The sequence below is a fragment of the Bufo gargarizans genome, unplaced genomic scaffold, assembly GCF_014858855.1.
Source record: "Bufo gargarizans isolate SCDJY-AF-19 unplaced genomic scaffold, ASM1485885v1 original_scaffold_849_pilon, whole genome shotgun sequence".
NCBI classification, from domain to species: Eukaryota; Metazoa; Chordata; class Amphibia; order Anura; family Bufonidae; genus Bufo; species Bufo gargarizans.
This window is the reverse complement of record NW_025334728.1, coordinates 95656-167744: the sequence shown is the minus strand read 5'-3', so window position 1 is coordinate 167744 and position 72089 is coordinate 95656. Positions and strand designations below refer to the sequence as shown.

At 47.9% G+C, this 72089-nt stretch overlaps 1 long non-coding RNA gene across 1 annotated transcript; it reads right to left on the bottom strand.

Annotated features, from left to right (window-relative positions):
* Nucleotides 1-11482: 11482 nt before the first annotated feature.
* On the bottom strand, nucleotides 11483-40741 carry LOC122924146. The gene is made up of 3 exons (XR_006387375.1): nucleotides 40681-40741; nucleotides 39645-39748; nucleotides 11483-11730 (listed from the first exon to the last, which is right to left on the bottom strand). It is a non-coding gene; the product is annotated as an uncharacterized LOC122924146 (long non-coding RNA).
* Between the last annotated feature and the right edge of the window lie 31348 nt (nucleotides 40742-72089).

Genomic DNA, 72089 nt, shown 5'->3' with positions numbered 1-72089 from the left:
ATTTCATTGTGGACCTCCCTGCATCCCGAGGCCATACGGTCATTCTCATGATTGTGGATCGGTTTTCCAAAATGTGCCACTGTGTTCCTCTCAAGAAGTTACCTTCTGCACAAGAGTTGGCCTCGATTTTTGCCAGGGAGGTCTTCCGGTTGCACGGTTTGCCCAAGGAGATTGTGTCGGATCGGGGGAGTCAGTTTGTGTCCAGGTTCTGGCGCGCCTTTTGCTCCCAGTTGGGGATTTATCTCTCTTTCTCCTCGGCCTACCACCCTCAGTCCAATGGGGCCGCAGAACGTTGCTATGTCTCCGATCACCAAGACAATTGGGTTGACCTCCTGCCTTGGGCTGAGTTTGCCAGGAACACGGCGGTGAACTCTTCCTCTGGGACGTCTCCCTTCATGGCCAATTATGGGTTCCAACCTGCCGTGTTACCGGAGGTATTCTCTCCCCAGGATATTCCGGCTGTGGAGGATCACCTTTCCGTCCTACGTGCTTCTTGGGTACAGATCCAGAGGTCCCTTGAGGTCTCTGCGCAGCGCCAGAGACTCCAGGCTGATCGCAGACGAGCGCCCGCTCCTTACTACCAGGTCGGAGACCGCGTATGGTTGTCCACCCGCAACCTCAACCTTCGAGTGCCCACTCCCAAGCTGGCGCCTCGCTTTGTTGGTCCCTTCCGAGTGCTTCGCAGGGTAAACCCGGTAGCCTATGCCCTTGCGCTTCCTCCTGGCATGCGGATCTCCAACGTGTTTCATGTCTCCCTGTTGAAGCCACTGGTGTGTAATCGTTTCACTTCCTCGGTTCCTCGGCCTCGTCCGGTCCAAGTGGGCAATCGTGAGGAGTATGAGGTGAGCAATATTCTGGACTCACGCCTGGTCCGCGGTCGGGTGCAGTTTTTGGTCCATTGGCGTGGTTATGGTCCAGAGGAGCGTTCCTGGGTTCCCTCCGCAGATGTCCATGCTCCTGCCTTGCTCCGAGCCTTCCACGCACGCTTCCCTCAGAAACCGTTCTTTACTCCGCGGAGGAGGGGCCCTTGAGGGGGAGGTACTGTCATGGTCTTACCTTCTTGCTGTTCTCCTTCGTTTGACATGTGCTGGCGGCCATCTTGGTTTCTGGGTTTCTTGTAGCCTCCCACCCTGCGGCTTCTCCTTCCCACTGGGAGGAGCTGGATGCCTAGCTCATATATATAGGAGGTCTGTGGCTTCAGTTCCCTGCTTGGTCCTCCTGTGTTCACATGCTTATAAGACTGCTGCTGCTTCTGGTTCCTGATCCTGGCTTCGTCTGACTACCCTGCTGGTTCCTGATCCAGGCTTCGTCTGACTACCCTGCTGGTTCCTGATCCTGGCTTCGTCTGACTACCCTTCTGGTTCCTGACCTCTGGCTTCGTAGACCCTGCTCCGGTTTAGCCATCCGCTTGGACTTTTGCCTCACAGCTTGATTCTCAATAAAGCCTTCTTATTTCCTCTTATCTCTTGTTGTACGTCTGGTTCATGGTTCCATGACAAGTTGTCTTTGGTTGTCGGCAGGAAGAGAGGGAGGGCGTCACAGACAGTGGAATAATGATAAAAAGAGGGGAATAATGTGAGAGTTATGGTCCATACATCTACTGGTTATACGGATATTTCATATAAATGAATATTTATATAGTTGTATTGCTTGATTCAGTGTGAGCTCTAAACTTATCATATTCCTATGTCTTGTGACTGGTCTAGCTGAGGATGTCTCCAGTAAAGTTGTTTGTCAGTACGTGCCATGTCAGCATAATATGAGGAGAAGGGAGTATTTCATACAACAATGAAGAAGATTGGGAAATGTATATTTTGGTCAAATTTGTCCTTATGTTCCAACAATTTCTAGGAAATGTTATTCAAATGAAGGACACATATGTCCACAATATGTGTCCAAGTTGGATTCAGTTCCTGGGAACCTGACCTTTAATTTAGTGAGTCTTGTCTAAAAGATTTATTACCTAGTTATATAACTGTAAGATATTGCCAATATGTATCACGTGGAATTATGTAACCTATACTGTCCAATTATATGCAGTGTAACCGCCTTATAACCCCCAGTTACTCCCATATCCTAAAGGTATATAATAAAGGGTTTGGGGCGGTCTCGAGAGAGATCTCCACAGACACATCAACTGTGATTGTCTCTGAGTGTCGACTAATTGATTTATTTTATATTGATTGCCTGAACCTGAATACTGAACTACTCCCACAACATGTATGTGCTATTTCCCCAAACTTCAACCAAGAAAGATTAATGGGGTCATTTATTAAGTCTTAAAGAGGACCTTTCATGGGTTTATATTATTTGGGATAAATACCTTTACTTGCAGGAAGCCCCCGCTGATGCTGCCACCCTGCCTGATTTTTTTAAAATATCGCTCCTGCGCTCAGCGGGGGGTATCCTGCAAGTAAAGGTATTTATCCCAATTACTGTATTTTACTGTGTATAAGACTACTTTTTAACACATGAAAATCTTCTCAAAAGTCGGCGGTCGTGTTATACGCCGGGGGTCATCTTATATGCCGGTATATGCCGTGCTGAAACTTACTTCCTAGTTGGACTGGAGAAGCTGTCCTTCTCCAGCTTCAGGGACAGGCGCCATCTAGCTGAGCCACCGTGCGCTGCATCCCGGCCAGCCGCTCCTGAAGCAGCCCCCTCTCCCTGCTCTCAGTGGTTTTCTCATGCCGGCAGTATCACATTGCGTACTACCTCTTAGATCGTCTTGAAGACAGGGAGGGCTGGGCAGGCAGGGAGAGCGGACCCACCCAATCCAAGCAGGCTTTGTATGCAATGTGTAAGCAAAAAAAGCAAGTGGAGATAATATATCAAAATATCACTTTATTCTCAATTATAATAAATAAGGGAAAAGACAGGATGGAAAACAGTATACAGAGAAACATAGGGCAATATACACCATTGCGGGACCATGTGTGTCCACACGAGTAAGCATGGATAGCCTACAGGTCAGAATGATTAGGTGCATGAACAATCGATACTGCGTAGCAGATAGAGGATAGACCCTGCAAGGGGTATATGCTATACTGCAGGATCAATTAATAACTGATTGCTCACGGACCTCACATCGAACATGTTATAAGCATGGACATCCAAGACTAAGACATATATGATAAATGTCACAAATAACAGCAGTCACTGAATATCAAAATATAGTGATGTCCCACGGATGGTATCCTAGGCCTAATATGGATGTGAAACAGGGCCATGTATCAATATGCTATAGTACTACACATGGAACGTACCTGAGGACATGGTGACCGCAAGGGAGACCCAAAGCACAAGACCTCGACGCGCGTTTCACCTCAGCGGCTTCGTCATTGTATGCAATGTGCACAGAAAATACCGGTACATTGCTTGCCGTGATTGGCTGGTTGTTGTATACTGGGTTGGATTGGCGATTCTGAGGGAATGCAGTGGGAAGCAGGAGCATCTGCACTTCAGCCAATTCTAATGTTGGAACGTCGGATCTCTAATGAAGGTTGGTGTGCATCTTATCTGTGGTGAAAAAACAGAGTCTATCTGGGGAGCAGATACATGTGGTGGTGAATACAGTACAGCACCAGTATCTGTACCAGTACATACAGTACAGCACCAGTATCTGTACCAGTACATACAGTACAGCACCAGTATCTGTACCAGTACATACAGTACAGCACCAGTACATACAGTACAGCACCAGTATCTGTACCAGTACATACAGTACAGCACCAGAATCTATACATACAGTACAGCACCAGTACATACAGTACAGCACCAGTATCTGTACCAGTACATACAGTACAGCACCAGTACATACAGTACAGCACCAGTATCTGTACCAGTACATATAGTATAGCACTAGTATCTGTACCAGTACATACAGTACAGCACCAGTACATACAGTACAGCACCAGCACCAGTACATACAGTACAGCACCAGTACATACAGTACAGCACCAGTATCTGTACCAGTACATACAGTATAGCACCAGTATCTGTACCAGTACATACAGTACAGAACCAGTATCTGTACATACAGTACAGCACCAGAATCTGTACCGGTTCATACTGTACAGCACCAGTACATACAGTACAGCACCAGTACATACAGTACAGCACCAGTATCTGTACATACAGTACAGCACCAGTACATACAGTAAAGCACCAGTACATACAGTACAGCACCAGTACCAGTACATACAGTACAGCACCAGTACATACAGTACATACAGTACAGCACCAGTACCAGTACATACAGTACAGCACCAGTACCAGTACATACAGTACAGCACCAGTACATACAGTACAGCACCAGTACATACAGTACAGCACCAGTACATACAGTACAGCACCAGCACCAGTACATACAGTACAGCACCAGTACATACAGTACAGTACCAGTACCAGTACATACAGTACAGCACCAGTACATACAGTACAGCTCCAGTACATACAGTACAGTATACAAATGGCTAACAGTCAAGACCCCATCATGGCTCTACCAGCAAGAAGAAAGAAATATGAAGCCAGTTTCAAACTTAAAGATGTAAACTTTGCCATGTAACATAATAACCGCGCTGCAGCAAGACGATACGGAGTAACAGAAAAGATGGTTCGGGACTGGAAAGCAAATGAAAAAGCATTATAGAGTATGCCAAGGGGTAAGTGTGCATTAAGAAGAGGCCCCCCACATTGGCCAGAACTCGTAAAACATGGAGCAGACATGGTGAATGAGCATCGCAAAAACGGTTATGTAGTGACACAAAATAAAATACGTTTGTTTGCACCTCAGTGGCCTCATCTAACCCAGATCACAGCGACAGATGTAAGGCCACTGTGTCCTGGTGCACTAGAGTCTTGGAAAGGCATAATATGGTACTGAGGCAAAAGACGGAAATTGCACAACAATTACCTGCAGATCTTGATGCCAAAGTAAATAGCATTAGAAGAGGGGTAGTCTTATACGGCGAGTACAGCCCAAACCTAATATTTTAACTGGAAAGGTTTGAGGTCGTCTTATACGCCAGAAAATACAGTAATATAAACCCATGAAAGGTCCTCTTTAATTACCCCTATATCTGGCAGGGTCAGGCCTCTAAATAACTTTGGGGCATCCTCTGCCAGTCTAAATGTAAGCCAGCTTCCGAAGTGTCTTACATTTGGACCATTTTCTATCCCTAAAACAGGCATGGAAAATGATGAATGACACGAGCCCGCTGGCCGTCCCCTTTCCCGCCCACATCACAACCACTTTTTTAGACCTGACGTGAGCGGGTAAAAGTCACATGATGTGGTGCAGCTAACCGCTGCGCTGCAATCTGCACCAGGAATGCGCCTAATATAGGCGTATTTCTGGATAATAAACGACCGCCTAAATTTCAACTGGGTGGAGACGCACCGACAGGGATTTCTGCCTAGTACTTCACGTTATTACTCAGAGATGTAATCGTGCGCTACCCTGTGCATTGTAACACACAATAATACGCTATTTTCCTAAACTATAACTAAACAAAATAAAAATTTGCTGTTTGTTTAATATTTCAGGTGTTGTCACTGTGATTCCAGATGCTATCTATCCTCTGGATGGTAAAACACATGTTGTACAGTTTTGATCTTTTCCACACCCCTCCCACCTTCCCTCAAAAAAATAAAAATAAAATATATATATATACAGTACAGACCAAAAGTTTGGACACACCTTCTCATTCAAAGAGTTTTCTTTATTTTCATGACTATGAAGGCATCAAAACTATGAATTAACACATGTGGAATTATATACATAACAAACAAGTGTGAAGCAACTGAAAATATGTCATATTCTAGGTTCTTCAAAGTAGCCACCTTTTGCTTTGATTACTGCTTTGCACACTCTTGGCATTCTCTTGATGAGCTTCAAGAGGTAGTGCCCTGAAATGGTCTTCCAACAGTCTTGAAGGAGTTCCCAGAGATGCTTAGCACTTGTTGGCCCTTTTGCCTTCACTCTGCGGCTCAGCTCACCCCAAACCATCTCGATTGGGTTCAGGTCGGGTGACTGTGGAGGCCGGGTCATCTGGCGCAGCACCCCATCACTCTCCTTCAAATAGCCCTTACTTTCAAAGTTTTCCCAATTTTTCGGCTGACTGACTGACCTTCATTTCTTAAAGTAATGATGGCCACTTGTTTTCCTTTACTTAGCTGCTTTTTTCTTGCCATAATACAAATTCTAACAGTCTATTCAGTAGGACTATCAGCTGTGTAACCACATGACTTTTCATCAACGCAACTGATGGTCCCAACACCCATTTATAAGGCAAGAAATCCCACTTATTAAACCTGACAGGGCACACCTGTGAAGTGAAAACCATTTCAGGGGACTACCTCTTGAAGCTCATCAAGAGAATGCAAAGAGTGTGCAAAGCAGTAATCAAAGCAAAAGGTGGCTACTTTGAAGAACCTAGAATATGACACATTTTCAGTTGTTTCACACTTGTTTGTTATGTATATAATTCCACATGTGTTAATTCATAGTTTTGATGCCTTCAGTGTGAATCTACAATTTTCATAGTCATGAAAATAAAGAAAACTCTTTGAATGAGAAGGTGTGTCCAAACTTTTGGTCTGTACTGTAAATACACTGCTCAAAAAAATAAAGGGAACACTTAAACAACACAATGTAACTCCAAGTCAATCGCACTTCTGTGAAATCAAACTGTCCACTTAGGAAGCAACACTGAGTGACAATCAATTTCACATGCTGTTGTGCAAATGGGATAGACAACAGGTGGAAATTATAGGCAATTAGCAAGACACACCCAATAAAGGAGTGGTTCTGCAGGTGGTGATCACAGACCACTTCTCAGTTCCTAAGCTTCCTGGCTGATGTTTTGGTCACTTTTGAATGCTGGCGGTGCTTTCACTCTAGTGGTAGCATGAGACGGAGTCTACAACCCACACAAGTGGCTCAGGTAGTGCAGCTTATCCAGGATGGCACATCAATGCGAGCTGTGGCAAGAAGATTTGCTGTGTCTGTCAGCGTAGTGTCCAGAGCATGGAGGCGCTACCAGGAGACAAGCCAGTACATCAGGAGACGTGGAGGAGGCCGTAGGAGGGCAACAACCCAGCAGCAGGACCGCTACCTCCGTCTTTGTGCAAGGAGGAACAGGAGGAGCACTGCCAGAGCCCTGCTCAAACGGTCAGAAACAGACTCCATGAGGGTGAAATGAGGGCCTGACGTTCACAGGTGGGGGTTGTGCTTACAGCCCAACACCGTGCAGGACGTTTGGCATTTGCCAGAGAACACCAAGATTGGAAAATTCGCCACTGGCGCCTGTGCTCTTCACAGATGAAAGCAGGTTCACACTGAGCACATGTGACAGATGTGACAGTCTGGAGACGCCGTGGAGAACATTCTGCTGCCTGCAACATCCTCCACCATGACCGGTTTGGCATTGGGTCATTAATGGTGTGGGGTGGCATTTCTTTGGAGGGCCGCACAGCCCTCCATATGCTCGCCAGAGGTAGCCTGACTGCCATTAGGTACTGAGATCCTCAGACCCCTTGTGAGACCATATGCTGGTGCGGTTGGCCCTGGGTTCCTCCTAATGCAAGACAATGCTAGACCTCATGTGGCTGGAGTGTGTCAGCAGTTCCTGCAAGACAAAGGCATTGATGCTATGGACTGGCCCGCCCGTTCCCCAGACCTGAATACAATTGAGCACATCTGGGACATCATGTCTCGCTCTATCCACCAATGTCACGTTGCACCACAGACTGTCCAGGAGTTGGCAGATGCTTTAGCCCAGGTCTGGGAGGAGATCCCTCAGGAGACCGTCCGCCACCTCATCAGGAGCATGCACAGGCGTTGTAGGGAGGTCATACAGGCACGTGGAGGCCACATTACTGAGCCTCATTTTGACTTGTTTTAAGGACATTACATCAAAGTTGGATCAGCCTGTAGTGTGTTCTTCCACTTTAATTTTGAGTGTGACTCCAAATCCAGACCTCCATGGGTTGAAAAATTTGATTTCCATTTTTTAATTTTTGTGTGATTTTGTTGTCAGCACATTCAACTATGTAAAGAACAAAGTATTTCAGAAGAATATTTAATTAATTCAGATCTAGGATGTGTTATTTTTGTGTTCCCTTTATTTTTTTGAGCAGTGTGGACGTTCTTTATCCGCAACCATACGACTTGACCGATCTTCACCAAATTCGCCACACAGGTACATTAGGTGTCCGAAAATGTTTTAGACCATGTCTCAGCTCTCTAGGACTTACCGTTCCTGAGATATTGCCAAAAAAGGACCTGCATTAGCCAATAGAAGCCAACAAGCCTTTCACTTAAATCCGAACTGCCATTTACATGGTCACAAGCCCCTTATCAGCCAATATAAGTTCGCAGGTCATACGCCAGGTTTCCATAACTGATCACAGGTTTTAGCAGTTTGTAGGTCCTTAAATATTGAGTCATATGACGTATGACGGCACAACGGCTACATGAATGCGGGCAGGGGCCACAATAAACGAACGGACGCTGTGGAGTTCACTGTTAATGGGGTGGGCACTGTGGGGGTCACTGTTAAAGAAGCGAGTACTGTGGAGGTCACTGTTAAAGAGGCGGCCACTATGAAGGTCACTGTTAAAGGGGTGGTCAATGTTAAAGAAACGGGCACTGTGAAGGTCAGTGATAAAGGGGCAGGCACTGTGTAAGTCACTGTTAAAGGGGCAGGCACTGTGAAGGTCACTGTTAAAGGGGTGGTCAATGATAAAAGGGCGGGCACTGTGGAGGTCATTGTTAAAGGGGTGGTCAATGTTAAAGGGACAGGTACTGTGGAGGTCACTGTTAAAGGGGTAGGTACTTTTTAGGTCACTGCTAAAGGGACGGGCATTGCGGAGGTCTCTGTTAAAGGGGCGGGAACTCTGAAGGTCACTGTTAAAGGGGCGGCCACTATAAAGGTCACTGTTAAAGAGGTGGTCAATGTTAAAGTGGCAGGCACTGTGGAGTTCACTGTTAAAGGGGTGTGCACTGAGGAGGTCACTTTTAAAGGGGCAGGCACTGTGCAGGTCACTGTTAAAGATGCTGTCACTGTTAAATGGGCGGCCACTGTGGAGGTCACTGTTAAAGGGGTGGGCACTGTGGAGATCACTGTTAAAGGGGCGGGCACTGTGGAGATCACTGTTAAAGGGGCGGGTACTGTAGAGGTCACTGTTATGGGGGAAACTGTTGATATATTTTTACGCCACACGGAAACATTAATTGAAATAGATGAAATATACCCGTGCGAAGTCGGGTCCTTCTGTTAATATTTATATATATATATAGTGGATATAAAAAGTCTACACACCCCTGTTAAAATGTCAGGTTTCTGTGCTGTAAAAAAATGAGACAAAGATAAATCTTTTCAGAACTTTCTCCACCTTTAATGGGACCTATAAACTGTACAACTCAATTGAAACACAAACTGAAATCTTTTAGGTGGAGGGAAGAAAACAAAAAAAAACTAAAATAATGTGGTTGCATAAGTGTGCACACCCTCTTATAACTGGGGATGTAGCTGTGTTCCGAAATAAGCAATCACATTCAAAATCCGGTTAAATAGGAGTCAGCATACACCTGCCATCATTTAAAGTGCCTCTGATTAACCCAAAATAAAGTTCAGCTGCTCTAGTTGGTCTTTCCTTAACTTTTCTTAGTCGCATCCCACAGCAAAAGCCATTGTCCACAGAGAACTTCCAAAGCAGCAGAGGGATCTCATTGTTAGAAGGTATCAGTCAGGAGAAGGGGACAAACGAATTTCCAAGGCATTAGATATACCATGGAACACAGTGAAGACAGTCATCTATAAGTGGAGAAAATATGGCACAACATTACCAAGAACTGGACGTCCCTCCAAAATTGATGAAAAGACGAGAAGAAAACTGGTCTGGGAGGCGACCAAGAGGCCTACAGCAACATTAAAGGAGCTGCAGGAATATCTGGCAAGTACTGGCTGTGTGGTACATGTGACAACAATCTCCCGTATTCTTCATATGTCTGGGCTATGGGGTAGAGGGGCAAGACGAAAGCCTTTTCTTACAATGAAAAACATCCAAGCCAGGCTACATTTTGCAAAAACACATCTGAAGTCTCCCAAAAGCATGTGGGAAAAGATGTTATGGTCTGATGAAACCAAGGTTGAACTTTCTGGCCATAATTCCAAAAGATATGTTTGGCGCCAAAACAACACTGCACATCACCAAAAGAACACCATAGCCACAGTGAAGCATGGTGGTGGCAGCATCATGCCAAGGGGCTGTTTTTCTTCAGCTGCAACTGGGGCCTTAGTTAAGCTAGAGGGAATTATGAACAAGTCCAAATACCTGTCAATATTGGCACAAAACCTTCAGGTTTCTGCTAGAAAACTGAACATGAAGAGGAACCGCATCTTTCAGCATGACAACGACCCAAAGCATACATCCAAATCAGCAAAGGAATGGCTTCACCAGAAGAAGATTAAAGTTTTGGAATGGCCCAGCCAGAGCCCAGACCTGAATCCGATTGACAATCTGTGGGGTGATCTGAAGAGGGCAGTGCCCAGGAGATGCCCTCGCAATCTGACAGATCTGGAGTGTTTTTGCCAAGAAGAGTGGGCAAATCTTGGCAACTCAAAATGTGCCATGCTGATAGACTCATACCCAAAAAGACTGAGTGCTGTAATCAAATCAAAAGGTGCTTCAACAAAGTATTAGTTTAAGGGTGTGCACACTTCTGCAACCATATTATTTTATTTTTATATTTTTTCTTCCCTCCACATAAAAGATTTCAGTTTGTTTTTCCCTTGAGTTTTACAGTTTATAGGTCACATTAAAGGTGGAAAAATTCCTGATTGTGTCTTTTACTGTCCCTAAAATAGTTTTCCTGGCAGACCCTGCAAGTCCCAACCCCCTCATCCACAGCCCAGCCCAGAATGACATTCTGCTCGCTCTGCTCGGGCACCTCCCTGTCTGCGGCAGCACTGATTGGCTCATCCATGCTGTCTGTCAGCCCGGGGTCCAATCAGGGCAACCCCCCCACTTCCTGTCAGGGTCATGTGAGAACCCTTCTTCTTCCTCTTTTTCCCGCTGACACGTGCACTAATACTATGTTACGTGCCGTTATAGTGGACTCATCCGAAACAGACCTGAAAAGGTTCATAACTCGGAGTCTGGTTGAGCGCAGTCCTCACCTCTGACCACCAGGACCTCGCCCGCTCTAGACTGCAGTGTCTAATGTCAGCATCAATGAGCAGGAAATACATTTCTCGGCCACCAGTAATAATTTGATGCCTCACAATGGACGGTCAATGATACATCTCAGTCTCATTTTTCATCTTCTGCTTTATTACATTGATAAATGTCACTATGATCGCTGAGAAGGAGGAGAAATCTGCCTCTAATGGGGGTGTATTCAGACTGGGCACCTGGGGCAGCGGATCCGGCCCTGAGTGTCTTCACCGCTGTCACCTCCCAGGGTTAATCTGCAACTAGAGAAGGAAAAGCCGCGAGAAGAGAGAATTACTGAGGCTGATCGGCGATGTGTCCTCCGCTGTGAGGGACGGAGATGCATCCGGCCGCCTCACATCACTTATTACACATTGATTCACCATAAGCTACAATTTATGAAGCAGCATTTCTGTTTTCCTGGACAATCACTGTCCACTTTACATATTCCAGGTGGCAGATCGGATGGGCAATCGGTCAGTGGTGGTGGTGGGCATGTTCCGGGCTTCTCTGGAGAAGAAATGGTCATTGAGTTAGATTTCCAGATGTAACTATAGAAACATAAGACACGAAGTATCGACACTACATATCCTGAGAGACTGGAAGAGCGGCATCAATGAGAGAGATATCCAGAAAATGGCTAAATAGTGAGTGCAGCTCTGGAGTATAATACAGGATGTAACTCAGGATCAGTACAGGATAAGTAATGTATGTACACAGTGACTGCACCAGCAGAATAGTGAGTGCAGCTCTGGAGTATAATACAGTATGTAACTCTGGATCAGTACAGGATAAGTAATGTAATGTATGTACACAGTGACTCCACCAGCAGAATAGTGAGTGCAGCTCTGGAGTATAATACAGGATGTAACTCAGGATCAGTACAGGATAAGTAATGTATGTACACAGTGACTGCACCAGCAGAATAGTGAGTGCAGCTCTGGAGTATAATACAGGATGTAAATCAGGATCAGTACAGGATAAGTAATGTAATGTACACAGTGACTACACCAGCAGAATCGTGAGTGCAGCTCTGGAGTATAATACAGGATAAAACTCAAAATCAGTACAGGATAAGTATTTAATGTATGTACCCAGTGACTGCACCAGCAGAATCGTGAGTGCAGCTCTGGAGTATAATACAGGATGTAACTCAGGATCAGTACAGGATAAGTAATGTATGTACACAGTGACTGCACCAGCAGAATAGTGAGTGCAGCTCTGGAGTATAATGCAGGATGTAACTCAGGATCAGTACAGGATAAGTAATGTAATGTATGTACACAGTGACTGCACCAGCAGAATAGTGAGTGCAGCTCTGGGGTATAATACAGGATGTAACTCAGGATCAGTACAGGATAAGTAATGTAATGTATGTACACAGTGACTGCACCAGCAGAATAGTGAGTGCAGCTCTGGAATATAATACAGAATGAAACTCAGGATAAGTACAGGATAAGTAATGTAATGTAATGTATGTACACAGTGATTGCACCAGCAGAATAGTGTGTGCAGCTCTGGAGTATAATACAGGATGTAACTCAGGATCAGTACAGGATAAGTAATGTAATGTATGTACACAGTGACTGCACCAGCAGAATAGTGAGTGCAGCTCTGGAATATAATACAGAATGAAACTCAGGATAAGTACAGGATAAGTAATGTAATGTAATGTATGTACACAGTGATTGCACCAGCAGAATAGTGAGTGCAGCTCTGGAGTATAATACAGGATGTAACTCAGGATCAGTACAGGATAAGTAATGTAATGTACTGTATGTACACAGTGACTGCACCAGCAGAATAGTGAGTGCAGCTCTGGAGTATAATACAGAATGAAACTCAGGATTAGTACAGGATAAGTAAAGTAATGTACTGTATGTACACAGTGACTGCACCAGCAGAATAGTGAGTGCAGCTCTGGAGTATAATACAGGATGTGACTCAGGATCAGTACAGGATAAGTAATGTACACAGTGACTGCACCAGCAGAATAGTGAGTGCAGCTCTGGAGTATAATACAGGATGTAACTCAAAATCAGTACAGGATAAGTAATGTAATGTATGTACACAGTGACTGCACCAGCAGAATAGTGAGTACAGCTCTGGAGTATAATACAGAATGAAACTCAGGATTAGTACAGGATAAGTAATGTAATGTACTGTATGTACACAGTGACTGCACCAGCAGAAAAGTGAGTGCAGCTCTGGAGTATAATACAGAATGAAACTCAGGATTAGTACAGGATAAGTAATGTAATGTACTGTATATACACAGTGACTGCACCAGCAGAATAGTGAGTGCAGCTCTGGAGTATAATACAGGATGTGACTCAGGATCAGTACAGGATAAGTAATGTAATGTACACAGTGACTGCACCAGCAGAATAGTGAGTGCAGCTCTGGAGTATAATACAGGATGTAACTCAGGATCAGTACAGGATAAGTAATGTAATGTATGTACACAGTGACTGCACCAGCAGAATAGTGAGTGCAGCTATGGAGTATAATACAGGATGTAACTCAAAATCAGTACAGGATAAGTAATGTAATGTATGTACAAAGTGACTGCACCAGCAGAATAGTGAGTGCAGCTCTGGAGTATAATACAGGATGTAACTCAGGATCACTATAGGATAAGTAATGTAATGTATGTACACAGTGACTGCAACCACAGAATTGTGAGTGCAGCTCTGGAGTATAATACAGGATGTAACTCAGGATCAGTATAGGATAAGTAATGTAATGTATGTACACAGTGTCTGCACCAGCAGAATAGTGAGTGCAGCTCTGGAGTATAATGCAGGATGAAACTCAAAATCAGTACAGGATAAGTAATGTAATGTACACAGTGACTGCACCAGCAGAATAGTGAGTGCAGCTCTGGAGTATAATACAGGATGTAACTCAGGATCAGTACAGGATAAGTAATGTAATGTACTGTATGTACACAGTGACTGCACCAGCATAATAGTGAGTACAGCTCTGGAGTATAATACAGGATGTAACTCAGGATCAGTACAGGATAAGTAATGTAATGTATGTACACAGTGACTGCACCAGCAGAATAGTGAGTGCAGCTCTGGAGTATAATACAGGATGAAACTCAAAATCAGTACAGGATATGTAATGTATGTACACAGTGACTGCACCAGCAGAATAGTGAGTGCAGCTCTGGAGTATAATACAGGATGTAACTCAGGATCAGTACAGGATAAGTAATGTATGTACACAGTGACTGCACCAGCAGAATAGTGAGTGCAGCTCTGGGGTATAATACAGGATGTAACTAAGGATCAGTACAGGATAAGTAATGTAATGTATTTACACAGTGACTGCACCAGCAGAATAGTGAGTGCAGCTCTGGAGTATAATACAGGATGTAACTCAAAATCAGTACAGGATAAGTAATGTATGTACACAGTGACTGCACCAGCAGAATAGTGAGTGCAGCTCTGGAGTATAATACAGGATGTAACTCAGGATCAGTACAGGTTAAGTAATGTAATGTATGTACACAGTGTCTGCACCAGCAGAATAGTGAGTGCAGCTCTGGAGTATAATACAGGATGAAACTCAAAATCAGTACAGGATAAGTAATGTATGTACACAGTGACTGCACCAGCAGAATAGTGAGTGCAGCTCTGGAGTATAATACAGGATGTAACTCAGGATTAGTACAGGATAAATAATGTAATGTATGTACACAGTGACAGAATAGCGAGTGCAGCTCTGGAGTATAATACAAGATGTAACTCAGGATCAGTACAGGATAGGTAATGTATGTACACAGTGACTGCACCAGCAGAATAGTGACTGCAGCTCTGGAGTATAATACAGGATGTAACTCAGGATCAGTACAGGATAAGTAATGTAATGTATGTACACTGTGCCTGCACCAAATACTAAACGGGATGGCGCCTAGGTGCTGAAGCAACAACCTCATAGCACCTAGAGGCTCATTAGCATATTTTAAAAGTCTTTATAAAGGGAGTTATTAAGCGCACTGTTATGTACCGCTGACATCAGCCATCGCTACATAACGTTATTTCTCATGACAGAAACCCTTTAATAACAGGTTTTATCTCTATGGAGGTTCCGGAGATGGCTGTGTACAGCAACCGGCTGTCTCTGGCACTCCGATAGAAAAGAATAGAGGAATTGTGCACATTTCTGACCAGCCACTCCGTCCATTTCAGGTGGGCTTCACATGAGCGAATTATTGGTGACCCCACCGGGGCCTACCAACCATTCCTCCCCGTAAAACTTCCCTCATTAACCCTTTCACTTCCCCCTTACCAATAAGACACAGAGACTTGAGACGGATTTAAATCGGCCACAGCAGCCGTTATTTATTAAACAAAAATACAAATAATTTAACAATGAATTCCCCCAGCCGAGGGAGGTCCTAGAAGCCCCAACATGTATACATCCAGCACAACCACTCAGTGGACCATCCACCTTGACTCCAGCCGTAAACACCCAGCTCGGAGCCACCAAACTGATGGATGCCCTCACTGATTAACCGAGTGCCCAATCCTGAGAGTCTAGCCCCACCATTGAGGCCCTCTCATTCTCAAGCAGCAACCCATTCCACCAGCTCCGAGGACCTCCCCCCGCCAACAACGCGCAAATTGACCACTCCAACCTCAAGACTGCGCGTTCCTCCACATCTCCAACGCCCTCTCAATTCCACCCTGTATTCCCAAGGACCACAGATCAATCCCGACCGCATTAAGGTGAACCCCATCCGCTCTCCAAAATCCCCCAAGACCCGACTCAAGATCCACATGCCTAACCACCACCGCCCCACTCTTAGCCACAAACCGTCCAACCGCCCTGTTCACCTTAATGCGAGCCCTGTTCACCGCTTCAACAGACCTCGCCTCCCTCCACGTCTTCCTAGACACAATATCCGACCACACAGTCAACATGTTTGGGAACAATGACCACAGCCGTAAGAGATCAAATTTGATATCCCTGATCAGTTCTCTCGCCGGCCTAACCCCCAAATCATTGCCCCCGACATGAAGCACTAAAATCTCCGGAGCCCTGTCTAACCGCACAAAACGATGAACCTCCTTCAACACACCGCCCCACAACATACCTCTAGAACCCAGCCACTTTACCACCGCGACATCCCTGCCAAATCCCAACTGACGACCATTCTCCCGAACATCGGCCCGCAACGCCCCCCAAAAAACGAACGAATGTCCAAGAATCCACACTAGCGCCGGACCGGAGCCTGCAATAAAACGCAAACAAAAGAAAACACATCACTATCATGGTCACCAACATTACTTACAAACCCCCCAAACGCACATATGACCGGAACCTAACAGATTCCCAACGCCCTATCCGTTTAATAACCTCGTCACTTAACCCCAACCTAGCCGCCTCAGTTGCCGCCCCAATTCTGAAGGAGTGACCCGTGAAGTCTGCTGGGTCCACCCCCACCCTTACCAAACATTTTTTAAACACTGCCACAAACTGAAATCTGGACAGAAAAGAACCATCACAGTGCCTCAGCAGCGGGCCATCATCAAAGCACACCCCCTCCCTATACACCCGCAAACATCTAACTGGACACAAAAAACACTCCGGGACTGAAAAAAGAGTAACATACCGCCCTTTTCCCTCCATATCCGTTTTAGACGACCGCAACCTGACCACCACCCTGTCCAGAAACAAATGCACATCCTCCCCGTAAACCCCCCGCGACCCTGACGCTCCTAGACACCAATTCCCCCAACCGGAAAGCCCCAAAAAAGGCCAACGAAAACGCCAACCGAAACAGGCTAACCTCCCCTTCAGAAGTACAAACCAACCCAACCTGTCCACCCAACCTCAACAGCAAAGAGAACGACACTGGCCTCCTATGATCCTCTGTCCGCTGCCCCCTCCTCCAACCCTTCAAAACCTGCCTCACCAAAAAGGTCTTGGTAACATCAACCATACCCCTCAATTTGAAACCAAAAGCCAGACCAGCCACACACTTGTTCAGCTGCGCCACCGACCAACCCTGTTCCTTGCCCTGCCCCAAGAACAACAATAGAGGTATCTCCCCCTCATCTACCCCCATCCCTAACCCCGAACACCACTGCTCCCATTCCCTCCAAGCCTTCCCATACGCAGCCCACGAGCCCGCACTCAATGACGCCCGCAACAATCCCGCATCAGTACCTCCAACAGACCCCACAGCGACCCCGGGCACTCCAGACCTTCCGTGTCCGCCTCCGGAGCCAACTGCCGAAACCGCTCCCACTGCAAACGAGAAAGAGCATCCGCAATGTTGTTAGAAGCCCCGGGCACATGGACTGCTACCACCCATGCATTAAACGATAAACAAAGCAACACAAGATGCTGCAACAAGCGAACCACGGGCGGCGACGAGGCCGTCAAACCATTGATCGCCTGCACCACCCCCATGTTATCGCAATGAAACCTCACCTTCTTGTCCCTGAAACTATCCCCCCACAACACTACTGCAAGAACAATGGGAAAAAGCTCAAGAAGACACAAATTCCTGACCCACCCCCGCTCAACCCAAGACTGCGGCCACCGAGCTGCACACCACTGGCCATGACAATAAGCCCCAAACCCCACCCCGCCAGCCGCATCTGTAAACAATTCAAAATCAAAACTATCCACCACCTCGCCCATCATCAACGTTCTACCATTAAAATCCCTCCAAAAACCCAACCAAACCTCCAAATCCCTTTTTAACTCCCGCCCCAACCTAATAAAGTAATGCGGCGCGACCACCCCCACCGTAGCCGCCGCCAACCGCCGACAAAACACTCGGCCCATTGGCATGATCCTACACGCGAAGTTCAATTTCCCCAAAAGAGACTGCAGATCCCGCAACCGAACCTTCGCTGACTGCCTCACCCGCTCGACGCCCGCCCGCAAATCAACCACTTTATCCTCCGGAAGCCGACACTCCATCCGCTCCGTATCAATTACAATGCCCAAAAAACTTAATTCCGTAGCCGGGCCCACCGTCTTCTCCACCGCTAATGGCACCCCAAAATGCGCAAAAACTGACTGCAACGTAGCCAACAAAAGGGAACAAACCCGCGAGCCCGCCGGTCCCAAGCACAAAAAATCATCCAAGTAATGGATAATGGACGAACACCCGGCCACATCCACCACCACCCATTCCAAGAATGAACTAAACGCCTCAAAGTACGCGCATGACACGGAACAACCCATAGGCAGACACCTGTCCACAAAATACCCCCCATCCCAAAAACACCCCAACAAATGCAAACTGTCCGGATAGACCGGGAGCAACCGAAAAGCCGCCTCAATATCCGCCTTAGCCAACAAGGTCCCAGGCCCCAACTTCTTAACCCATGCCACAGCCGCATCAAATGACGTATAAACCACCGAACAAATGTCAGGATCGATACCATCATTGACCGACGCACCCTTTGGGAAAGACAGATGATGTATAAGCCGAAACTTGTTCGGCTCCTTTTTGGGCACCAACCCCAGCGGAGACACCCTCAAACCAGCTAAAGGCACCCCCACAAATGGCCCATCCATCCTGCCCAAGGCAACCTCCTTTGCCAACTTTTCCGAGACCACCTCCGGAAACTCCAAAGCCGACCGCAAATTTCTTTGCGGTACGACCACAGGCAATGGATTCGACGGAATCCGAAATCCCTCCGAAAACCCCCGTTTTAACAATTCCGCCGCTTCCCGCTTAGGATACCTATTTAGGTACCCCTCCATCCTTTCCACCTGAACCGGAGTCAGCCCCTTTTGCAGCCGAGTCTGACCCCCTGTGCTTACCGCCCCTGAAACAGCCCCGTGGGCACCCCGCAAGTCGTGCACTCATGCTTGAACTTGCATTTGGCGCCAAACCTGCAGCTCCCCTCATTAAAGAGGAAACACAAACCTCTTGCTGACGCTGCAGACACCGTAGACTGACTTGGCGCCCCTCCCGCGTCCCCTCGAAAGGACTGCCCCTGACGCGACGGCGCAGTCACCCGCAACCATAGACTGATGTCCTTATGGTCCCACCGAATATCAGGCCGCACCGCCTTCCTCTGCCTGAATTGCTCGTCATACCTGAGCCACCCAGTACCACCATATACCCGGTATGCCTCCCCAATCGCATCCAGATAGCAAAACAAGGCCGAGCAACACTCCGGCGCCTTTTCCCCAATTACGCTTGCCAAGATCGCAAACGCTTGCAACCAATTGGCAAACGTACGCGGTATGAGTCTATGCCGACGCTTTTCGTCGTCCTCCTTTTTCCCCTCACCCACTCTTTCCCTATCCAGATTAAACCGCTCCAGGGGGAGAAGCGAAAAAATTTCAACATACTCCCCCCGCCATATCCGTTCCCGAACGTCCTGCTTTAAGTGCGCCCCCAACGGCCCCTCAAAACATACATATACCTCACCCTTCGCCGCGTCGCTAACCTTGGGCCTCTCCTCCTCGCCTCCCACCTGCGTCTGAACCGACACCGAACCCACACTCCGCGACTGCCCGTCCCCAGACGCCCCCCCTAAACCCCCACCGACCCCCCATGCCGGGAACGGAGACGCACCTGCCACCCCCAAACCAGAAACCAAACCCGCCAAACTCGCCAACAACTGCCCCAAACCCCCCACAATTTCCCCGTGACTACCCCCAGCCCCCACACCCCCTGGGCTACCCATCAAATTCTGCAATACGCCCCACATGTTCTCACCTGGCTGCCTGGGCGCTGTGAACCCATCAGCCGCTGATCCGGACTCCAGACGAACCGACCTCACCGCCGACTCCACGGATGCTCCTGCTGTGCTGGATCCGCCCAACGACTGCACCCCAACCAGGTCCAAGCTGGGTGCGCTTTCAACTTCTTCCTCCCTCATAGACTCTTCCTGCAGACCGAGGCCAGGAGACACCTGCCCGTGATCCCTGGGAGCCCTGCGCTCTCTAGTGGCCACTACTGGCACAGGCTCCGTCCTCCTGCTGCAGACTCTCCCACGACGAGCGGATGTTCCTGCCACTAGGGGGGGCAAGGAACCCGCCGACCCAGCTCCAGATCCCACGCCGGCCGCAGGTGAAGGCAGGGGTGATGGGGCCCTGCCTCCTTCAGAGCTCTGCTGCGCTCCCGGATTCCTCCCACTCCCAGGGGCTGGGGCTACTATGCTCCCACCAACCCCTGACCGTGAAGGCTCCCTAGAGGGGCTCCTGCGCCGAGCCCGGGGGGTCTCACTGGGGCTAAGGCGCGCCGGCGGCCGGACCCGTCGCGGCCGTTGCGCCGGTAGCGGCGGGCCTGCTATACCCGCCGCTTCCCCCAGCAGCACACCAGCCAGCTGCTCCCGCAACCACTCCGGTCCACGGGCCTCCCCTGCCGCCCGCAACCGCTCCAGCAATTCCTCTACAGCCTGCATGGTAGGTGCGCTCTAGTATGCTTTTCCCACTAACTCTGCGCTTTTTCCACTAACTCTAAAATGGCCCCCCAGCTACCGCCCCTTAAATAATCTACCCCCTAACTCCACCTACGCTAACCCGCCCCTCCGCTTCCCGCCATACATTAACCCTACGTCTACCAGGCCCCTGGCACCAAATTCCTCATGAAGGCCTACCCTTATGGTAAACCTATAGTCCGGCCTTACTGGATACAGAGCCTCCATTATCGTGATCTGAGGAGGGGGGGGGGGACCCATAGGACCCTCACCAATCCAATAGTGGATAGGGAACTACTTTCTTTAACTGGAAATTGGAATAATCCTTTAATGCTGAAATAAAATTTGTAAAAAATAATAATAATGTAAAGGTGCATTTTGTGTCCCTCGCCAACTCTGCGTACAATTATCGGGAAGGAACAGTTCCGTCCTGATAACTGTCTGCTGCTTGTTAGTGGAGGGGAAGAACTACATTTACACTTACAGGCTGGTGTCATGGAAGATGTGTGAACACCTTGTCTTGTTCCGCTACTTGCGGGCTGCGCGGTCATGAGTTCAGTCACTTCAGTGCGCAATCCTGTCCTGCGGTGCGTAATCCCGGGTCTCGCATGATCAAGCGCCGCAGGACGGGATTGAGCAACGCACTGACGGAACTCATGCCCGTGCAGCCCGCAAGTAGCGGATCAGTGGATCATGTACAAGGGGGTGGGGAGATGATCTGTGGGGTTGCCCAGGTCGAATCATTATTAAAGGGCCCTGGAATAGCCAAAAATGCTACCAGCATAACATATCATTCGGGGCACTGGACAGAACATCCGGATGCTTTGACCTAACGACGCCCCTGGGCATAACAGTAAAACCAGTAGATGTTCCATAGCTTTGTCCGTGTGGACTCTTGACAATCACTGAACCCTAACAGTGCAATGATGGTGTTGGTCAGATATAATTCTTCTGACTTCCTCTTTGCTTGGACTATATATTCTATAGGTTGAACCTAGAGATGAGCAAATCGAAGCTGACGAAGGCGAATTTGTTCAGAGTTTCAGGAAAAATTTGATTCTGAACGAATGTGAATTTCCTCGTACTTCGTGGTAACGAAACAATGTTTCCTAACAATGGCAGCTAAAATGGTGGCTACACGTGTGAGGACATGGGGCAAGGAACTCTGGGAAGGAGGGATGACCCATAATGCCATGAATGCAGCCAATCAGCAGCCAGCCAGCCCGGTGATGTCACAGCCCTATAAATACGACGGCCATCTTAGATTCTGCCATTCACCATCGTACTTTGTTCGTAGGGAGAGTGAAAGAAAACCTCAATGTGGAAAAAAAAGTGCTTTATAAGTGCACGATAAGGATAGGGAGGAATCATGTCACATCAGCTTAGTGCAGGGACAGACGTTGCAGGGGCTAGGGAGAGTCATACAGAAAACATCATTGGGAAAAAATACCATTTAAGCCTCATGCACACGACCATTGTGTGTTTTGCTGTCCGCAAATTGCAGATCCTCAAAACACGGATGGCGTCCATGTGCCTTCTGCAATTTGCGGAACGGCACGAACAGTCATTGATATAACTGCCTATTCTTGTCTGCAAAACTGACAAGAATAGGACAGGTTATATTTTTTCGGCGGACCACGGAACGGAGAAACGGATGCGGACAGCACACAGAGTGTTGTTCGTATCTTTTGTGGCCCCATTGAAGTGAATAGGTCCGCATCCAAGCCGCAAAAACTGCGAACCAAAACATGCATGAGGCCTTACAAGTGCAGGGAAAGATTATTTGGGGATCCAAATAGCCATTATACAGCTTTGTCATTCCAGTAATTTGTTGTAGGGATTCAAGTGTTATGTTGAAAAGCCTTTAGTGGCTTATATCTGTGGAAAAAGAGAAACACATACTCTGTTCACTTCTGCAGCTATATATGGTGAAAGCGTTTAGTGCCCTATTATAGTACAATACGAGAAAAATAGACGCTGTTCACATTTGTTTTTATTTGCGGTAAAAGTGTTTCTTGTCATATTTCTAGAGAAAATTTGAAAAATACACGCAGTTCACATTTGCTGTTATTTGCGCAGAATTAATTTTGTGGCCTATTTCATTACAAAAAGAAAAATATATTTGTCTCTTTTATAGATTTTTGTTTAGTTTAGCTACAAGTATGGACTCATGCACACGACAGTATTTTTTCACAGTCCGCAAAAACGGGGTCTGTAGGTCCGTGATCCGTGACCGTTTTTTCGTCCGTGGGTCTTCCTTGATTTTTGGAGGATCCACAGACATAAAAAAAAAGTTGTTTTGGTGTCCGCCTGGCCGTGCGGAGCCAAACGGATCCGTCCTGAATTACAATGCAAGTCGATGGGGACGGATCCGTTTGACGTTGACACAATATGGTGCCATTTCAAACGGATCCATCCCCATTGACTTTCAATGTAAAGTCTGGAGTCCCTTTTATACCATCGGATCTGAGTTTTCTCCAATCCGATGGTATATTTTAACTTGAAGCGTCCCCATCACCATGGGAATGCTTCTATGTTAGAATGTCGGATATGAGTTAGATAGTGAAAACTCATTTCCGACAGTATATTCTAACACAGAGGCGTTCCGATGGTGATGGGGACGCTTCTAGTTAGAATATACTACAAACTGTGTACATGACTGCCCCCTGCTGCCTGGCAGCACCCAATCTCTTACAAGGGGCCGTGATCAGCACAATTAACCCCTCAGGTGCCGCACCTGAAGGGGTTAATTGTACTATCATATCCCCCTGTAAGAGATCAGGGCTGCCAGGCAGCAGGGGGTAGAACCCTCCCCAGTTTGAATATCATTGGTGGCCAGTGCGGCCCCCCGCCCCCCCTCCCTCCCTCTATTGTAATAATTCGTTGGTGGCACAGTGTGCGCCCCCCGCTTCCTCCCTCTATTGTAATAATTCGTTGGTGGCACAGTGTGCGCCCCCCATCGGCCCCCCTCCCTCTATAGCATTAACAACATTGTAATATTGTACTATTGCTAAGTAACCATGGCAACCAGGACTGCAGTAGCGTCCTGGTTGCCATGGTTACCGATCGGAGCCCCAGCGATTAAACTGGGACTCCGATCGGAACTCCGATGCCACCAATGATCGGGGGGGGGGGGAGATGGAGGCCGCACACTGGCCACCAATGTTGTTAATGCTATAGAGGGAGGGGGGGCCGATGGGGGGCGCACACTGTGCCACCAACAAATTATTACAATAGAGGGAGGAGGGGGGGGCGGGTGAGCGGGGGGGGCGCACACTGTGCCACCAACGAATTATTACAATAGAGGGAGGAAGGGGGGCGGGGGGGGCGCACACTGTGCCACCAACGAATTGTTACAATAGAGGGAGGAAGGGGGGGCCATGGGGGGGCGCACACTGTGCCACCAACAAATTATTACAATAGAGGGAGGGATGGGGGGGGGCCGCACTGGCCACCAATGATATTCAAACTGGGGAGGGGGGGGTCTGCCCCCTGCTGCCTGGCAGCCCTGATCTCTTACAGGGGGATATGATAGTACAATTAACCCCTTCAGGTGCCGCACCTGAAGGGGTTAATTGTGCTGATCACGGCCCCCTGTAAGAGATCGGGTGCTGCCAGGCAGCAGGGGGCAGTCATGTACACAGTTTGTAGTGTATTCTAACTAGAAGCGTCCCCATCACCATGGGAACGCCTCTGTGTTAGAATATATTGTCGGATATGAGTTTTCACGAAGTGAAAACTTAGATCTGAAAAAGCATTTATGCAGACGGATCTTCGGATCCGTCTGTATGAAAGTAACCTACGGCCACGGATCACGGACACTGATGCCAATCTTGTGTGCATCCGTGTTCTTTCACGGACCCATTGACTTGAATGGGTCCGTGAACCGTTGTCCATCAAAAAAATAGGACATGTCATATTTTCTTGACGGACAGGATACATGGATCACGGTCTCGGCTGCAAAACGGTGCATTTTCCGATTTTTCCACGGTCGTGTGCATGAGGCCTAAGTCAGACAGAGAAGTGCCAGACCATGCACAGAGGAGTGGCAGAGGCCTGAATGTTTCTGGCGCAGGCACAGGTCGCAGCAGAGTAAGGGGGCACGGCAGCAGGAGTTGCAGCGAGAGGCCTGGGCTCCCGGTGTCATCTAGGTGTCTTGACCAGCAACCCAGCGGTTCTTGATTGGTTAACTCGATCATCCACATCATCCAAAGTGACATCAGACACCCCCAGCCAACAGTCGGTGGGTTCGTCAGACACAACCCTTTGTTGGCATGGTCCGGGAGCAGGCCCTGTGCCCTCAGTAGTCCTCAACCTGCCTCTGTCCTTTTCTGTTCCATCACCACGAGAAGTATTCTGTAGACTCGGCTCCACTTTTCAGCGAGGAAGAGCTACTAGAGGACAGTCAGCAGCTACTGCCCAGCCAAGATCTGGAGGAGGCATCCGCCGCTTCCTCAACTAGGTGGGCAAGTAGTGATGAGGAGAGCTTGTGTCGCGAGCGGTCAGGTTCCTGACCCAAAGACCATTGAGGAAGACATCAGTGATGTGCAGACACTAGTCGATGATGATGAAGCCGATCGCACTTGGGAGCGGGGTGAAGAAAGGGCTTCGTCATCATCAGGAGAAGAGGGTGGCAGCTTGCTAGTGACCCAGCGGCTGAGCCAGCAAGTAGCTAGCATGGTCAGGAGTCAGCAGGGTGGCAGCAGTGGAAGGTCGGGAGCCAAATAGGCACGAGGTAGAACACCCGCTTTGCAGCAGCCTACCTCTCCGGAAAGGAGTGGTGCAGGGGTTCACGGAGGCAGTGACAGTAGCAGTCAGCCAGTGAGTAGTGTTGGAGGGAAAATCAGGTACTCGGCGATGTGACAGTTTTTTGTGAAGCCGCCAGAGGAGCTCAACATGACCATATGTAGAATATATAGACAGAAGGTGAAGCGAGGGCAGGGTGCAAATGTTGGCACCACGGCCTTTCACCAACATATGTAGTGTCACCATAAAGTGGCCCAGGAGACCTGTGGCTCTGATCTGGTGGTCCAGCCTGCCACAGCTACTGCTACATCACCCAGTGGCACGCACCCAGTTTCACCGAAGCGATTGCCAAGAGACAGCCGTATGCATGCACGCATCCAACGGTGCAGAAGCTGAACGTGCTTCTGTCCAAGTGGCTGGTGCTGCAGTCCCTCCCTTCAAAGTGGTAGACTCTGCACCTTTCAGAACTAATGGCTTGTGGCGAGCCGAGGTGAAGAGTCCCAAGCCGTGATTTCTTTGTGAAAAAGGCAGTACCAGCCCTGCACACACATGTAGAACAGAAGTTGGGCCAGTCCTTGAGCCTGTCGGTGTCTGCCAAAGTGCACAGCAGTGCCGACGTGTGGAGCTGTAACTACGGTCAGGAACAATACATGTCCTTTACGGCCCACTGGGTGAATGTGGTTCCTGCACAGCCACACCAGCAACTTGGCCAGGTCAGGCCAGCACAGCCACACCAGCAACTTGGCCAAGTCACGCCGCTTCCGCCTCCTCGTTGTCAAGCTTTGGTCCTGCAACAATGTCCACCTCTGCCTCCTCATCCTCCACCATGTTCCCAGCCTTCACTGCAGGGACAAGTCACAGTGCCCCTCCAGCATACCACATGTGCAGGACTCTGCGGTGTCACGCTGTTCTGCACCTGGTTTACATTGCCGAACGGAGTCACACAGGGGTGGAACTGCCCCGTGTGATGCATCAAGAAATGGAAACCTGGCTTTCTCCGAGACAACTGAAAATCGGAACCATGCTGACAGACAACGCGAAGAATATGGTGTCAGTGCTGCGTCAAGGAAGGCTGAGCCATGCGTCCTGCATGGAACACGTGTTTAATCTGGTTGTCAAGCGGTTCCTGAAGTCTTCCACCCATCTGCAAGACATCCTAAAAATGGCCAGGAAACTTTGCATGCACTTCAGCCACTCGTACACCACAAAACACCCCCTTGAGCTGCAGCGGCAGAACAACATCCCCAACATAGGCTAATATACAACATTTCCACTCGGAATTCCACACTCCATATGTTGGACCGACTATACGAACAGAGAAAGGCCATCAACGATTTCTTGATGATGCAAGTGGATAGAAGTACTCCACTGTGTAACTTCGATGTCAGCCAGTGGCAGATCATGCATGACACCTGCCGTTTGCTTAGGCCCTTTGAGGAGGCCACGTTATCTGTCATTTCACTGCTTCATGTCCTGGAACAGATGCTGGTAACAATGGGTGGTCAGGGGACAGGAGACGTGGTGCCTTGATCTTACGGCCACATGAGCCCTGTGGGGGCTAAACTGGAAGAGGAGGAGGAGGGGGAGGAGGACATTGGAGCACAGGCAATGTGTAGCCAAATGGGTGGTTTTTCTATTCAGCTGATAGGATAAGAAGAGCAGGAGCAGCCACAGGAGCTACAGGGCGATGAGGTAGACAAGACAGAGGACCCAGACACAACGTGGCAGTATGCAGTGAAGATGGAGGCAGGGAGTCCCTCCGAGTCACTTGCACAAATGGCACGATGCATGCTCACTTGCTTGCGTAGTGACAGCCAAATTGTCACCATTCGGCAGAGGGATGACTTCTGGCTCTCCACCTTGATGGACCCTCGCTACTGGTCCAGAATGGGGGCCTTTTTTACACCCACCGAGAGGGAGGACAAACTGAACTACTACAGAGACATCCTATGTAGTCAGTTGGCCGCTGCTTATCTGCGCCATCGTCCATCCTCTCGCAGGTCTGACCGAAGGGGCCCTCTGCGCTCACATTCCACTGCCATGGCTGCTGGGGAGGGGTGGGGTGGCAGGAGCAGTACCAGCTCCATGAGCAGCAGCCTGAGTCTACAGTCGCTGATGAGCAGCTTTCTTCACCCACATAGTGAAGAAACTACTCACCAGCAGCAGCAGCTAGACGTAGAGCAGAACCTGAACCAGCAGTTGGTGGCATACTTGGACAGCACCCTGCCACCCCACATTGAAGATCCGCTGGACTAATGGGTAGCCAAACTGGATTTGTGGCCGCAAATGGCCGAGTTTGCCCTGGAAAAGCTGTCCTGCCTGACCAGTAGTGTGGCTTCAGAGCGGGTGTTTAGTGCAGCGGGGCCATAGTTATCCCAATGTGGAGAGACTGACCTTTATCAAGATAAATCAGGCATGGATCAGCCAGGATTCCCAACCACCAATTCCTGATGCATCAGACTAGATAATCCATGGTGCCACACCAACACTTTGATACAAGAGACCGGAGTCCCTGCTGGGGAGGGGTGGGGTGGCAGGAGCAGTACCAGCTCCATGAGCAGCAGCCTGAGTCTACAGTCGCTGATGAGCAGCTTTCTTCACCCACATAGTGAAGAAACTACTCACCAGCAGCAGCAGCTAGACGTAGAGCAGAACCTGAACCAGAAGTTGGTGGCATACTTGGACAGCACCCTGCCACCCCACATTGAAGATCCGCTGGACTAATGGGTAGCCAAACTGGATTTGTGGCGGCAAATGGCCGAGTTTGCCCTGGAAAAGCTGTCCTGCCTGACCAGTAGTGTGACATCAGAGCGGGTGTTTAGTGCAGCGGGGCCATAGTTATCCCAATGTGGAGAGACTGACCTTTATCAAGATAAATCAGGCATGGATCAGCCAGGATTCCCAACTACCAATTCCTGATGCATCAGACTAGATAATCCATGGTGCCACACCAACACTTTGATACAAGAGACCGGAGTACCTGCCTCAGCTACTAATTTGATGCTGCAACCCGCCTGATTCCACACATCTGATGCCAAGTGCTCCTTATTTCACCCACCTTCATCAGCGGGTACTGGTATTGACACCCACCGCTCCACTCTGTTACCGGGTCACTCTGTGGTCCCGGATGCTGCTGCCATATCCACACTACATATGTCACCTTTCCACTCTGTGGCCTCCTGATGCTGTCTCCACCTCCAAAATATGTCACCTTGCCACTCTGTGGTCTCCTCATGCTACTGCCATCTCTACACTATGTTGCCTTGCCACTCTGTGGTCTCCGGATGATGCTGCCACCTCCAGACTCGGTCATTGAGCCACTCAGTGGCCTCCTCATACTGCTGCCAATTCCAGACTCTGTCATTGTGCCACTCGGTGGCCTCCTCATACTGCTGCCAACTCCAGACTCTGTTGTTGTGCCACTCGGTGGCTTTCTCCTGATGCCGCCACCTACAGACTCGGTCATTGTGCCACTCAGTGGCCTCCTCATACTGCTGCCAATTCCAGACTCTGTTGTTGTGCCACTCGGTGGTTTTCTCCTGATGCAACCACCTCCAGACTCGGTCATTGTGCCACTTGGTGACCTCCTCATACTAATGCCAACTCCAGACTCTGTCATTGAGCCACTCAGTGGTCTCCTTATACTGCTGCCACCTCCAGACTCAACACAAACTTACTGCTGACACTCTCTTCACTCTGTCGGGGGGGCTGTACTTGTATAAGCGTTTAATAGAACAGGCTCTGTACATCTATGTGGAATCAGCTGACAAGAAGTGATGAGCGTCAGTGTTCATATTTGAATTTGCGATATTTCGCGAATATTTCGTCGAATATTCGTGAATTCGAATATTCGTTATATTTAGGGATGAGCGAACCCGAACTGTATAGTTCGGGTTCGTACCAAATTTTGGGGTGTCCGTGACACGGACCCGAACCCGGACATTTTCGTAAAAGTCCGGGTTCGGGTTCGGTGTTCGTCGCTTTCTTGGCGCTTTTTGAAAGGCTGCAAAGCAGCCAATCAACAAGCGTCATACTACTTGCCCCAAGAGGCCGTCACAGCCATGCCTACTATTAGCATGGCTGTGATTGGCCAGAGCACCATGTGACCCAGCCTCTATTTAAGCTGGAGTCACGTAGCACCGCCCGTCACTCTGCTCTGATCAGCATAGGGAGAGGTTGCAGCTGCGACGTTAGGGCGAGATTAGGCAGTTATTAACTCCTCCAAAAGACTTCATTCAGAGATCGATCTGCAGCTGTGGATGATTGAACTGCTGCTATTGAATTGCTCACTGTTTTTAGGCTGCCCAGAGCGTCTTTCAGTCACTTTTTTCTGGGGTGATCGGCGGCCATTTTGTGTCTTGTGGTGTGCCAGCACAAGCTGCCACCAAGTGCATTTAACCATCAATAGTCTGGTTATTTTTTGGCCATATACTACATCAGGGGCAAGCTGTCACCAAGTGCATTTAACCCTCAATGGTGTGGTTGTTTTTTGGCTAAATCCTACATCAGGGTGAAGCTGTCACACCAAGTGCCTTTAACCATCAATAGTCTGGTTATTTTTTGGCCATATACTACATCAGGGGCAAGCTGAGCCTGTCACCAAGTGCATTTAACCCTCAATAGTGTGGTTGGTCAAGCTGTCACACCAAGTGCATTTAACCATCAATAGTGTGGTTATTTTTTGGCCATATCCCAGTTTAATTCTGTCAGTAAACGTATACCTGTCACCTAGCGCCTAAATACTAGGCCTCAAATTTATATCCAGCTAAATCTGTCGTTACTGCTGTGGCTGGTCAAGTTATTTAGTGTCCGTCAAAGCACATTTTTTGTTCTGGGTTGAAATACAATTCCCAATTTAGCAATTTCCTAATTTAGTGGTTTCTGCTGTATCAGAGCTATTTTAAATCTATCCCTAAAAGGGTATATTAGATTCAAGGTGCAGATAGGGTCATTCTGAATAACTTCACACACACGCTACTGTGCATTTCCAAGTCTAATTATGTCAGTAAACCTATACCTGTCACCCAGCGCCTAAATACTAGGCCTCAAAATTATATCCAGCTAAATCTGTCGTTACTGCTGTGGCTGGTCAAGTTATTTAGTGTCCGTCAAAGCACAGTTTTTGTTCTGGGTTGAAATACAATTCCCAATTTAGCAATTTCCTAATTTAGTGGTTTCTGCTGTATCAGAGCTATTTTAAATCTATCCCTAAAAGGGTATATGATATTCAAGGTGCACATTGGGTCATTCTCAATAACTTCACACACACGCTAGTGTGCATTTCCAAGTCTAATTCTGTCAGTAAACGTATACCTGTCACCCAGCGCCTAAATAACACGCCTCAAATTTATATTCAGCTAAATCTGTGGTTACTGCTGTGCCTGTATTAGTGTAATACGGTACCTAAATAGATAGCCAGATAGTGTTAGTTGTCTTTAAAAAAAGGCCTGAATTTGAATTCAATACATTGGGTCAAATATTATTTTTGTTGTTGTGGTGAACGATAACAATGAGGAAAACATCTAGTAAAGGACGCGGACGCGGACATGGTCGTGGTTGTGTTAGTGGACCCTCTGGTGCTGGGAGAGGACGTGGCCGTTCTGCCACAGCCACACGTCCTAGTGTACCAACTACCTCAGGTCCCAGTAGCCGTCATAATTTACAGCGATACTTGGTGGGGCCCAATGCCGTTCTAAGGATGGTAAGGCCTGAGCAGGTACAGGCATTAGTCAATTGGGTGGCCGACAGTGGATCCAGCACGTTCACATTATCTCCCACCCAGTCTTCTGCAGAAAGCACACAGATGGCGCCTGAAAACCAAGCCCATCAGTCTGTCACATCACCCCCATGCATACCAGGGAAACTGTCTGAGCCTCAAGTTATGCAGCAGTCTCTTATGCTGTTTGAAGACTCCGCTGGCAGGGTTTCCCAAGGGCATCCACCCAGCCCTTCCCCAGCGGTGGAAGACATAGAATGCACTGACGCACAACCACTTATGTTTCCTGATGATGAGGACATGGGAATACCACCTCAGCATGTCTCTGATGATGACGAAACACAGGTGCCAACTGCTGCGTCTTTCTGCAGTGTGCAGACTGAACAGGAGGTCAGGGATCAAGACTGGGTGGAAGACGATGCAGGGGACGATGAGGTCCTAGACCCCACATGGAATGAAGGTTGTGCCACTGACTTTCACAGTTCGGAGGAAGAGGCAGTGGTGAGACCGAGCCAACAGCGTAGCAAAAGAGGGAGCAGTGGGCAAAAGCAGAACACCCGCCGCCAAGAGACTCCGCCTGCTACTGACCGCCGCCATCTGGGACCAAGCACCCCAAAGGCAGCTTCAAGGAGTTCCCTGGCATGGCACTTCTTCAAACAATGTGCTGACGACAAGACCCGAGTGGTTTGCACGCTGTGCCATCAGAGCCTGAAGCGAGGCATTAACGTTCTGAACCTTAGCACAACCTGCATGACCATGCACCTGCATGCAAAGCATGAACTGCAGTGGAGTAAACACCTTAAAAACAAGGAAGTCACTCAGGCTCCCCCTGCTACCTCTTCTGCTGCTGCCGCCTCGGCCTCTTCTGCTGCTGCCGCCTCGGCCTCTTCTGCTGCTGCCGCCTCGGCCTCTTCCTCCGCCTCTGGAGGAACGTTGGCACCTGCCACCCAGCAAACAGGGGATGTACCACCAACACCACCACCTCCGTCACCAAGTATCTCAACCATGTCACACGGCAGCGTTCAGCTCTCCATCTCACAAACATTTGAGAGAAAGTGTAAATTCCCACCTAGCCACCCTCGATCCCTGGACCTGAATGCCAGCATTTCTAAACTACTGGCCTATGAAATGCTGTCATTTAGGCTGGTGGACACAGACAGCTTCAAACAGCTCATGTCGCTTGCTGTCCCACAGTATGTTGTTCCCAGCCAGCACTACTTCTCCAAGAGAGCCGTGCCATCCCTGCACAACCAAGTATCCGATAAAATCAAGTGTGCACTGCGCAACGCCATCTGTGGCAAGGTCCACCTAACCACAAATACGTGGACCAGTAAGCACGGCCAGGGACGCTATATCTCCCTAACTGCACACTGGGTAAATGTAGTGGCAGCTGGGCCCCAGGCGGAGAGCTGTTTGGCGCACGTCCTTCCGCCGCCAAGGATCGCAGGGCAACATTCTTTGCCTCCTGTTGCCACCTCCTTCTACTCAGCTTCCTCCTCCTCTTCTTCCACCTGCTCATCCAGTCAGCCACACACCTTCACCACCAACTTCAGCACAGCCCGGGGTAAACGTCAGCAGGCCATTCTGAAACTCATATGTTTGGGGGACAGGCCCCACACTGCACAGGAGTTGTGGCGGGGTATAGAACAACAGACCGACGAGTGGTTGCTGCCGGTGAGCCTCAAGCCCGGCCTGGTGGTGTGCGATAATGGGCGAAATCTCGTTGCAGCTCTGGGACTAGCCGGTTTGACGCACATCCCTTGCTTGGCGCATGTGCTGAATTTGGTGGTGCAGAAGTTCATTCACAACTACCCCGACATGTCAGAGCTGCTGCATAAAGTGCGGGCCGTCTGTTCGCGCTTCCGGCGTTCACATCCTGCCGCTGCTCGCCTGTCTGCGCTACAGCGTAACTTCGGCCTTCCCGCTCACCGCCTCATATGCGACGTGCCCACCAGGTGGAACTCCACCTTGCACATGCTGGACAGACTGTGCGAGCAGCAGCAGGCCATAGTGGAGTTTCAGCTGCAGCACGCACGGGTCAGTCGCACTACGGAACAGCACCACTTCACCACCAATGACTGGGCCTCCATGCGAGACCTGTGTGCCCTGTTGCGCTGTTTCGAGTACTCCACCAACATGGCCAGAGGCGATGACGCCGTTATCAGCGTTACAATACCACTTCTATGTCTCCTTGAGAAAACACTTAGGGCGATGATGGAAGAGGAGGTGGCCCAGGAGGAGGAGGAGGAGGAGGAAGAGGGGTCATTTTTAGCACTTTCAGGCCAGTCTCTTCGAAGTGACTCAGAGGGAGGTTTTCTGCAACAGCAGAGGCCAGGTACAAATGTGGCCAGCCAGGGCCCACTACTGGAGGACGAGGAGGACGAGGATGAGGAGGAGGTGGAGGAGGATGAGGATGAAGCATGGTCACAGCGGGGTGGCACCCAACGCAGCTCGGGCCCATCACTGGTGCGTGGCTGGGGGGAAAGGCAGGACGATGACGATATGCCTCCCACAGAGGACAGCTTGTCCTTACCTCTGGGCAGCCTGGCACACATGAGCGACTACATGCTGCAGTGCCTGCGCAACGACAGCAGAGTTGCCCACATTTTAACGTGTGCGTACTACTGGGTTGCCACCCTGCTGGATCCAAGCTACAAAGACAATGTGCCCACCTTACTTCCTGAACTGGAGCGTGATAGGAAGATGCGCGAGTACAAGCGCACGTTGGTAGATGCGCTACTGAGAGCACTCCCAAATGTCACAGGGGAACAAGTGGAAGCCCAAGTGCAAGGCAGAGGAGGAGCAAGAGGTCGCCAAGGCAGCTGTGTCACGGCCAGCTCCTCTGAGGGCAGGGTTAGCATGGCAGAGATGTGGAAACGTTTTGTCAACACGCCACAGCTAACTGCACCACCACCTGATACGCAGCGTGTTAGCAGGAGGCAACATTTCACTAACATGGTGGAACAGTACGTGTGCACACCCCTCCACGTACTGACTGATGGTTTGGCCCCATTCAACTTCTGGGTCTCTAAATTGTCCACGTGGCCAGAGCTAGCCTTTTATGCCTTGGAGGTGCTGGCCTGCCTGGCGGCCAGCGTTTTGTCTGAACGTGTATTCAGCACGGCAGGAGGCGTCATTACAGACAAACGCAGCCGCCTGTCTACAGCCAATGTGGACAAGCTGACGTTCATAAAAATGAACCAGGCATGGATCCCACAGGACCTGTCCATCCCTTGTGCAGATTAGACATTAACTACCTCCCCTTAACCATATATTATTGTACTCCAGGGCACTTCCTCATTCAATCCTCTTTTATTTTTATTTTACCATTATATTGCTGGGCAACCCAAAGTTGAATGAACATCTCCTCTGTCTGGGTGCCGGGGCCTAAATATATGACAATGGACTGCTCCAATGTTGGGTGACGTGAAGCCTGATTCTCTGCTATGACATGCAGACTGATTCTCTGCTGACATGAAGCCAGATTCTCTGTTACGGGACCTCTCTCCTCTGCCTGGGTGCCTGGGCCTAAATATCTGACAATGGACTGTTACAGTGGTGGCTGACGTGAAGCCTGATTCTCTTCTATGACATGCAGACTGATTCTCTGCTGACATGAAGCCAGATTCTCTGTTACGGGACCTCTCTCCTCTGCCTGGGTGCCTGGGCCTAAATATATGGCAATGGACTGTTCCAATGTTGGGTTACTTGAAGCCTGATTCTCTGCTATGACATGCAGACTGATACTCTGCTGACATGAAGCCAGATTCTCTGTTACGGGACCTCTCTCCTCTGGCTGGGTGCCTGGGCCTAAATATATGACAATGGACTGTTCCAATGTTGGGTGACTTGAAGCCTGATTCTCTGCTATGACATGCAGACTGATTCTCTGCTGACATGAAGCCAGATTCTCTGTTACGGGACCTCTCTCCTCTGCCTGGGTCTAAATATATGACAATGGACTGTTACAGTGGTGGGTGACGTGAAGCCTGATTCTCTGCTATGACATGCAGACTTATTCTCTGCTGACATGAAGCCAGATTCTCTGTTACGGGACCTCTCTCCTCTGCCTGGGTGCCTGGGCCTAAATATCTGACAATGGACTGTTACAGTGGTGGCTGACGTGAAGCCTGATTCTCTTCTATGACATGCAGACTGATTCTCTGCTGACATGAAGCCAGATTCTCTGTTACGGGACCTCTCTCCTCTGCCTGGGTGCCTGGGCCTAAATATATGACAATGGACTGTTCCAATGTTGGGTGACTTGAAGCCTGATTCTCTGCTATGACATGCAGACTGATACTCTGCTGACATGAAGCCAGATTCTCTGTTACGGGACCTCTCTCCTCTGGCTGGGTGCCTGGGCCTAAATATATGACAATGGACTGTTCCAATGTTGGGTGACTTGAAGCCTGATTCTCTGCTATGACATGCAGACTGATTCTCTGCTGACATGAAGCCAGATTCTCTGTTACGGGACCTCTCTCCTCTGCCTGGGTCTAAATATATGACAATGGACTGTTACAGTGGTGGGTGACGTGAAGCCTGATTCTCTGCTATGACATGCAGACTTATTCTCTGCTGACATGAAGCCAGATTCTCTGTTACGGGACCTCTCTCCTCTGCCTGGGTGCCTGGGCCTAAAGATCTGACAATGGACTGTTACAGTGGTGGCTGACGTGAAGCCTGATTCTCTTCTATGACATGCAGACTGATTCTCTGCTGACATGAAGCCAGATTCTCTGTTACGGGACCTCTCTCCTCTGGCTGGGTGCCTGGGCCTAAATATATGACAATGGACTGTTGCAGTGGTGGCTGACGTGTAGCCTGATTCTCTTCTATGACATGCAGACTGATTCTCTGCTGACATGAAGCCAGATTCTCTGTTACGAAATCCTCTCTCCTCTGCCTGGGTGCCTGGGCCTAAATATATGCCAATGGACTGTTCCAATGTTGGGTGACGTGAAGCCTGATTCTCTGCTATGACATGCAGACTGATTCTCTGCTGACATGAAGCCAGATTCTCTGTTACGGGACCTTTCTCCTCTGGCTGGGTGCCTGGGCCTAAATATATGACAATGGACTGTTACAGTGGTGGGTGACGTGAAGCCTGATTCTCTGCTATGACATGCAGACTGATTCTCTGCTGACATGAAGCCAGATTCTCTGTTACGGGACCTCTCTCCTCTGCCTGGTTGCCTGGGCCTAAATATCTGACAATGGACTGTTACAGTGGTGGCTGACGTGAAGCCTCATTCTCTTCTAAGACATGCAGACTGATTCTCTGCTGATATGAAGCCAGATTCTCTGTTACGGGATCTCTCTCCTCTGCCTGGGTGCCTGGGCCTAAATATATGACACTGGACTGTTGCAGTGGTGGCTGACGTGAAGCCTGATTCTCTTCTATGACATGCAGACTGATTCTCTGCTGACATGAAGCCAGATTCTCTGTTACGGGATCTCCCTCCTCTGCCTGGGTGCCTGGGCCTAAATATATGACAATGGACTGTTCCAATGTTGGGTGACTTGAAGCCTGATTCTCTGCTATGACATGCAGACTGATACTCTGCTGACATGAAGCCAGATTCTCTGTTACGGGACCTCTCTCCTCTGGCTGGGTGCCTGGGCCTAAATATATGACAATGGACTGTTACAGTGGTGGATGACGTGAAGCCTGATTCTCTGCTATGACATGCAGACTGATTCTCTGCTGACATGAAGCCAGATTCTCTGTTACGGGACCACTCTCCTCTGCCTGGGTGCCTGGGCCTAAAGATATGACAATGGACTGTTACAGTGGTGGCTGACGTGAAGCCTGATTCTCTTCTATGACATACAGACTGATTCTCTGCTGACATGAAGCCAGATTCTCTGTTACGGGACCTCTCTCCTCTGCCTGGGTGCCTTTGCCTAAATATATGACAATGCACTGTTCCAATGTTGAATGACTTGAAGCCTGATTCTCTGCTATGACATGAAGACTGATTCTCTGCTGACATGAAGCCAGATTCTCTGTTACGGGACCTCTCTCCCCTGCCTGGGTGCCTGGGCCTAAATATATGACAATGGACTGTTCAAATGTTGGGTGACTTGAAGCCTGATTCTCTGCTATGACATGCAGACTGATTCTCTGCTGACATGAAGCCAGATTCTCTGTTACGGGTCCTCTCTCCTCTGCCTGGGTGCTTGGGCCTAAATATATGACAATGGACTGTTACAGTGGTGGCTGACGTGAAGCCTGATTCTCTTCTATGACATGCAGACTGATTCTCTGCTGACATGAAGCCAGATTCTCTGTTACGGGACCTCTCTCCTCTGCCTGGGTGCCTGGGCCTAAATATCTGACAATGGACTGTTACAGTGGTAGGTGACGTGAAGCCTTATTCTCTGCTATGGGACCTCTCTCCAATTGATATTGGTTATTTTTTTTTTATTATTATTCATTTCCCTATCCACAGTTGTTTGCAGGGGATTTACCTACATGTTGCTGCCTTTTGCAGCCTTCTAGCTCTTTCCTGGGCTGTTTTACAGCCTTTTTAGTGCCGAAAAGTTTGGGTCCCCATTGACTTCAATGGGGTTCGGGTTCGGGACGAAGTTCGGGTCGGGTTCGGATCCCGAACCCGAACATTTCCGGGAAGTTCGGCCGAACTTCTCGAACCCGAACATCCAGGTGTCCGCTCAACTCTAGTTATATTCAAAAAAAAATACTCGAAAAATTGGCAAGGTAATGATAGCGTAATATGCGAATATTACGCTATCAATACAGGCATGGGTCAAAAACGAATATATAGCACTATAGAATTTAGTGCTATATGGTATATTCGTTTTTTAGAATATTCGGAATTTTTTTTTCCATCTGAAGTCATGATTCCTCCCTGCTTAAGTAACTTAAGCAGGGAGGAATCATGACTTTAGATGGAAAAAAAAATGACGAATATTCTAAAAGACTAATATATAGAGCAATATAGCTAATATAGTGCTATATTCGTTTTTCTGAATATTCGTAATATTCTAAAACAAGAATATATAGCAATATAGCGAATATTCAAAAAAATGAAAATAGAGCAATTTAGCTAATATAGTGCTATATTCGTTTTTTAATAGTTGTCTTTTTTTTCAATCTGAACTTCAGATGAGAAAAAAATTACAACTATTAGACAAAGAAGATGATAGCACTATATTAGCTAAATTGCTCTACATTTGTTTTTTAAAATTTTCACTATTTTGCTATATATTCTTGTCTTAGAATATTACGAATATTCTAAAAAAAAATTATATAACACTATATCGAATATATTAGTTTTTTAGAATATTTGTCTTTTTTTTTTTTCAATCTGTACAGTTGTTCCACTTCAACATACTCCTCCCCGACAAGCGTCGTTCCCTTGGTGACGGGGACGCTTGTCGGGGAGGAGTATGCCGAAGTGGAACAACTGAACAGATTGAAAAAAAAAAAAGACGAATATTCTAAAAAACTAATATATTCGATATAGTGCTATATATTCGTTTTTTAGAATATTCATCATTTTTCATTTTTCCCATCTAACCAGGTGTCCACCACCAGAAAAGTGACATCTACACATTTACATGTATTATCCTCTGTTATGCCTCCACACATCTACCTTCTCCAACTAACCTTTAGTATGTCATCTCACTCTCCTTTTGGTAGATAAGGTATGTGGGAACCAACATGTGAGAAGATATACTGAAAAACATTTACCATGCAGTAGAATGAGATGTCTATTTGTGGAGGACTCAACATGCCAGTGCTTTACAAGGATTGAGTATTGACTTCAATGGTCAGGTGGATGGTTTAGTTTCTCTGTGGCACTGGTGTAATAGATCTGAACACTTGCTGTGAGTTTCTCTTGTAAAAGAAAGCTGATGGCTGAGGGTCTAGGCTATTTGAGATCCTTCTACCCAAAAAATATTGTTAAAGCATACACCCACTTTTATGGTTGGTAGTCCATAAAAGGGGTAGTCTGAGTGGAAACATTACCTGGAAAAGGGCACAGAGTGTGTTAAAAAAAGAAGCCATACCCTCCCAACCTGACAGTTACTTAAACCGTCTCGTCATCCTTGTCCAATCTCAATACCCGTGAAATGCCTGGTGATGCCTGCTTAACAAACCACTGACTGAGGCTGAACACCACTGTGGCCAATAACTGGCTGACAGGCATCTCTAGGCATTTCCATGCGTGTTGACAGGAGAGTAGGAAGCAGAAACCAGTGGGGACTCAGTAAAAGTCAAAAGAGAAGCAGCAACGGATCAATAAGAATGACCCTCTTCCCCCATACAACCTTTTCAATCTGCTGTATGTCTACCATCCATTAAAGGGGTTGTATGCCTTGGACAATACTTTTTTGTTGATAAGGTCACATAAAATTAACTGTTGCTGGGATCCCAGAAACTACTTTAATGATAACAATTAGTGATGAGCGAATTTCAGGATAAAATAGATTCGATGCAAAGCCAAATTTCCTCGCGCTTCGTAGTAGTGAATTGATTTAAACTGAAATGGTGAAAAAGACAAAAAGAAAATTATATTCACCTGATCCACTTGCTCGCTATGGGCCGGGCACCGTCATCTTGATTGAAGATCTCGGCCGAAATCCTGTGCATGTCATCGTGTCCCGAGCGAGATTTTCGCCAGACCTTCAATCAAGATGGCAGTGCCCGTCCTGAGCAAATGGATCAGTAAATATAATTTTTTTTTTACACTGTACTTTTACTATCAGATGCCGCAATCATGTATGAACATGGCATCTGAGGGTTACAATGACGGGGAGCGGCGCAATCCTATATTTTACTGTAATGTACAATAGACATAAAGGAAATAGAGGAAGAGGATGAGCCTTAAAGAGATGGAGACAATGACATGAGAGGAATCATGATGAAGATATTATGAGATTTTAAAAGTTTGACTCAGAGCTGGGGGTTGTGTAAAACCAGGCTTACCTTATACATGTCCTGCAGCTTCAGAGTTGCTCTGATTCCACACCTTCCCACATAGATGGTGTCACATCCATCGTTCTCATGACTGACCACTACTGCCAATCAATGACTTCGGTGGTCATGTGTGATTGAATGACACATGACCACTGAGGTCAGTGATTGAAAGCAGAAATCATGTGAACGATGGATGTGATGTCATTGCTGCAGGACCAGATGAGGGGCAGGTTATATAAAAGGTAAAGGGTTTTTCCTTTCATTTACAGCCTCCTGCATTGGACCAAATTTTGAAAAATCTTTGAAAACCTCTTTAAGGCTCATTCACATATGCACCCCAGTTCCCCTTTCCCAGAGAAAAAACAAGCCCTTATTCAAAAAGTGAGGAAACAACTGATTCTATACTTTCCTATGGGGTCTATTTGTCTCTGGTGGCATCAGCTTTGCCACGGACCTCTTTCTTTATATGCAATGTTACTCAATCCAACTATGAATATTAGACAAGAGCCCAGCTTGGCCATCAGTTGTATCCAGCACAGGAGAACTAGCCAGACACAGCTGAAATATTTAAACCAACCCATAGATACACCTTAGAAGGTTCTCTATCTGTGACTCACTAACATTCTAATTAGGATTACCTGGTAGTCGTGGTGGCTTGCCATGGTTGTCTGCTAAGGCTCCTGCACAGCACAAAATTAGAATGAGAAAGCTGGTCACCGGTGCCATATCTGCTGAGCACTGGAAGTATGAGCCATCCAGGTGAAGGACTCACTCTTTTATAGAGATGTAGAAGTAGGGAGTGTAACGAACCAGAGGGTGTAAACCCACTTTTGCCACTGACTCGCTACTCTCTGGAGGGGCGTGACTAAGCAACACCTGGTATTCACTAGAGCCTCTGGTAGTGAGGATAGACTTAAGCCAATTGTATTTGCCAGGAGCGACTCCTAGAGTGACACCAAGTCAGTGGCAGCTGGTCCGGCGGACCGGAAGATACCAGTGATGGTACCAGCAGAGTCAGACAGCGATTCAGATACAGATTCAGATAGCGATTCCCCTCTGAGGAAGCCAGGGACCCTCTCAGGAAGGCAGAACGGAAGCAGTGAGGCACTGCCAAACAGGGCATTAGACAAAACACAACAGTAGCAGTTAAAGGGGTATTCCCATCTCAGACAATGGGGGCATATCACTAGGATATGCCCCCAATGTCTGATAGTTGCGGGTCCCACCGCTAGGATCCGCACCTACAACGAGAACGGAGCTGGGAAAGCTGTGGCTGGAGAACCCCGGGGTCCATCCACCACCAAGCGCTGCTCCCATTAAAGTGAATGGGAGCGCACCGCGCACGCACGGCCCCTGCTCCTATTCATTTCTATAGGGCAGACGGAAATAGCCGAGCCCCCATTTCGGCGGCCCTATAGAAATGAATGGAGGGCGGCTGCGCATGCGCAGTGCACCCTCTACTCATTTTCCCGCTCCGCTCTCATTGTAGGTGTGGGTCTCACCACTGGGACCCGCACCTATCAGACAATGGGGGCATATCCTAGCGATATGTCCCCATTATCTGAGATGGGAGAGTCCCTTTAAACACTGCCAGGCTGCAGTTACGCACTGCTAGGCGATACAAAGAACAGACAGGGATACAGATTATACATTCACAGAACAGATCAGGGCATCCCATTATACAGGACAGGTACAGATCAGAACAGGCAAGAACCTGACAGAACAACATCACAGAACAGCTGCCTGCGAACAGACGAGGCAAAAACAGAATACATAATACAACAATGAAACAGGCAAAACCATACAAACGGGCAGACGGTAAGACCCCCTGGGTCAGCAGCAAGGGTCTACACCAAACACGGTACTAGAAACACTGACCTCAAGCCCCACAGCTCACAGGTAGACATAGCTGATTAATGAGGCACCGGAGAAGCCGCACCCAGGCACAGATCAGGGGAAGTTAACCCCATCAGAGCAGGAGAACAGAACCACACAGGCCGCAGTACAGGACGTTGCCCCTGGCAACCAGCATATACAGAGACACCGCAGCCAGTATGCCAGGGCAAAACCAACCCGTGTGACAACAGAAACAAAGAAGCAGACAGGAAGATAGCAAACATTCACAGGCAGTTCACAAGAGACACCGCAGCCAGCCCCTATCAACCAGCCTGCACAGGAGGCAACCTGCAGCCAGTACGCTAGGGCGCCGGCAGCCAGCGTACACAGAGACCACAGTCACAGTGAACCGCACTGTGACAGGGAGGAGAAGCTACAGGGCAGACGTACTCTTCCATCAGCCACGATTTCACAATTTAAAGTACCCTATCATATGAAGATACCACTACAATTAGGACTGACTGATAATTATTGTCAGAAACCTCATTGTATCTTTGGTGGTGGAAGTGTAACGCCCTGCAAGTGGGCATTACCACTCTTTTTGCCCCATCACTGTCTCTTGGTTAATCTAATGTCATCCTGTGTATTTATTCCAGATCCTGCAATATGTGTATAAATTCCAATGCAACTGTTATGTTAATGTAATGTGCCTGGTTCACCAGCAGATGGCAGCAAATATGGCAGAGCTAGTTCACCTAAGATGGGACCTTTTTGTCCATTCTTGCCCTCTTTAGAGAGGGAGGAGTTTAGTTATTAAAGGTGAGTCTAACCTTCCCCTCCTTGGGGAGAGCTTGTGTGCAAAGTTCAGGAGAACCCCCTCCAAGGGGAAGGCTGTGTTCCAGCCAGCAGAGCACTGTCTGCTCTGCTGGGTCCTGAGCCCTAAGCTGAAGTGCCTTCAGAGAAAGATAAAGGTAGAGATACAGAGACAAAGATAGAGATTCAGACTACAGAGATCTAAAGCACAGATAGAGGGATTGCAGCTTACAGGGAAAGGAAAAGTCCCTGTTTAATCCAGTTAAGTACAGCAGAGCTAAGAGAGTACAGATGTAGCATAGCTGAGAGTGTTGCTTGCCAGAATTAACTCTGCTGGAAACCAAGATAAAGCTTGAAGATTGTTTTCTGATGCAAGTTTATTCAAGTAAAGCTGTTAACTACTTCAATACAAGTCTGGACTCAACTTATTCTGCAAATCCACCACCTATTCACCCTATTTGCTCTTGTTCCTCCGGTGACGCCTGGGGTTCCAGGATATCCAGGTAGGAGCACCGTGACAAGAGCTACACCACTAAGGGACATTAGGCCCCCTTACACCACTCTGGCATTCCTCCTGGGTACCCACTATCACCATCTACTTAGGGGGACTCCCCGTCCCTCGTTGCTGAAATGAAACTTTGTCACAACAAAAACTTTCACTTAAAGGGACCTCTAGCCATAGTACGGGCGTTGCAGAAGAAAAGTTATTTTATATCTACAAGATTATGTATATGAGATATGAATGGAGCAGATGACAAGACATTGCATTTAGTTGACAAAATTCCTGTGTACATTTTCATTTGGAAACGGGAATTTTCTTATGGGAAATATTTATTTGTAGTAACTGATGCACAAAGAGTTCACACCAGATACTGAAAGTAAAGGTTCACATACTTTTACCACTTACAGACGTGTGATATTGGAAGTAGGGATGAGCGAATTGACTTTGGAGGCTTCATCCGAAGTCAATTAGCATAAAACGTTGTTGTAATACTGGGAGCTCCGTACAGTATTAGAATGTATTGGCTCAGTCTCTAACTTTTAGAATAAATTATTACTGTAAAAAACCTTGAGACCGAACTCGGGTGACCTATAATGATTTGTTTGTGGGTGCAATACACCGGCTTTGTACCCCTGACACAGAAATATAATAATTAATCTGGCTGTTAATTCTGTGGGTGACCTATAGCGATTTTTTGGGGGGTTTAATGCACCATCTTTGTACCCCAGACAAAAAAATATATATAATAGTTAATCTGTCTGTTAGTTTCGGTAGGTGACATATACCCATTTTTTGGTGTGAGGTGCACCTGCATTGCATCTGTGACAAAGAAATGAATAAAGTTAATCCATCTGTTAGTTTGGTGGGTGACCTCAAAGGATGAGGAAAGCATCAAATAAGGGACATGGCCCTGGTCGTGGTGCTGCTGGTGCTGGTGGAGCTCCTGTTGCAGGGAGAGGACTTGGTCGATCTGTGCCAGCTACACGCACAAGTGAAACACCTTCCTCAGGTGCACGTAGGCGACAGAACGCTCAGCGTTATTTTGTGGGCCCGAATACCGGTGTACAAATGGTGAGGCCAGAACAAGTATAGGCGCTAAAGGTACTTAGGGAAAGGTTAGGGAAAGGTTAGGTTAGGCAGGGATATTCAGGGCACTCTTAGCGTTCGGCCACTGTTAGCGCATTGCACACACCACCGCTGATCAGCTTCGGATTACTTTGGCCTTTTTTTAATTTAGTAATTATTTTTTTGTTACGTTTAGGGATAAGTACGCAAGCACCCATGCCCCCACACACACGCACACTAAATACAATTTCCACACACACACGCACACACTCCCCTATGGCCCGCCAGATGTTCTCGGCCGAGGAGACATATGCCCAGCTTGCCCCCGACTCTTAGAGCCCCAGTGAGGACGAGGATGACCCTACTTTTTGTCATCCGCATCCTCCTCATCATCTAGCAAGGATGATGAGCCCCCAAGGCAGCAGAAACGCCGCCAGGCGGAGCAAGGGGACCGCCATGCCAGGGACCCTGTGGCCCACACTAGTATGAGCAGCTCTGGAGCTCGTACTAGTTTTCCGGCCCACCGGATAAGTCAACCGGAGCCCCCTATCGGTTAACTTGCATGGTGTACCCCAGAGGATTTTGAGCCTGTGATTCCAGATTTTGTTGGCCAACCAGGAATCCAGATTCCCACAGTGGGCTTCACTGAATATGACTATTTTAGTCTTTTTTTCAGTGACCACTTTGTGAATCTGATGGTGGAGCAAACAAACTTGTACGCCCAACAGTTCATTGCTCAACGCCTGGGCTCCTTTTTTGGCTAGGGCAGTATGGCCATGACACGCTCCCGTTTTGAGGCCATTCGGAAATGCCTGCATTATGCAGATAATGCAGCATGTCCTCCCCCAAGGTGATCCTGCCTATGACCGCCTGTACAAAATCAGGCCGGTCATCTATCACTTTGGGGCCAAATTTTTGGAGAAAAATGTGGAAAATTTCAGCCCGCACAACCCTTAGCAGGTGCAAATTGCTGTGGCGAAATAGAAATATAAATGTAAAAACACAAAATGCAATCGCACACTGCAACCAGCTCTCTGCCCTACCTTTATGCTGGATGTTGAATAAGGCATTGGTGTACATTTTGGCCAAAGCGTAATAAGCCACTCACCGCGTCAAGGTTGCCTTCATGAGTGGTCCCTAACACTAGCGATCTCCAAGCAGTCAAGCACACCTGTCCAGTTAATCTTCCCCCTGGAGGCTGGTTTTAAAGTCAGTATAAAACTGAGTCTGCTTATACAGCACCTACCAGTAGCTATTAGGCTCCAGGAGAAGTATAAAGTGGGCTCAGCATGCATGTGAGTACTTGCATCCCTGGATCCGATGAAAGCTGTAATGGCACCGGACGGGGTTAAAAGCAGAGTGTACTTAGCGTGCATGCTGCACCTGCGCTCCCTGGACTTTATGTGGCTGTCATGGCCCATAAAGGGTAGGAACTAGTGTTAGGGACCACTCATGAAGGCAACCTTGACGCGGTGAGTGGCTTATTACGCTTTGGCCAAAATGTACACCAATGCCTTATTCAACATCCAGCATAAAGGTAGGGCAGAGAGCTGGTTGCAGTGTGCGATTGCATTTTGTGTTTTTACATTTATATTTCTATTTCGCCACAGCAATCTGCACCTGCTAAGGGTTGTGCGGGCTGAAATTTTCCACATTTTTCTCCTTGTAGTACGTATTGGAGGCGTGGCGATCTCCAAGCAGTCAAGCACACCTGTCCAGTTAATCTTCCCCCTGGAGGCTGGTTTTAAAGTCAGTATAAAACTGAGTCTGCTTATACAGCACCTACCAGTAGCTATTAGGCTCCAGGAGAAGTATAAAGTGGGCTCAGCATGCATGTGAGTACTTGCATCCCTGGATCCGATGAAAGCTGTAATGGCACCGGACGGGGTTAAAAGCAGAGTGTACTTAGCGTGCATGCTGCACCTGCGCTCCCTGGACTTTATGTGGCTGTCATGGCCCATAAAGGGTAGGAACTAGTGTTAGGGACCACTCATGAAGGCAACCTTGACGTGGTGAGTGGCTTATTACGCTTTGGCCAAAATGTACACCAATGCCTTATTCAACATCCAGCATAAAGGTAGGGCAGAGAGCTGGTTGCAGTGTGCGATTGCATTTTGTGTTTTTACAAATTTTTGGAGGCCTTTGTACCTGGAAGGGAGGTCGCGGTTGATGAGTCTCTCATTGCTTTCAAGGGGAGACTCATTTTCTGCCAGTATGTTCCCTATAAGTGGACGAGGTATGGTGTGAAGCTGTACAAACTTTGTGAGCTTACCTCAGGGTACACTTACAAGTTTTGTGTGTACGAGGGGCGAGATTCCCGTATTGAACCCCCAGAATAACCCCCACATACCAAAAATGAATAAAAGTTTAAGGAACAAAAAGAAACCAATGTGGATGAACAGAACTGTAAAGAAAGCAATAAATGACAAAAAGAAAGCATATAAAACACTAAAACAGGAGCGTAGCATGGAAGCACTGAAAAACTATAAGGGAAAAAATAGAACATGTAAAAAACAAATAAAAGCGGCCAAACTAGAGACCGAGAGATTAATTGCCAAAGAGAGTAAAACTAACCATAAAATGTTCTTCAATTATATAAATGTTAAAAAGTATAAATCTGAAAGTGTCGGCCCTTTAAAGAGTAATGAGGGGGAAGTCGCAGAGAGCGACGAGGAGAAAGCAAAGCTGTTAAAAAAAAATTTCTCCAATGTATTCACTGAGGAAAATAAACTGTCAGATGAAATGCTGAATGTTGAAATAAATTCCCCATTAAAAGTGTTCTGTCCGACCCAGGAAGAAGTACAACAGCGACTTAAAAAGATTAAAATAGACAAATCGCCAGGAGCGGATGGCATATACCCCCGTATCCTAAGGGAATTAAGTAATGTCATAGCCAGACCCTTATTTCTGATATTTGCAGATTCTATACTGACTTGGAATGTCCCACAGGATTGGCGCATGGCAAATGTGGTGCCAATATTCAAAAAGGGTCCAAAAACAGAGCCTGGAAACTATAGGCCGGTAAGTTTAACACCTGCTGGGGGTAAACTGTTTGAAGGTTTTCTGAGAGATGCTATGTTAGAGCTTCTTAACGGAAATAAGCAAATAACGCCATATCAGCATGGCTTCGTGAGGGATCGGTCATGTCAAACTAATTTAATCAGTTTCTATGAGGAGGTAAGTTCTAGACTTGACAGCGGCGAATCAATGAATGTCGTGTATCTGGACTTCTCCAAAGCATTTGACACTGTACCACATAAAAGGTTAGTATATAAAATGAGAATGCTCGGACTGGGAGAAAACGTCTGTATGTGGGTAAGTAACTGGCTCAATTATAGAAAACAGAGGGTGGTTATTAACGGTACACACTCAGATTGGGCCACTGTCACTAGTGGGGTACCTCAGGGGTCAGTATTGGGCCCTATTCTCTTCAATGTATGTATTAATGATCTTGTAGAAGGCTTGCATAGTAAAATATCAATTTTTGCAGATGACACTAAACTGTGTAAAGTAATTAACACTGAAGAGGACAGTATACTGTATATATACATACTACAGAGGACAGTATACTATATATATATACTACAGAGGACAGTATAATGTATATATACTACAGAGGACAGTATACTGTATATATACTACAAAGGACAGTATACTGTATATATATACTACAGAGGACAGTATACTGTATATATACACTACAGAGGACAGTATACTGTATATATACTACAAAGGACAGTATACTGTATATATACTACAGAGGACAGTATACTGTATATATACACTACAGAGGACAGTATACTGTATATATACTACAGAGGACAATATACTACTACAGAGGGATCTGGATAGATTGGAGGATTGGGCAGATAAGTGGCAGATGAGGTTTAAAACTGACAAATGTAAGGTTATGCACATGGGAAGGAATAATGCAAGTCACCCGTACATACTAAATGGTAAAACACTCGGTAACACTGACATGGAAAAGGATCTAGGAATTTTAATAAACAGCAAATAAAGCAGTAAAAAACAGTGTCAGGCAGCTGCTGCCAAGGCCAATAAGATAATGGGTTGCATCAAAAGGGTCATAGATGCCCGTGATGAGAACATATTCCTACTACTTTACAAATCATTAGTCAGACCACACATGGAGTACTGTGTACAGTTCTGGGCTCCAGTGAACAAGGCAGACAGAGCAGAGCTTGAGAGGGTCCAGAGGAGGGCAACTAAAGTAATAACTGGAATGGGGCAACTACAGTACCCTGAAAGATTATCAAAATTAGGGTTATTCACGTTAGAAAAAATACAACTGAGGGGAGATCTAATTACTATATATAAATATATCAGGGGTCAGTACAGAGATCTCTCCCATCATCTATTTATCCCCAGGACGGTGATTGTGACGAGGGGACATCCTCTGCGTCTGGAGGAAAGAAGGTTTGTACACAAACATAGAGGAGGATTCTTTACGGTAAGAGCAGTGAGACTATGGAGGTGGTAATGGTGAGTACAATAAAGAAATTCAGGAGGGGCCTGGATGTATTTCTGGAGCGTAATAATATTACAGGATATAGCTACTAGAGAAGATATTCTGATTGCCTGATTGGAGTCGGGAAGGAATTTTTTATTCCCCTAAAGTGGGGAAAATTGGCTTCTACCTCACAGTTTTTTTTGCCTTCCTCTGGATCAACTTGCAGGATGACAGGCCGAACTGGATGGACAAATGTCTTTTTTCGGCCTTATGTACTATGTTACTATGTTACTCTGGGTGTTAGCGGGAAACTTGTGTGGGACCTTATGCACCCACTGCTAGATAAGGGTTACCACCTGTACATGGATAACTTTTATACTAGTATACCCTTGTTCCAGTCCCTCACCGCCAGATCCACGTCCACTTGTGGGACCGTGCGGAAAAGTCTACGCGGCCTCCCTACCCACCCCCTCCAGGTACCTATCCCCAGGGGTGAGACCCGTGCACTTACCAGTGGAAACCTGTTGCTGGTCAGATATAAGGACAAGATGGATGTCCTTGTACTGTCCACAATTCACGTTAACGGCATCATCCCTGTCCCTGTGCGAGGTACCGCAGCAACGATCCTCAAGCCTGATTGTATCGTTGACTACAATCGGTATATTGGAGGAGTTGATCTCTCTTATCAAGTCCTCAAGCCATATAACGCCATGTGCAAAACGCATGGTACAAAAAAGTTGCGGTCTACTTGGTACAGGTTGCCTCGTACAACTCTTTTGTGCTGTCCCGGAGCACTGGCAACACAGGGAAATTCCTCCAGTTCTATGAGGCAGTCCTCAAGGCCCTGATCTTTTCTGACCGGGAAAGTGCAGGCCGGAGCACCTTGGGAACTGGAGGCGCCCGGATCGTCCCTGGCCAACTCTTTCCAGGTGTGGTCCCCCATACTGGAAAGAAGAGACGGACCCAGCAAAAAGTGCAGAGTGTGTCACAGGAGGGGGATACGGAAGGACACCACCACTCAGTGTGACACGTGCCTCTGCATTATTGGTTGCTTAAGGGAGTACCACACTTCCATGGAGTACTAAATTTATAATCCCCTTCCCCAATTTTAATTCCATTTAGCCACTGACAATCGAAAAAAAAACTATGGTTCTCAGACTTGAGACACTAAAACAAAATCATTTTTGTATTTTTTAAATATTACAAAACTAAATTATTATAAAACTAAAATAAATTAAAAAAGTAGACATATTAGGTATTGCCGTGTCCGTAAGAATGTGCTCTATAAAAATACCCCATGACTTGAACACGGTGAAAAAAAAACAAAAAATAAACGGTTAAACAAAGGTATTTTTTTGTCACCTTACATCACAAAAAGTGTAATAGCAAGCGATCAAAAAGTCATATGCACCCAAAATAGTGCCAATTAAACCGTCCTCTCATCCTGCAAAAAAATGACCCCCTACCTAAGATAATCGGCTAAAAACTTTAAAAAACTCACTCTTAGGCCTTATGCACACAACAGTTTTTTTTCACGGTCCGCAAAAACGGGGTCCGTAGGTCCGTGACCGTTTTTTCGTCAGTGGGTCTTCCTTGATTTTTGGAGGATCCGCGGACATGAAAAAAAAGTCGTTTTGGTGTCCGCCTGGCCGTGCGGAGCCAAACGGATCCGCCCTGAATTACAATGCAAGTCAATGGGGACGGATCCGTTTGACGTTGAAACAATATGGTGCAATTGCAAACGGATCCGTCCCCCATTGACTTTCAATGTAAAGTCAGGAGTCCCTTTACTTTCACACTTGCGTTCATATAATGCAGACGGTGGCTCCGTTCAGAACGGATCCGTCTGCATTATATTGTTAAAACATTTCTAAGTGTGAAAGTAGCCTCAGACGGATCCGTCCAGACTTTACATTGAAAGTCAATGGGGGACGGATCTGTTTGAAAATTGAGCCATATTGTGTCATCTTCAAACGGATCCGTCCCCATTGACTTACATTGTAAGTCTGGATGGATCCGCACGCCTCCGCACGGCCAGGCGGACACCCGAACATTTTAACTTGAAGCGTCCCCATCACCATGGGAACGCCTCTATGTTAGAATATACTGTCGGATATGAACTACATCGTGAAACTCAGATCCGACAGTATATTCTAACACAGAGGCGTTCCCATGGTGATGGGGACGCTTCAGGTTAGAATATACTGAAAAACTGTGTACATGACTGCCCCCTGCTGCCTGGCAGGTGCTGCCAGGCAGCAGGGGGCAGACCCCCCCCCCCCTGTTTTTAACTCATTGGTGGCCAGTGCGGCCGCCCCCCCCTCCCTCCCCTGTAGTTAACTCATTGGTGTCCAGTGGGCCCCCCTCCCTCCCCTGTAATTAACTCATTGGTGTCCAGTGGGCCCCCCCTCCCTCCCCTGTAATTAACTCATTGGTGTCCAGTGGGCCCCCCTCCCTCCCCTGTAATTAACTCATTGGTGTCCAGTGGGCCCCCCCTCCCTCCCCTGTAATTAACTCATTGGTGTCCAGTGGGCCCCCCTCCCTCCCCTGTAGTTAACTCATTGGTGTCCAGTGGGCCCCCCTCCCTCCGCTGTAGATAACTCGTTGGTGGCCAGTGGGCCCTCTCCCCTCCCTCCCCCTCCTAATTAAAATTGCCCCCCCTATCATTGGTGGCAGTGGAGACTACCGATCGGAGTCCCAGTGTAATCGCTGGGGCTCCGATCGGTAACCATGGCAACCGGGACGCTACTGTAGTCCCGGTTGCCATGGTTGCTTAGCAATTTGTAGAAGCTTCATACTTACCAGCGAGCTGCGATGTCTGTGACCGGCCGGGAGCTCCTCCTACTGGTAAGTGAAAGGTCTGTGCGGTGCATTGCCTATAGCACAGACCTGTCACGAATTTTGGGGTGTCCGTGACACGGACCCGAACCCGAACATTTTCGTAAAAGTCCGGGTTCGGTGTTCGTTGCTTTCTTGGCGCTTTTTGAAAGGCTGCAAAGCAGCCAATCAACAAGCGTCATACTACTTGCCCCAAGAGGCCATCACAGCCATGCCCACTATTGGCATGGCTGTGATTGGCCAGTGCAGCATGTGACCCAGCCTCTATTTAAGCTGGAGTCATGTAGCGCCGCACGTCACTCTGCTCTGATCAGTGTAGGGAGAGGTTGCAGCTGCGACGTTAGGGCGAGATTAGGCAGTGATTAACTCCTCCAAAAGACTTCATTCAGTGAACGATCTACAGCTGTGGATCATTGAACTGCTGCTATTCAATTGCTCACTGTTTTTAGGCTGCCCAGAGCATTTTTCAATCACTTTTTTCTGGGGTGATCGGCGGCCATTTTGTGTCTTGTGTTGCGCCTGCACAAGCTGCCACCAAGTACATTTAACCATCAATAGTGTGGTTATTTTTTGGCTATATCCTACATCAGGTGCAAGCTGTCACTAAGTGCATTTAACCATCAATAGTGTGGTTATTTTTTGGATATATCCTACATCAGGGGCAAGCTGTCACCAAGTGCATTTAACCATCAATAGTGTGATTATTTTTTGGCTATATCCTACATCAGGGGCTTGGCTGTGCTTGCTATTTTATTGAGGGGTGAAATACAATTGCCAAAATAGAAGTACCCTAAATCTGGTGTTTCAGCTGTGGCCAGCCAATTGTAATATTGTCTGCTGTCTGGCAAAGGATAAATTTTTGTTCAGGGTTGAAATACAATTCCCAACTTAGCAATTTCCTAAATTAGTGGTTTCTGCTGTATCAGGTCTACTTTAAATCTATTCATTAAAAGGGTATATAAGATTCAAGGTGCTGAAAGGGTCATTCTCAATAACTTCACACACACACTACTGTGCAATTCCAAGTCTAATTCTGTGTGTAAACGTATAACTGTCATCCTGCGCCTAAATACTAGGCCTCAAATATATATCCAGCTAAATCTGTCGTTACTGCTGTGCCGTTATTAGTGTAATATGGTACCTAAATAGATAGCCAGATAGTGTTAGGTGTCTGTAAAAAAAGGCCTGAATTTGAATTCAATACATTGGGCCAAATAATATTTTTCTTACTGTGGTGAACGGTAACAATGAGGAAAACATCTAGTAAGGGACGCGGACGCGGACATGGTCGTGGTGGTGTTAGTGGACCCTCTGGTGCTAGGAGAGGACGTGGCCGTTCTGCCACAGCCACACGTCCTAGTGTACCAACTACCTCAGGTCCCAGTAGCCGCCATAATTTACAGCGATATTTGGTGGGGCCCAATGCCGTTCTAAGGATGGTAAGGCCTGAGCAGGTACAGGCATTAGTCAATTGGGTGGCCGACAGTGGATTCAGCACATTCACATTATCTCCCACCCAGTCTTCTGCAGAAAGCGCACAGATGGTGCCTGAAAACCAAGCCCATCAGTCTGTCACATCACCCCCATGCATACCAGGGAAACTGTCTGAGCCTCAAGTTATGCAGCAGTCTCTTATGCTTTTGAAGACTCCGCTGGCAGGGTTTCCCAAGGGCATCCACCAAGCCCTTCCCCAGCGGTGGAAGACATAGAATGCACTGACGCACAACCACTTATGTTTCCTGATGATGAGGACATGGGAATACCACCTCAGCACGTCTCTGATGATGACGAAACACAGGTGCCAACTGCTGCATCTTTCTGCAGTGTGAAGACTGAACAGGAGGTCAGGGATCAAGACTGGGTGGAAGACGATGCAGGGGACGATGAGGTCCTAGACCCCACATGGAATGAAGGTCGTGCCACTGACTTTCACAGTTCGGAGGAAGAGGCAGTGGTGAGACCGAGCCAACAGCGTAGCAAAAGAGGGAGCAGTGGGCAAAAGCAGAACACCCGCCGCCAAGAGACTCCACCTGCTACTGACCGCCGCCATCTGGGACCGAGCACCCCAAAGGCAGCTTCAAGGAGTTCCCTGGCATGGCACTTCTTCAAACAATGTGCTGACGACAAGACCCGGGTGGTTTGCACGCTGTGCCATCAGAGCCTGAAGCGAGGCATTAACGTTCTGAACCTTAGCACAACCTGCATGACCAGGCACCTGCATGCAAAGCATGAACTGCAGTGGAGTAAACACCTTAAAAACAAGGAAGTCACTCAGGCTCCCCCTGCTACCTCTTCTGCTGCTGCCGCCTCGGCCTCTCCCTCCGCCTCTGGAGGAACGTTGGCACCTGCCGCCCAGCAAACATGGGATGTACCACCAACAGCACCACCTGCGTCACCAAGCATCTCAACCATGTCCCACGGCAACGTTCAGCTCTCCATCTCACAAACATTTGAGAGAAAGCGTAAATTCCCACCTAGCCACCCTCGATCCCTGGCCATGAATGCCAGCATTTCTAAACTACTGGCCTATGAAATGCTGTCATTTAGGCTGGTGGACACAGACAGCTTCAAACAGCTCATGTCGCTTGCTGTCCCACAGTATGTTGTTCCCAGCCGCCACTACTTCTCCAAGAGAGCCGTGCCTTCCCTGCACAACCAAGTATCCGATAAAATCAAGTGTGCACTGCGCAACGCCATCTGTGGCAAGGTCCAACTAACCACAGATACGTGGACCAGTAAGCACGGCCAGGGACGCTATATCTCCCTAACTGCACACTGGGTAAATGTAGTGGCAGCTGGGCCCCAGGCGGAGAGCTGTTTGGCGCACGTCCTTCCGCCGCCAAGGATCGCAGGGCAACATTCTTTGCCTCCTGTTGCCACCTCCTCCTTCTCGGCTTCCTCCTCCTCTTCTTCCACCTGCTCATCCAGTCAGCCACACACCTTCACCACCAAATTCAGCACAGCCCGGGGTAAACGTCAGCAGGCTATTCTTAAACTCATATGTTTGGGGGACAGGCCCCACACTGCACAGGAGTTGTGGCGGGGTATAGAACAACAGACCGACGAGTGGTTGCTGCCGGTGAGCCTCAAGCCTGGCCTGGTGGTGTGCGATAATGGGCGAAATCTCGTTGCAGTTCTGGGACTAGCCGGTTTGATGCACATCCCTTGCCTGGCGCATGTGCTGAATTTGGTGGTGCAGAAGTTCATTCACAACTACCCCGACATGTCAGAGCTGCTGCATAAAGTGCAGGCCGTCTGTTCGCGCTTCCGGCGTTTACATCCTGCCGCTGCTCGCCTGCCTGCGCTACAGCGTGACTTCGGCCTTCCCGCTCACCACCTCATATGCGACGTGCCCACCAGGTGGAACTCCACCTTGCACATGCTGGACAGACTGTGCGAGCAGCAGCAGGCCATAGTGGAGTTTCAGCTGCAGCACGCACGGGTCTGTCTCACTGCGGAACAGCACCACTTCACCACCAATGACTGAGCCTCCATGCGAGACCTGTGTGCCCGGTTGCGCTGTTTCGAGTACTCCACCAACATGGCCAGTGGCGATGACGCCGTTATCAGCGTTACAATACCACTTCTATGTCTCCTTGAGAAAACACTTAGGGCGATGATGGAAGAGGAGGTGGCCCAAGAGGAGGAGGAGGAGGAGGAGGAAGAGGGGTCATTTTTAGCACTTTCAGGCCAGTCTCTTCGAAGTGACTCAGAGGGAGGCTTTTTGCAACAGCAGAGGCCAGGTACAAATGTGGCCAGCAAGGGCCCACTACTGGAGGATGAGGAGGAGGTGGAGAAGGATGAGGATGAAGCATGGTCACAGCGGGGTGGCACCCAACGCAGCTCGGGCCCATCACTGGTGCGTGGCTGGGGGGAAACGCAGGACGATGACGATACGCCTCCCACAGAGGACAGCTTGTCCTTACTTCTGGGCAGCCTGACACACATGAGCGACTACATGCTGCAGTGCCTGCGCAACGACAGCAGAGTTGCCCACCTCTGACAGCAGAGGTGCGGACTACTGGGTTGCCACCCTGCTGGATCCACGATACAAAGACAATGTGCCCAACTTACTTCCTGCACTGGAGCGTGATAGAAAGATGCGCGAGTACAAGCGCACGTTGGTAGATGCGCTACTGAGAGCCTTCCCAAATGTCACAGGGGAACAAGTGGATGCCCAAGGCCAAGGCAGAGGAGGAGCAAGAGGTCGCCTAGGCAGCTGTGTCACGGCCAGCTCCTCTGAGGGCAGGGTTAGCATGGCAGAGATGTGGAAAAGTTTTGTCAACACGCCACAGCTAACTGCACCACCACCTGATACGGAATGTGTTAGCAGGAGGCAACATTTCACTAACATGGTGGAACAGTACGTGTGCAGACCCCTCCACGTACTGACTGATGGTTCGGCCCCATTCAACTTCTGGGTCTCCAAATTGTCCACGTGGCCAGAGCTAGCCTTTTATGCCTTGGAGGTGCTGGCCTGCCCGGCGGCCAGCGTTTTGTCTGAACGTGTATTCAGCACGGCAGGGGGCGTCATTACAGACAAACGCAGCCGCCTGTCTACAGCCAATGTGGACAAGCTGACGTTCATAAAAATGAACCAGGCATGGATCCCACAGGCCCTGTCCATCCCTTGTGCAGATTAGACATTAACTACCTCCCCTTAACCATATATTATTGTACTCCAGGGCACTTCCTCATTCAATCCTATTTTTATTTTCATTTTACCATTATATTGCGGGGCAACCCAAAGTTGAATGAACCTCTCCTCTGTCTGGGTGCCGGGGCCTAAATTTATGCCAATGGACTGTTCCAGTGTTGGGTGACGTGAAGCATGATTCTCTGCTATGACATGAAGACTGATTCTCTGCTGACATGAAGCCAGATTCTCTGTTACGGGACCTCTCTCTTCTGCCTGGGTGCCTGGGCCTAAATATCTGACAATGTACTGTTCCAGTGTTGGGTGATGTGAAACATGATTCTCTGCTATGACATGAAGACTGATTCTCTGCTGACATGAAGCCAGATTCTCTATTCGGGTCGAAGTTCGGGTCGGGTTCGGACCTAACCCCTCAGATGAACATGGTCAAAAAAATTAAATAAAAACGGTGCCAAAACAGCTATTTTTGGGCAAATTTTCCATTTTAATCAGTTTCTTCCAGTAATAAAGCAAGGGTTAACAGCCAAACAAAACTTAATATTTATTACCCTGATTCTGCAGTTTACTCTAGGGGTGCATCAGGGGGGCTTTAAATGGAACATGGTGTAAATAAATCAGTCCATCAAAATCTGCCTTCCAAAAACCACGTGGCTCTCCTTTCCATCTACGCCCTACTGTGTGCCCGTACAGTAGTTTCCGGCCACATATGGGGTGTCTCTGCAAACTACAGAATCAAGGCAATAAATATTGAGATTTCTTTGGCTGTTAACCCTTGCTTTGTTACTGGAAAAAATTGATTAAAATGGACAATTTGCCCAAAAATTTAAATTCTGAAATTTCATCTCCATTTTCCAATAACTCTTGTGGAACACCTAAAGGGTTAAAAAAGTTTGTAAAATCAGTTTTACCTTGAGGGGTGTAGTTTCTTAGATGGGGTCACTTTTTGAAGTTTCTACTCTAGGGGTGCATCAGGGGGGCTTCAAATGGGACATGGTGTAAATAAACCAGTCCAGCAAAATCTGCCTTCCAAAAACCACACGGCGCTCCTTTACCTCTACGCCCTACCGTGTGCCCGTACAGTAGTTTACGACCACATATGGGGTGTTTCTGCAAACTATTGAATCAGGGCAATAAATATTGAGTTTTGTTTGGCTGTTAACCCTTGCTTTGTTACTGGAAAAAATAGATTAAAATGAAAAATTGCCCAAAAATTTTAATTCTTAAATTTTATCTCCATTTGCTATTAAGTCTTGTGGAACACCTAAAGGATTAACAACTTTTGTAAAAATCTGTTTTAAATACCTTGAGGGGTTTAGTTTCTAGAATGGGGTCATTTTTGGCAGGTTTCTATTATCTAAGCCTCACAAAGTGACTTCAGACCTGAACTGGTCCCTAAAAAGTGGGTTTTTGAATGTAAAGTAATAACAATTTTTGGAGGTATTACTATGTATTTTAGAAGTAGAGAAATTGAAATTTGAAATTTTGCAAATTTTTCCAAATTTTGGGTTCATTTGGTATTTTTTTTTATAAATAAAAATATATTTTTTTTTACTCCATTTTACCAGTGTCATGAAGTACAATATGTGATGAAAAAGCATTCTCAGAATGGCCTGGATAAGTAAAAGCGTTTTAAAGTTATTCACACATAAAATGACTGGTCAGATTTGCAAAAAATGGCCAGGTCCTTAAGGTGAAAATAATAATTTAACTGTCCGCAGCGGACACCGTCTATGGAAAAAGTGCACTGGATGTCACTGATATTTTAGGGATGCGCACACTTTAAACAGGAGATGTGGCGCAGATAATTTTACTGTCCGCAGGGGACACCGTCTACGGAAAAAGTACACCGGATGTCACTGATATTTTAGGGATGTGCATACTTTAACCCCTTAAGGACACAGCCCTATTTCAGTGCTGATAACTTTAAAACACTTTGACTTACCCAGGCCATTCTGAGACAGTTTTTTTGTCACATATTATTCTTCATTACACTGCTAAAATTGGGTCAAAAAAGTTAATTTTTTTGCATAAAAAAATACCAAATTTACCATAAATTTTGAAAAATTAGCAAATTTCAAAGTTTCAGTTTCTCTACTTCTGTAATACATAGTAATACCCCCAAAAATTGTGATGCCTTTACATTCCCCATATGTCTACTTCATGTTTGTATCATTTTGGGAATGATATTTTATTTTTTGGGGATGTTACATAGCTTAGAAGTTTAGAAGCAAATTTTGAAATTTCTCTGAAATTTTCCAAATCCCACTTTTTATGGACCAGTTCAGGTCTGAAGTCACTTTGTGAGGCTTACATAATACAAACCATCCAAACTAAACCCCTCAAGGTATTCAAAACTGATTTTACAAACTTTGTTAACTCTTTAGGTCTTCCACAAGACTTCATGGCAAATGGACATAAAATTTAAGAATTTCAATTTTTTTGAAAATTTTCCAATATAATAATTTTTTTCCAGAAAAATAGCAAGGGTTAACTGCCAAACAAAATCAAAATGGGTTGCCCTGATTCTGTAGTTTGCAGAAACACCCAATATGTGGTCGTAAACTACTGTTTGGCCAAACGGGAGGACATAGAAGTGTAACGGGGTTCCGAAGGTGCACTCGGTCCCCCATTACCCGCAGACCTGTTGTTTAGCTTTGGGAATGAGGATCTGTGTTTGACCTCATTCCCAGGGTGGCGTTACTAGCTGGGTGGCTCCCTGCTCCTAAGTCTGCCTTGAGCGCCGAGCTGATCACTCGGTGCTCGCCTTTTTTGTCTGTCTCACTCCCCACTATAAATACAGGCAGCCTGCTGGCCACAGGTTGCCTGTTAATTTAGGTTCCACCTGTGATTTGGTCTTTCCTGGCGTACTTACCTCCTGCTGAATTCCTGACGATCCTCTGCCTGCTCCTTGTGTACTTTGCTGCTCTCCTGGTATTTATGACCCCGGCTTCTCCTGACCATTCTCTGCTTGCTCCCTTTGTACTTTGTAGCTTTCCTGGTATTGACTCGGTCCGTTCACGTCCTGTTGTTTGTCTGTCTGTCATCCCTGCACTTATTCCAAGTTAGGGATTGCCGTCCAGTTGTCACCTGTCATTAGGACTCGCGAGGCTAGTAGGCAGGGCCAGGGGTAAGGGTGGAGCGCAGTGATCACTTCCCTTCCCCCTGTGTGTGTGTGTACGCGACCGTTACAGATTAAGAGGCCCAATAACCACTGTATTATGAATTCTCTGGTGACTAGTGTTGAGCGCGAATATTCGAAAAGCAAATATTTTTTGAGAATATCGTAACTTCGCGATTTTGCGAATTTTCCGAATATAGTGCTATAAATTCGTAAAAACAAATATTATTATTATTTTTTTTAATAAATTACAGTACACATATAATTGTCATTGATTGTTTCCCAAAAGTGCAAAAGCTCAGAACTTACTCACATTGCCGAGAAAGTGATTAGGCGCAAATCTTCGTAATGCGATTATATTAGCGCACAGGCGAATATCGGCACTTGTACAAGAACGGAGAGGCAAAGGGCTTTGCATTCAAATATTAGTGATTGAGGTGCGAATCTTCGTAAGGCGATTATATTAGCGCACAGACGAATATCGGCACTTGTCCCAGAACAGAGAGGCAAAGGGCTTTGCATTCAAATAATATAGCACCATATTCGCGAATATTTAGAACTTCGAAAAAATTTGATTTATGAATATTCGTATTATTTATTTTAGTTTCCACCGTACAGATTACATTGATCTGTACTTTGTAAACTACTGTCATCACCCCCCACTGTATCTCGATTGTTTCCCAAAAGTCCAAAAGCTCTGATTTTACTCACATTGCCTAGAAAGTGATTGAGGCGCGAATCTTCGTAATGCGATTATATTAGCGCACATGCGAATATCGGCTTTTCGTGAGGACACTAATCCCTCCCTTATTTTAGATTGTGGGCCAATGAGAAGGAGTCAAACAGGTTAGCAACATCCCTAGCAACCAATCAGAAAGTTTCCCACCCCATTACTATATAAGATTTTGTCACGGCAGCCATTTTGTGCAGTTTCATGTGGTTGTGATTGAGAGAGGAGCTTGGAACTGTGCAGTGCTTTGCTTTTTTAAAAGCAAATTTTAAATCAAATTTATTACTGATTCTGATAGTCTTAGATAGGGTAGGTTAGTGTAGCTGATAGGTTAAAGATTAGGGTACAGTTAGGAGAAATATATAATCACTTAGGTTAGTGAATAGTTAGCAGATAGTTTCTAGTGCAGAGTGTAGTTATAGTGTAGGCTTTATTTTTTTTTTTTCTTTTAGTTTTCTAGTTTAGTGTCTGTAATAAAAAAATAAAAAAGTTTATTAGTTTTCGTTTATTACTGTTTAGTTTGTGTCGTGTCAGTGTCTACATCCTTTGTTAGTTAAAAAAAAAAAGTTTATTCGTTTTAGTGTTTTTTCCTTTACTGGTTATTACTAAGTGTATTGTCAGCGTCGGTGTCTACGTCCTTTGTTACCTTTGTTAGTTAAAAAAAAGAAAAAGAAAAAAAAAGTTTATTAGTTTTAGTGTTTTTTCTTTTACTGGTTTTTCGGTGTATTGTTATTACTAAGTGTATTGTCAACGTCAGTGTCTATGTCCTTTGTTAGTTTAAAAAATAAAAATAAATTATTTTCTTTAATTTATTTATTGTACCACAGTCCCCATCCCAATAAACCTTTTCCCTAATTCACTTTATATAATTTAATTTTTGTATAAATAAAAAAAATATGAGGTCTTCATGATCAAGCAGCAGGGGTAGGAGAGTAGTTGGTCCCAGTGCTGGACAGCTGCCAGCACGGGGCCGCTCCTCTACCCACCGAGGTGCGGATGCAGGTGCCAGGGGCGTCCGCCTTATTCGCGATTTTTTTTGCAACTGGCAGCAGGAGAATTACATCTCAGGATGCCGAGGAAGTTATGTCTCTCGTGGCACAAGCCAGTGCCACAAAGTCCTCTGCCCCGGCTCCGAGTAGCAGCAGAAGCAGTTTGTCTCCTGTAGGACCAACCCCCAGCCCCCAAGAATCGTCCCTGCTCCTGTTTGACAGCGACAGTGAGAGGGACACCTTGGGGGAGGTAATGCAGGAGGCTGACTTGCAGTTCAGTCCTCAGGCTCAGGACCTTATGGAAGGGATGGAGGAGGAGATGGAGGGGGGACCACCTGTATGTACCCCAGTGACATCCCTTCCAACAGGTGCGGGCGGTTTCAGCCATCGAAACCCCACACCTAGTCAGACCCAGGCGTCAGCGAGGGGACAGAGGAGCCAGGTCAGGGGCCCCACGTCTGCTGTTCCCCCTCAGTCCACCACTGGTTGGCCCTGTGTCTGACATATCGGGGGACGAAGAGGAGGATGATAGAGAATGGGTGTCACCTCCCTTGTCAGGCATCAGCAGCACTGATGAGGAGGAAGGTAGGCACCAGAGGCAAATGGTGCGACAGGTTGCCAGTGAGCCCAGAGTCAGGGGCTCGACTGGTAATGGCAGTAGGAGGAGGCAGCAGCAGCCACCTCCACCTGTCCGCACCGAGCCCGAGCAGGCGCAAGTCAGCACCACCCCATCTGACAGGAGGGTGGTGCGTAAGTCACCTGTTTGGGCTTATTTCACCCTGGCACCAGATGATGCCACAATTGGCATTTGTAATCTGTGCCATGTCAGGGTGAGGAGAGGGAGGTCTGTGGCTCGGCTGAGTACCACTGCCCTCACCCAGCACATACGAATCAACCACTGGCGGGAGTGGGAACAGATGCGGGGTGGTCACAGCAGTGACGCCATCAGCAGTGCGCAGGGGACAGCAGCTCCTGCCACTGTTCTTCAGCCACCCCAACCACTTCCAACAAGGCGTTCCCACTCCCTCGCTCCCTCTCCTAGAGGTACTGGTACCGACAGCCAGACCTCTGCCTCCACCGCACCCTCCTCTATGTCCTCCACTGCCGTCCGGCGCCAGCCCACGGTTGCTGACCTTTATGAACGCACCGCGCCCTATGCCCCCGGGGACCGACGCGTGCGTTCACTCAATGGGCTCCTGGCAAGGGTTATCGCCCAACATCTGCTGCCCTTCAATCTTGTGGACAGCAATCCATTCCGGCAGATGTTGGAGCAGGCACAACCCAGATGGAGTGTCCCCAGCCGCCATTTCTTTGCCAGGACTGGTGTCCCTGCCCTACACCAGCACATTGTGCAGAATGTATCCCTGTCGCTGGATCATGCTGTCAGTGACAGGGTGCATCTGACAATGGATGCTTGGACCAGCAGGCATGGGCAGGGACGCTATATCAGCTTTACTGCCCATTGGGTATCCCTCCGAGGTGCCGGGGAGGGATCAGCAGCATCTGACTTTGTGGTGCCGCCCCGGGGTGTCTAGGGGAGAACTGCTGCTCTCCCCCCACAAGCCACTGTCTCCACTGCTGCTGAGCCCCCAGCAAGCGTCCCCGTAGCTACGCAAGTGTGGTGCACGTCCGCTGCCAGGCCGTGCTCCAGCTTGTGAGCTTAGGGGAACGGAGACACACTGGACCTGATGTTCTGGCCGCACTACAGGCTCAGATCCAGAAGTGGCTGACACCCCGAAGGCTCCAGGCAGGTATGGTTGTCTGTGACAACGGCAGCAACCTCCTCGCCGCCCTCCATGCTGGCAGTCTTACCCACGTACCCTGCATGGCACATGTCCTCAACCTAGTTGTGCAGAAATTCCTCAGAACATACGAAGGGTTGAGTGACATTGTGCCAAGGGTACGGGGGATTGCCAGCCACTTTAGATGCTCCCCAACTGCTGCCGCGTCCCTGTCCAAACTGCAGCGGGACAACAGCCTGCCACCTCACAGGCTGATTGTCGACAGTGTGACGCTGTGGAACTCCACCCTCCACATGCTGGAGAAGTTGTGGGAGCAGCGAAGGGCGGGTGAGGGAATACCTGCTGGACCAAGGCACTCCAGGGCCAGCACACCCACTCCCATACATCACAAATGCGGAGTGGGGGCAGATACAGCAGGTCTGCCACGTGTTGGCCCCATTTGAGCAGGCAACCAAGATGGTCAGCGGGGAGCATGTCGGCCTCAATGACGTGCTCCCCATAGTGTTCCTGCTGGACAGGACACTAGATCGCCTGCTCGAGGCTGGTGGAGCAAGAGGAGGAATTGCTTCACCAGGACCAGGACGAGGAGGAGGATGACGATGATGTGGACGTCCAGGAGTCTGGGCCTGGTCAGGAGGGAGAGACGGTGTTGGGGGCACCGTTAGTCCGGGGGTGGGGCAGCTCCGACCGGGAGCATCAGCAACAGCAGCAGGAGGACCAAGAGGTCATGGTCCTGGGCAGCCATGAACAGTCACAGCGGGCTGTCCTCTTCCCTATGGCTGCCCACATGCTGCGATGCCTCCGGAGGGACCCCCGGATCAAGAGAATCAAGGAGAGGGAAGATTATTGGTTGGCCACCCTTTTAGACCCTCGCTGCAAGGGGAAACTGGAGCAGTTCATCCCAGCCAGCTGTAGACAGGCCCGGATGGATCAACTGCGGGCCTGTCTGATCAAGCGGCTGGAGCAGGCCAACCCTCGGCCTCACGCTCCAGTTATCCCCGCCCATCTCACCCAGCAGGTGGCTGGCACTAGCAGCACCAGCCGAGCAGGTGACCTTATGGGTGAGATGCGGTCGTTCTACCAGTCTGCACGACCCAGTAGCAGCAGCAGCAGCAGTCACCACCAGCGGCTGGCCCGCATGGTGGCAGACTACATGGGGTCCGTTGGTGCTTCCGACAGCATGAGCACCGACGACCCCATGGAGTACTGGGTCGTGAGGCTGGACACCTGCCACGAGCTCGCTCAGTATGCGCTGGAGTTACTATCTTGCCCCCCCCCCCCCCTCCAGCGTACTGTCTGAGCGGACTTTCAGCGCGGCAGGTGGGGTGGTCACGGACATGCTGACCCGTCTGTCCACAGACTCAGTGGATAGACTTACATTCATTAAAATGAACGAGTCCTGGATCGGCAGTGACTTCTTGGCCCCCACTGTCGGTTCAGGCCGTTGAAGGGTCCCTTGTCCATCCCTCTCCTTGTCTCTCCCTCCTAAACTGTTGTTTTTTTAAAATTTTTAAAATATTTATTTATATATTTACTTATTTATATATTAGAAATTTTTAATTATGAAATTTGTTTAATTTGTATTTATTGTTGTGTATGAATTATTAAATTATTGATGAATTATTAAATCTTATTATTGATGTATATATTACTTTTTAATTAAAGCTTTTATTTTAATATTATTTATTTTAATGATTTGATATATTATTAGATTAATTTATTTACTTAATGTAATTTGACTTAAATTGATTGATAAATTAAGTAGACACGACGCATGCATCGGTAGTCAACAATTTATTCTTTAAAGCATATTGAGTCAGTATCAGAACACTGCGGCTACACAGCCAGCCTAACCGTGCGATGATTCCTACACGCCAGAGGGCACTAGTAGTGATGGTGTTCATCAGCGGCTATCTCATCCTCCTCTTGTCTGTGAGGAGTAATGGGTACGGCCGCTCTCCACACCCGTACATGATCTTCACCGCACACACGCTGTGCTCCAGGCCCACGACAGGACCTATCCATCCTGTACCCGTATGAGCACAGAAGGCACTGATGAGGCAGCTCTCCTGGGCCAGGGTCTTGAAGTGTCCCCTGCTCATGCGCCTGGATTAGTTCACCTTCTCATCATCGAAGACTCAGCTGCGTTCCCCTGGCTGCTGTGGGTGTCACAGGTGTTTGGGTTCAATGCGCATCCTGGATGAACTATTGCACGTCATGGTGCAGAATAAGACTTAAAATGTGAGGCTTGTCTACCACCCGGGTGGGGGGGGGGGGGGGGTTCAAACAGCCAGTGGCAGACAAGTGTTAAGGCTGGCCGCAGGCTAGCCTGGATTTGTGGGAGGGGCCAGTACCTGTCTTAAGCAGTCCGGCTCTCCCAGGCAGCACGTCTGCATTCGGACGTCTGCTACTTCCGGGTGTGACGTCATCAGCAAGCGTCCTGCACGAGTGGGTCCTCAGAGAAGCCGGGTGTACCTTTCCCTTCAGTCTGCAGCTGTTAAAGATCGTTGTCCAGGATAACTGGTTTGTTTGGGCAGTGTGGCAACGTGGGGGAGGGTAGGAGGGTGTGAAGAGAGGGGGAAGTGTGCCGGAGGATCGCTTCTCCTCACTACGTTCAGGCACATGCAATTCAAGTTTTGGCACCAGGGGGCAGCATTGTCACATGGTTGGAGCTCACTGCCTTTTCAACATAACCTGCATTTAAGTTCACACAGGGGCTGCGAGTCATCTGGGCTCAGCAGGTTAAAACTCTGGTAGCTGGGTCCTGGTGCCATTACTGGGTTGATTACTTACAAGGTTGCTGGTGGTGCACATGTTTGACACTCTTCACATACACTACATACATACCTTAGACACATAGTTTGCACATCAGCCAGTTTGACGGAAAAAAAAAAAAAAAAAAAAGTGGGTTGTTAAATAAAGAAGGAAAAAAAAAAAAAAAAAATAGGTGGATTGTTTAATAAAAAAAAAAAAAAAAAAAGGGGTGGGAACCTTTTTCCACCAAACTTCGTGCATACACCACTAGCATAGGTACATTCGCTAGTACAGCCACACTCTCGCACGACAGACAGAGACACCTCGCATCATCTCGTAGAATAGTGTCATACGTCATACGGTCTGTTTTCCACAAATCCTATACTTACATACATCACCTACCACGTCTGTAGGTTCGTTAGCCCGCAGTGTTCGTTTTTAATGAATCTGCCACGTCACAGATTCAGACAAACTCGGGCTCGTCTCATACGTCAGTGGAAACGACTATCATACTCCCTGTCAGCCTCGTCGGCTTCTCGTTAAAACGTTCCACGCTGCTGGGGGGGGGGGGTTTAGATTCTGTCACCTTGTCTGTCGGCTTATGGGCAGCAGGTCGTAGGGTTAACAGGTTGTTTTTGTTTTCTTTTTCCCCTCCTCTCTCCCTTTCTCTGTTGTTGTTGTGTGGTTGCAGTCGTCATGTCTCAGCCTTCAGACATTGAAGAGTTTGTGTCCTTGCCTCCGTCTCCAAGAGGGTCCGAACACGGCAGCACTCCATCCCTCAGGGCTTGGACTGTGCCTAGGTTGACGGCTGAATTGCTCAGGAGAGGGATTCCGTTTGCGGCTACTGCCAGAAAGGCGGAATTATTCAGTCTGCTCTTTCCCGCTACACCACAAGCCAGGCCGGCTGCTTCCGGCGGCAATACCACCATCTCCAATTCCTTGGTACAGATCCACGCGGTGTTAAACACGCTCACTAGTTCCATCCAGGATTTACAAGCCCGGATGGAAGTAATGGAACAGCGTCGCGACCCCCCCCCAGCAGTTGGGCCAGCTGGTGGCGCGGCACCTCCGGCTGTGGTCACAGGTACCGTGCCTACTCTTCGTTCAACAGCCAACCTGTCACAGGGCGGGGGAGTGCCTTCTGTGGCGCCGGTGTATTTCGTCAGGCCCAGTATTAAGAAGGACATCCTAGAGGGCAAGGATGTCAACTTGGCATCCTTGTTAATTACGTCCCACGACGTTACAGAAAATAAGTCCTTCGGCTGCAGCGAGTTGTCAGTAGTACTCAAGGCCAAAGACCCCAGGCTCAGTCGCAAGCTGACCCTGGCTGAGTTCGTCCTGGCTTTCAGCCTGTTCAGAGACGTTGTGTGTTCCGCCAGCCCCAACAGGAGAGAGGAGTTGGACATTTACCTCTACAGGGTGGTAGATTTGGCGCACAAGTACGGGGGCACAGCATTCTACGATTATCATAGGTCCTTCTCGGCCAAAGCTGCAGCCATTTGGGCCCAGTTCCAGGTAGTCACGGACTGGAGCAATATTGACATGGAGTTATTCTGTAGGCACTTCGCCAGTTTGAAGTCCCCGGTGTGCGCCACATGTCAGTCTCCTGCTCATACTACCGCCTGGTGCCCATTGGCTGACCTCACAGCTGCCCCCAGTACCTCCAGAGGCGGGATCAACCCGGGTCCCAGCCAGCAGGCTACCCAGTTTGACAAACTGGGGAGACCCATTCATTACTTGGGGAAAGCCCAGCTCTGCAACAACTTCAACTATGCTGTCTGCAATTTCAGCCAGTGCAGGCTCCTGCACATCTGTGCCACATGTTTTAGGGCACATCCGGTCACAGTCTGCACCGTGAAGCCGGCATGACTGAGCCGGGTGAATGTCGAGGTTCTAGACCAGCTGCTGCGACTTCATCCGGTGCAGTCGTTCCGCGCTTTTCTGGTGGAAGGATTTTCACGGGGGTTCCACACCGGGCTCATCGCCTTACCTCAGCAGACTCATGAATGCCCCAACCTGCAGTCGGCTTCTAGACGTCCTGACCTGGTGGATCTGCTGTTGGCAAGTGAGCTGGAGAAGGGCTTCATAATTGGTCCTTTCCAGTCCTCTCCTTTTTTCACATGGAGGGTGAGCCCGGTGGGGGTGGTACAGGGGAAATACTCCAATAAATTTCGTTTGATTTATGACTTGTCTGCTCCACATTCTTCTCACGTTCCTAGTCTCAACTCATTGATTCCGTCTGAGGAATTTTCATTGAAGTACACTTCCGTGGACCAGGCTATCCAGGTCATTCTACAGACAGGCAGGGGTGCTTGGCTGTCCAAAGCAGATGTCTCTGATGCGTTCAAACTGCTGCCCATTAGCCCATCTCTCTGGCAGTGGCATGGCATCAAATGGAGAGATGCTTACTATTTCGCCACCAAGTTGACGTTTGGTTCCAAGAGCAGCCCCAGTCTGTTTGATAAGTTAGCGCAGGCTCTGGAATGGATTTTGTTGGAAGTACGGGCTTGCCAGAATGTCATTCACTACCTGGATGATTTTCTGTTGATAGAAGAACCCTCACGGGCGCCTGTTGACTTGCAGATTCTCTTGCAAGTTTTCAAGGAGTTAAACATTCCGGTTGCTGCCCACAAAACAGAAGGGCCTGCGCAGGTTGTCACATTCTTGGGGATCTCCCTGGATTCACGCGACATGTCGGCCAGTCTGCCACAAGACAAACTCGACAGGATCAAGTTAGGTGTCCGTTCCTTGCTCACGTCGCAGGTTTGCACCAAGAGAGAATTGCAGTCTCTGTTGGGTATGTTAAACTTCGCCATGAGGATCATTCCTCAGGGTAGATCATTTATTTCTAGATTGCTAGTCCTACTCCAACAGACCAGTGATTTGGACGCATCAGTGCATCTTAATGCCAACGCCCGAGCAGATCTGTTCATGTGGGACAGATTTCTCAGCGGGTGGAATGGCATTTCCATGTTCATTCCAAGGGCCACGTCTGATTCTCCACACGTATTTTCAGACGCAGCTGCCTCGATAGGTTTTGCGGCCATATTTGGCTCACATTGGTTCGCCGGCTCATGGCCCACGCATGTACTACAGATGCCGGGGTTTTCTCAGACGTCGGCATTGTTCGAGATCTATCCTATAGTAGCAGCTGCTATAGTTTGGGGGCATAGGTGGTCGGGTCACACGGTGGTTTTCCACACTGACAACATGGCGACTGCAGAGATCATTAACAAGGGTAGATCTAAATCGTTACTCATCATGTCTTTCATGCGTAGGTTGACCTGGATAGCCCTGGAACAGGGGTTTCATTTTCATGCCCTGTTTTTGGACGGGGTGAGCAATATTGCAGCTGATGCTTTATCTCGCTTTGATTTTTCACGCTTTTTCTTACAGAACCCAGAAGCAGACTCAGTGGGCACCCCGGTTCCGGACTGGCGGCTGCTGGTCTTGGACTAAACTCGCTGATGGTGGTCGCCAGTTCACTCATTACAAAGTCTTTGTCGATCAGTACATTGAGGTCATACCGCCGAGCGTGGGTGGTTTTCTTAGACTTCCAGTTGCTATATCCTAGGGGTGACACTGGTCAGGTCAAGTATATGGTGGCTTTCGTGTCTTATTGTCACTCGGTATTGGCTTTATCCTACAACACCATTAGGCTATATTTGGCTGGGGTGCAGCATTTTTTGGCACTTCAAGAGCCAGACAGACCCTCTATATTTTCTGCTCACCCGATCAAGGCCATCCTCAGAGGCATTCAGAAAAGCCAGGTCACGGTCAAGTCGGTCCGTCAACCGATTTCGGGGGACACGTTTCGTAGCCTGTCGGAAGTCCTCACACTGTCACCATTCGGAGTCCTTCCCAGCCTGGTGATCAAGGCAGCTATGTACTTGGCGTTTTACGGGTTTTTAAGACCAGGTGAAGTGACACAGGCCAGACAAGGGGCGGTGGCTCTCCACAAGGGAGACTTAGTAAGGATGGGCAGTAATTTTCATTTGCAGTTGCCTCACAACAAAACAAGGCAGGTAGGTCCCGGCCATGTAGTTAAGTTCTTTCAGACCACAAACGCATGGTGTCCAGTGACAGTCTTGGACAACCTCTTGCTGGCCCTTAGTCTTCACAGCCCCACCGACCCATTACTTCCATTTCCGGTTGGTCCACTGACGTCCAGCCAGTTCATCAAACATATTCGCATCCTGTTGACCAGTGTAGGTTTGAATCCGGCTCAATTCTCGGGGCATTCTTTCCGCATCGGTGCGGCATCCGCAGCGTCCAAGCATGGAGTTCCTGCGCATATCATCAAACACTTGGGGCGCTGGCGCTCGGGGTGCTTTGTGCGGTATATCCCGGAGCCACAAGCAGAGCTGGTCCAAGCATTCAGTAAGTTGGCAGAGTAGCACGTCAGGCCAATCCTTCCCTCACTGGTGGGTTTTGCCCCCTTTTTCAGGCATACCGACCTAGTGAGGCCAAGGCACACCTCAGGCCAATCAGGTAGGGGGGTGGTGGTTGGGCATCTTCCACTCGTCAGGTCCTGACCACAAGTGTTAAGGCTGGCCGCAGGCTAGCCTGGATTTGTGGGAGGGGCCAGTACCTGTCTTAAGCAGTCCGGCTCTCCCAGGCAGCACGTCTGCATTCGGACGTCCCCTGCCCACCCATTCCCATTCTTCATTCAGTCATTTCAACCATCACATTCAGGGTATGCCCCCTTTTTCAGGCATACCGACCTAGTGAGGCCAAGGCACACCTCAGGCCAATCAGGTAGGGGGGTGGTGGTTGGGCATCTTCCACTCGTCAGGTCCTGACCACAAATAAAGTTAGGCCTGTTAACCACTGTCGTGTGTGTGCCCCATTTTCCGTATTGCTGAACGCATTTGCGGAGCAGCAATACACGGCTGCCGTTCCGTGGTCATTCCGCATCAAAGATAAACTAATTAAATGCGAGGCTTCCTGGACGAAAACACAGGGAAAAATACCATAGTGCTTCCGTAGGGTTCTGTTTCGCATCTGCAAATTTGAAGACACATTGAAGTTAATGCTGTGATTTTTTTTTTTGCAACCGGCAGCAGGATAATTACCTCTCAGGATGCCGAGGAAGTTGTGTCTCTCGTGGCACCTCGGCACCTTGGCATCCTGAGAGGTAATTATCCTGCTGCCAGTTGCAAAAAAATCACAACATTAACTTCAATGTATAAGTAAAATACTGGGCACTCTTCAAATATATGTACCTCACAATTTATTAAATGACATAGCATGGGCAGACAATTCATAAAACACACTTATTATTACATATATAAAAAACTGTGTAAAACTGTATAAAATCTGGGTAGGTTGTGAAAAATAAAGAGCCTTAAAATATAAGAGCCTCCAAACGATGTAAGTGGGAAAGACTTAGTGTGGATGTCCGTTCAGCTTTAGTTGGAATGCAGTCTATATTGCAGGTATATAGAACCCACAGTAGATGTATCCTCCAAGCAAAAAGACGATAGTACAGCTGGTGAATTACAGTGATTAACGTCCCGCTGTTACTCACTGTTAGATTGCAGTGCAAGGTTCCGCTGTTATACCGATGCCTTTAGGGATTGTATTTCTGATCGGTGTTTAATTCGATCCTTTCCCCTCCTGTCTTTCAAGCTCCGCTCAATGTATATGAGCTCCGGCGCTTGTTGTATTTGCCGGTTCCCATTGCAGCGCTGGATTGTAAGTTCAGATGAGCGTCATGCGCCCCCTTAGTACATCTGTATCAAAGCGCCTCAGGTCTCCGGTTTAGACAGAAATAGCTTGGGGTATAGAAAATCCTTTTAGTTGACAAAAACGATGTCCATAGGGGGATTCTTTACACCATGGTGTAAAGAATCCCCCTATGGACATCGTTTTTGTCAACTAAAAGGATACATCTACTGTGGGTTCTATATACCTGCAATATAGACTGCATTCCAACTAAAGCTGAACGGACATCCACACTAAGTCTTTCCCACTTACATCGTTTGGAGGCTCTTATATTTTAGGGCTCTTTATTTTTCACAACCTACCCAGATTTTACACAGTTTTTTATATATGTAATAATAAGTGTGTTTTATGAATTGTCTGCCCATGCTATGTCATTTAATAAATTGTGAGGTACATATATTTGAAGAATGCCCAGTATTTTACTTATATATTCTTATTCTTTTAAAAGGAAGGGTGATTCCTTTTTTACTGAGAGCACCTTCTTCATTGTTTGCGCCAATCCTGTGCGTCACTTCTTGTAAGCTTTTTCATTAACTTCAATGTGTCTTCAAATTTGCAGATGCGGAACATAACCCTACGGAAGCACTATGGTATTTTTCCCTGTGTTTTCGTCCAGGAATTCCATTCTGCTAAAATATAGATCATGTGCTATCTTTTTGCGTAACGGCCAGATCGCGTACTGATTTAAGTGAATTGGTCTGCGATCCTCTGGGGCTGCCCCACGTACTGGGCTCGTGTACTGCGGACTGCATTTTGTGTGCCGCACCACGACAAGGGGGCGCACACACCCGTGGGAAAGAGGCAT